This window comes from Oryctolagus cuniculus, chromosome X (genome assembly GCF_051225735.1).
Source record: "Oryctolagus cuniculus isolate XC-2025 breed Fujian yellow rabbit chromosome X, ASM5122573v1, whole genome shotgun sequence".
NCBI classification, from domain to species: Eukaryota; Metazoa; Chordata; class Mammalia; order Lagomorpha; family Leporidae; genus Oryctolagus; species Oryctolagus cuniculus.
Window position 1 is genome coordinate 35965362 of NC_142888.1, and position 72089 is coordinate 36037450.

At 45.4% G+C, this 72089-nt stretch overlaps 1 protein-coding gene across 2 annotated transcripts; it reads left to right on the top strand.

Annotated features, from left to right (window-relative positions):
- Positions 1 to 52697: 52697 nt before the first annotated feature.
- On the top strand, positions 52698 to 60063 carry LOC100356150 (melanoma-associated antigen D4). Of its 2 annotated transcripts, XM_008248508.4 has the most exons (13): positions 52698 to 52837; positions 53842 to 54055; positions 54328 to 55161; positions 55575 to 55778; positions 55886 to 55949; positions 56147 to 56226; positions 56601 to 56692; positions 57260 to 57339; positions 57424 to 57466; positions 57860 to 57922; positions 58815 to 58929; positions 59241 to 59671; positions 59854 to 60063. In XM_008248508.4, exons 2-13 carry the CDS (start codon positions 53843 to 53845, stop codon positions 59861 to 59863), a joined length of 2229 nt encoding a protein of 742 aa, XP_008246730.1. In that variant the 5' UTR covers positions 52698 to 52837; position 53842; the 3' UTR covers positions 59864 to 60063. The 2 variants fall into 2 exon arrangements, with proteins under 2 accessions (XP_008246730.1, XP_089180382.1); XM_089324256.1 differs by lacking the exon at positions 59854 to 60063 and having other exon boundaries at positions 59241 to 59675.
- The last annotated feature ends 12026 nt before the right edge of the window (positions 60064 to 72089 follow it).

Below are 72089 nucleotides of genomic sequence, written 5' to 3' on the forward strand. Positions count from 1 at the left end.
CTGGATTACCATATACAACTAGTGAATTCAATCATTTTTTTTCAAGTATCACAAAAACAACAGTAGAGGCTGGTGCTGTGACATAGTGGGCTAGGCCTCTGTCCGTAGTGCTGGCATCCCATATAGGTGCCAGTTTGTGTTCTGGCTGCATCGCTTCTGATCCAGCTATCTGCTATGGCCTGGGAAAGCAGTAGAAGATGACCCAGGTGCTTGGGCCCTGTACCCGTGTGGAAGACCCCAAAGAAGCTCCAGGCTCCTGACTTTGGATCAGCCCAGCTCCAGCCATTGCAGCCAACTAGGAAGTGAACCAGTGTATGGAAGACATTTCTCTCTGTCTCCTTCTCTCTGTCTGTAACTCCACTTTTCAAATAAATAAATCTTTAAAATACAGAAAAGAATTATAAATCTAAATTTTAAAGCTAAAACTGTAAAATTCTTAAAGAAAAATAGGAGAAATATATATTATTGGTCTTGTGTCTGGCAATGATTTCTTAAGTTGGACACAAAAGAGCAAACTACGCAAGGACAATACCATTTGACTTTCAAAATAAACTAGTAGGAGAGGAAAAGCACAATCTAAAAACTATCAGAAAGCATTTTCAGAATTTATATTAGACATTATAATTGTATATAAAATATATAAAAATTTTTATAACTCAAAGAATGCAAAATATGCAATAAGAAGCTGGGAAGATTTGAAAAGGCAGTTTACAAAACAGATAAATGGATGCCCAAAAGATATGAAACAATGCTCAACATCTTCATTTATTAGGGAATACAAAATAAAAACACAATGAGATACCTCCACAGAACAACTAAAATGACTGAAATTAAAACAGGGATTGACCACATTAACTGCTGTCAAGGATGTTGACCAGTTGGAACTCTCATACACTGTTGGTAATTGTGTTAGCTTTTCATTACTACAGCAAAATATCCAAGACGATATACTCATGAAGGAAGGAGGCTTATTTTGGTTCAGTTTTGGAGGTCAACAGCTCAAGATAAAGCAGGCCCCATTGGTTCAACCATCTGGTGAGGCCAGAGGATGGCATTGACAGCGCATGTGTGAAAGAATGATAAAAAGGAAAGCCAGGAGGGGCCGGCGCCATGGCTCACTTGGTTAATCCTCCTCCTGCGGCACCAGCATCCCATATGGGCGCCGGATTCTTGTCCTGCTCCTCTTCCAGTCCAGCTCTCTGCTGTGGCCTGGGAAGGCAGTGGAGGATGGCCCAAGTGCTTGGCCCCCTGCACCGCATGGGAGACCAGGAAGAAGCACCTGGCTCCTGGCTTCGGATCAGTTGTTGTTTTGTTTTAAAACTTCTGGGCCGACGCTGCGGCTCACTAGGCTAATCTTCCGCCCTGCGGCGCTGGCACACCGGGTTCTAGTCCCAGTCGGGGCGCCAGATTCTGTCCCGGTTGCCTCTCTTCCAGGCCAGCTCTCTGCTGTGGCCAGGGAGTGCAGTGGAGGATGGCCCAAGTGCTTGGGCCCTGCACCCCATGGGAGACCAGGAGAAGTACCTGGCTCCTGCCATCGGATCAGCGCGGTGTGCCGGCGGCAGCATGCCGGCCTCGGCGGCCATTGGAGGGTGAACCAACAGCAAAGGAAGACCTTTCTCTCTGTCTCTCTCTCTCACTGTGCACTCTGCCTGTCAAAAAAAAAAAAAAAAAAAAAAAACAACTTCTGGAAGACGCAAGGGAAAAGAGATGGGCTTTAAACTCTCCCACTATCACTGCAAAACTTTCCACTTTTCCTCTCAGATCTATCCACTTTTGTCTCATATATTTTAAAGCTCCGTTGTTAAGCATTTGCATTTGCTTTCTCTGGGTCTAATTGATATTTTATGGCTATATATGCTCTATTGAATCACATGGTTGCTCTTGCATTTTCAATGTCCATTTTTAAAAGATCTGTTTTCAATGTAAAATACTATTAAATTGGGGCTGGTGCTGTAGTGTAGCAGGTAAAGCCGCTGCCAGCAGTGCCGGCATCCCATATGGGTGCCAGTTCGAGTCCTGGCTGTTCTACTTCTGATCCAGCTCTCTGCTATGGCCTGGGAAAACAGTAGAAGATGGCCCAACTCCTTGGTCCCCTGTACCCATGTGGGAGATCCAGAAGAAACTCCTGGCTCCTGGCTTTGGATTGGCGCAGCTCCAGCTGTTGCAGCCATTTGGGGAGTGAACCAACAGAAGGAAGACCTTTCTCTCTGTCTCTCTCTCTCACTGTCTATAACTCTATCTGTCAAATAATAAAAAAGGAAAGCCAGGAAACAAAGAGCAGAGAGTATCTAGGGCCAACCTGGCTTTTATAATCTACCCTTTCTCAAAAACTGTCTTGTGAAGGCATATTGCAATAACCTAAGAACCTCCCACTAGGCCTACTTCCTAAACACCATAGTTGGATTAAGTTTCCACTCTCTTGGTACCATCAATTTATGCCTTTGGGATTTAACTATCTCCATGAGTTTGGGAGCCATGTCCTATTGAAACCACATCATTGTATCCTGGCTCCCTGAAACTGACGTCCTCCTCACACACACAGCACACCATTATTTCATACTCAATAATTCCAAAATCTTAACTCAGTCCAACAGTCCAAAATCTCATCTAAGAATCAAGGCAAACTCTATGAGCTTGTAAAACTCCAAACTACATGATTCTAATATACAGTGGTGAGACAGGCTCAAGGTAAACATTTTTCACACCAAAAGGGGGAGCCAGGGAAACAGAAATAAATAACTGGACTGAAGCAAAATCTAAAACCAAAAAGCTGCAGCATCCTTGGCACACCGTGGCAGAGGCAGCCTTGCTGCTATGACTTTCCTGATCCCAACCTATGATTTGTTTCTCACAGGTTGGTGTCTTATCTCTGCAGCCCCACTAAACATGGTCCTGGTAGGGAATCTGTTGCTGCTCTGATCTAACATTTCGGCTTGGCATTGCTCTAGTGGGGTTCTTTTCAATGGCTCCACTCCTGTGACAAGAATCTTCCCAGGCCAGCAGATAGAGACATCTTTTGAAGGAAAAAGAGTCCGTGGCTTCATATTTCTGTTGATCTTTTCCCACATAGTTGTACTCTAAGACTGCACACTGATACTGGTGGCTTTCCTCTGTGAACGTTGCACATTGCTGTTTTCTTGTCTTCTCTGGGATCCTTTCTTCAACTCCATTTCCAACACTCTGCTAAGCATTCCCTCTTAAGGGACTCTTTGCATGGGCTCCAGACCTGTGTCACAACTCTGTTCTCTCCAGTTTTCCTTTGAAATCTCAATGGAAGCCACCATGGCCCTATAACTCCTGTATCTGCACATCTACAAAACCAGCATCACATGGACACAAATGCCAAGATCTGTTGCCAGTATGAGCTGCACATAGGCCTGTTTTAATCACGGTTACAGCTCTAGAATGCTTCACAGGCTGAATCCAGAGAAACAAATCCCAAGGCACTCTTGAACTAGTTTTTACAAACTTCTAGGAATTTCACAAAGCAATTCTGCCCTTCCAGACCTCTGGGTCTGTGATGGGAGGGTCCCTCTGGAATATTCCTGAACTGCCTTCAGAGCCTTTCTTTCTTTTTTAAAAAATTTTATTTATTTATTTGACAGGCAGAGTTACAGAGAGACAGAGGGAGGGAGAGAGAAAAAGAGAGGAAGGAAGGAAGGAAGGAAGGAAGGAAGGAAGGAAGGAAGGAAGGAAGGAAGGAAGGAAGGAAGGAAAGGAGGTGTCTTCCATTCACTGGTTCACTCCCCAAATGGCCACAACAGCTGGATCCAAAGCCAGGAGCCTGGAGTTTCTTCTGGGCCTCCCTCCTGGGTGCAGGGACCCAAGAACTTGGGCCATCTTCTGCTCACCCAGGCCATAGCAGAGAGCTGGATCGAAAGTGGACTGGAACTGGTACCCATATGGGATCAAGCACTGCAAGTTGTGGCTTTACTCTCTATGCCACAGCTCAGGCCCCCAGGGTCTTTCTTCCATTGTTTTTCCAATTAGTAACATTGCTCCCTTTTACTTGCACTAATCTTTTTAGCAAGCAGTTTCTCTGCCCCACTCACCTGTCCTGATCTTGCTTTTTCTTTGCACCTCTGGCCAGGCTGCAAATTTTCCAAACTTTCTGCACTACTTCTTTTTGTCCCTGATTCTCACTGTAAAACCGACCAAAAGAGGACAGTGATACCCATGCCATAGCATCAGTGCTTTGCTGCTTTGAAATCACCACCAGTAAACTAGTTCACCATCTTCAAACTTCCACAAAGTCTGGACACAGTACAACTAGGTGCTTTGCCATAACATCACAAAGGAGGTCTTTCATCCAGTTTCTAGCAGATTTCGCATTTCTCTCTGAAACCTCATCATCATGGCTCTTACTGTTCACATTCCAATCAGCATCCTGGTGTTCTTTCCCTCACCAGAATTGTCCATAATGCTCTGCTCACAACATTCTCTAGTCTGCTCCTTCAAACTCTTCCAACCTTTTCTGGATAACCAATTCCAAAGCTACCTCCACAGTACTTAGTTGATCTGGATACACTAACAAATCTACTCCTTAGTACCAATTATTTGTATTATTCAGCTTTTGATTACTATAATAAAATACTTAAGATAAACTGCTTCTCAAGAAAGAATGCTTATTTTGGTTTATGGTTTTGGAGTTTCACAGTTCAAATTCAGGTGAGTTCTATTGATTCAGCCATTTGGAACAGCTGGAGGATGGCGATGACAAAATGTGTATGTGGAGGAAGCTATGTGGAGAGCCAGAAAGCAGATAGTGTGGTTAGCTAAAATCAGATTTTATAACAAACCCTCTCATTAGAACTACATTGCCAAGGTGAACTTTTAATGACCTAAGGACCTCTCACTAGGCCCACCTCCTAGACACTTTGATTAGGTTAAATTTCTACGCTCTTAGTACTATCAACTTATGACTTTGAGATTTAACCCTATGTGCAAGTTTGAAAGCCATAACCTATCCAAACCATAGTAGCACTTGGAATATATTTTTCTGATTTCTTAAAAATTAAAATCCTGGTGATCTGACATATGATCTAACCATGCCACTCATAGGCATGTACTCAAGGAAAAAATATATTGTGGTAATTAATTTCATGTGTCAGTTGGACTGGGATAAGGGGCACCTATATAGATGGCAAAACATTATTACTGAATATGTCTATGAGAGTGTTTCTGGAAGAGATTATGATTTGAACCAGTTGAGTGAATAAAGACGATTGCTCTTGTCAATGTTGTACGGGCATCATTCAATCTAATAGAATAAGAACTCCATGAATGGCATTTTTGGCATATATTTACATTATCTTTTAAAGCAAGGACAAAATATTTCTCCTTTCATGAAGGAAACCATTCATGTAATTAATTTGTCACCAAGTAACTGACTGATCACATCAGGGAATGGTGCCATATCAGTGGCTTGGTTACTAATCTTTGCTGCTGGCATGTTGGGCACTCAGCAGTGGTCATATCCAGGTCTGTTTTAGTGAGTTGAAGTCCATGTTGTTGAGCCCATGCATAACCTCTAACATGCATGCCAACATGGTATCTTTGTTCATTAGCCCATTGAGCAATGGATGAGGTGGCTCATGATAAAGGCTGACTGACATCCATAGGATAGATCATCCTATTCACTTGATTACTAAAGACCTCCTCTGCTGATGGTGTCCTTTGGTGAACATTCATACGGAACACTATTAGCTTCATATTCCCCCATTTAGAGAGATCTACACACACTCTTCTCCCCTCCCCATATCTTTGCTGTCAATTTTCCAAACATGTCACTTTCAAGTCTCTGATCATCATGCCAAATCATTGGCCATAGTCCATGATTTCTTACATAATCACACATATGGCCTTTTTTCCCTCTAAGCAAAGTGTACAATCAGGTTACTGCCCAAAATTTTGCCTACTGGGATGGTTTTCCTTTTCCACTGTCCTTTTTTTCACAGGCAGAGTGGACAGTGAGAGAGAGAGACAGAGAGAAAGGTCTTCCTTTTCCGTTGGTTTACCCCCCAATGGCTGCTGTGGCCGGTGTGCTGCGGCCAGCGCACCGCACTGATCCGAAACCAGGAGCCAGGTGCTTCCCCTGGTCTCCCAAGCGGGTGCAGGGCCCAAACACTTGGGCCATACTCCACTGCACTCCCGGGTCACAACAGAGAGCTGGACTGGAAGAGGAGCAACCGGGACAGAATCTGGCGCCCCGACTGGGACTAGAACCCGGGGTGCCAGTGCCGCAGGCAAAGGATTAGCCTATTGTGTTGTGGCGCCGGCCTCCACTATCCTTCAAAGATATCTCAGAGAAGTCTGCAGTGATAACACTGTCTTCTTTTGGATGGTGCCTATATTTCATGCAAAATTATCTGTAAACCAAACCCAAGACTTGTCCTTCTTTGTCAAGCATTCAAAGGGAACTACTTATGAGCCTACAGACACAGGTTGGGAAAGAGAAAGGGGGCCATGGACATTTGGGCTAGTTTATGTAACTTACTTATGTTTTTTGAGCCTTCTTGGTCTATCACATGCATGTCACTTCCATTTGATGATGGAATGCTGCTGTACATATCTGAATTTATAGCTTGGTAAGTCAGATAACACCCAGTTCATGATAAGCAGCTCAGGTATTATGGTAACCAGTGACCCTGGTCAAGCATTCAGTTTGCACTTAGGCTCAGTAGTATACCAAAAGCTGTTTCCCAAAAGGAGAGTAATTATATGCAGAAGACAGCAGGATCTTGCTTTAAAGTCCTAAAATACTGTACTGCAATCTACTTAATGGGCCTGCTAATCCATTCCTATCAAGAACATTGGATCTGCTAGATCATAGGGCTCAAGTAGCACTGCAGTTTGCACAGCAACCTGACCATTGTGGAGCCTCCTCTTTTTCTATGCCCCATACCACTAGACCCCTATAAATTTCACTGAGATAAAAGGTACCTAGATTTTAGTTGAATTTATTTACTAACATAGAACAGTCTCACCAATAAATCTAGAATGGCTGCTTCTTCTTACTCATTAAGTACAATCAATGTAATGTACTAGTATGATATCTTGTGGAAGGGAAAGGCAATAAAGTTCCCTGAAAACTAAATTATAGTGTAGGGCCAGAAAGTTGACATATCCCCTATGTAGGACAGTGAAAATATATTGATGGCCTTGACAGGTTGAAGCAAAATGCTTCTGGTGATTATTATGGATAGGTATGGAGAAAAGGGCATTTGCTAGGTCAACAGCTGCATACTAGATACCAGAGAATATGTTAATTTGTTCTAGCAATGAACTGCCAGACCTGGCACTGCAGCTGCAATTGGAGTCATCATTTGGTTAAGCTTATGATAATCCATTATCATTCTCCAAATCCCATCTATCTTCTTCTGCTCAGGTGATTGAATGGAATGGAATCATTACCGCTACTCCTGTGTCTTTCAATTCCTTAATGATGACACTAATCTCAGTAATCAGGCAAGGAATTTGGTATTACTCTTGATCTTGTATTCTGCTAGATAGAGGAAGCCCTAATGGCTTCTACTTGGCTTTTCTCACCGTAATCATCATCAGTCTAAAAATCAGGGAATCAATGTAGGAATTAGGCTAGCTAGTTTTTCCATTTTTTACTTCATTTTTTTCCATTTATGTGTTTCCATTTATGTGTTTAGGAACTGAGGAAATAAACACAGGATAGGTTCAGGGAACCACTAGACCGACTACGAGATGGATCTAAAAATCATTGATCAGCCAATATCCATAAGCCCTACTCTGATTTGAGGATGGCAGGGATATTTTGGGTCTCCTGGAGTCAATGTTTATTCAAAGCCAGTGTCCAGCAATCCCTGGAAGATCTGATCATTTTATTTTCCTTAATGTGTAGTGAACCTTGGTAAAAGGTCATAGGTTTCTCTTGGGGAAGGCTAGAAGAAAGGTTGGTGATACAGATTCTGGATAGTGGACTAGAGTATTTCCTTGAAGAGACTCAGCCTCATCTCCCTTCATTCAAGTGGTTCTGTATATATAAACTTGCTAAAGTCTAGGAACTGACTGCTTTTATGATTCAAGTTATACTTTTGTTCACTTGACCTAGAATTTTTTCTGCTTACACAGATCGAGTAAGAACTTGCTATATATTTCACTTCTAAGAACGCCGTGATTTACTTCCCAGCTCCATAGGTCTGCAGGAGCCAGGCTATTCTGGTTGCTGCTTTTCACATTGTGCCTCACCTTACCTTTGGTAGCTAAGTGCTGAGACTTGGCTCCAACTACCTAGGGATCCAATTATTCCCATTACTCTTAGATTTTACAGTTGAATAGCTGCAGTTCTCACTGTAAAATGTTGCCTATAGAGAAGAACAATCAAAGAACTCTTCAAGGATAATGGGTTCCCCTCACAAATTTATTTCTTAAAATATTAATTAAAGTTATGTTTTCTGGACTTCTGGACTTTCCAAATGTGGATGAGTAGCTCTAAAATGATAAGTGCACACTAACATTTCAATCTCTCTAAGCCTTTGAATCCTTTCTTCTATGTTAAACCAAAAGAGGTTGGGTATTTTTACTTCCCACACAGAGGGCCCTCAATGAAACTGTTAGGGTTTTTTCTAAAGATATGTTTATTGTCCATTAACTATTGACTGGATAAAGAAATGGTGGTGTACATATACACTATGGAGTACTACTCAGCTATAAAAAAGCATGAAATCCTGTCCTTTGCAACAAGATGGGTGCAACTGGAAACCATTATACTTAGTGAAATAAGCCAGTCCCCAAAAGACAGATATCATATGTTTTTTCTGATTCAAGATAATGAAAATAGTACTTAAAATGCAATGTATTGGAATGAAATGGACATTTTGAGATTCAATGATTGTTTATAGCCTTTTTCTCTTCCATTGAGGAACAGTATTTTTTCTTTCTTCATACTATTTGTTGAACTCTTTTACTTAGTATAGGGTTAACTATATAATCATTACGTAGACTGAAAATAGATCTTTGTAAAAATTAAGAATGGGAGTGTAAGAGGGAGGAAGAAGAAGGGTTGGGGCATGGGCAGGAGGGAGGGTAGGGTGGAAAGTATCAATATGTTCCTAAATTTGTATATATGAAATACATGAAACTTATGTAACAAATAAAATTTTAAAAGATTCTATGGTCAATAAAATCTATTTGGAAGCTGTCACTTAAAAAGATATATTTATTTACTTGAAAGAATGACTAAAGAAAGAGAGACAGAGATCTTCCATTCATTGGTTCACTTTCCAAGTGTCTGCAACAGTAAGGACTGTGCCAGGCCAAAACTAGGAGACAGGAACTCCATCTGGATCTCTCATGTGGGTGAAGGGGAACCACGTACTTGAGTCATCATATGTTACCCTTATTGGTGCATTCACAGGGAGCTGGATTGGAAGCAGAAGAATCAAAACTTGAACCAGCACTTTGATATGGGATGCAGTTATTCCAAGTTGTGTCTGGATATTTCACTTAGCATAATTTCTTCAAGTTACATACATGTTATAACATGTGCCAGGATTTCATTTTTCTATAGTCTGATCAAAATTCTATTGTGTTCATGGCTACATTTGGCTTGCCCAATCATTCCATCATTGGCTATTTGGATTGTTTCCACCTTTTGGCTAATGAGAATAATATTATTAAGAACACGGTTATAAAAATATCTGCTTGAATCCCTGCTTTCAATTCTTCTGGATATCCAGAAGTGGAATTTCTGATTGTGGCTACACCATTTACATTTCTACCAGCAACGCATGGTAGAAATGTAATTTTCTACCATGTAATTTTGTAAATTGTAATTTCTACTCATCCTCATCTAAATTTGTTATCTTCTTTGCGTGTGTTTTTAAACATTTATCTACAAGTATTTTTAATTGAAAAATAAAAATTTAGTCTATTGCAAACAACATGCAGATCTGAAATATGTATGCATTGTGAAATGTTTAAATTGAGTCAGTTAACATATGCATTATTTTACATACTTATCTTTTTGCCTAGTAAGAACACCTAAAATCTACTCTCTTACAATTTTCAGGAATACAATATGTTACTAACCATCGTCATCATGTTGCACAATAGGTCTCTTGGATTTATTCTTCTTAATAAAAATTTGTATTATTTGACCAACATTTCCATTCCCCTACTTCCTACACCAAGAGATGACTTCCATTCTACTCTCTACTTCTATGACTTCAATAGTTTTAGATTCCACTTATACAGTGGGTCTTCAAAAAGTTCACAGAAAATGCACATTACAAAAAAAAAAAAAAAACAAACAAACCTATGCATAGATTTCAAACTTTTGGTAGCCAAAGAAATGTTTTCTTTAATTCCACTTTTTCATAAACATTTTAGAATATCATCATATCTGAAATAATGATGTATTTCCTTATGTGCTTGGCTTATTTCATTTAGCATAATGTCCTTTGGGTTCATCCACATTGCTGAAAATGATAGGGTTTCCTTCTTTCTTTTTTTTATCTTTTATTTAATGAATATAAATTTCCAAAGTACGTCTCATGGGTTACAATGGCTTTCCCCCCCATACCGTCCCTCCCACCCACAACCCTCCCCTTTCCCACTCCCTCTCCCCTTCCATTCACATCAAGATTCATTTTCGATTATCTTAGTATACAGAAGATCAGCTTAGTATACTTTGAGTAAGGATTTCAACAGTTTGTTCCCACACAGAAACATAAAGTGAAAAATAATAGATGATTTTTTTTAAATGATGATGAAATCAGATCAGATCTATTGTCATGTTTAATCCCAGTGAGAGTCAAGTTGGGAATTGATAGTTTCTTTTTTTTTTTTTAACAGAAGATCAGTTTAGTGTACATTAAGTAAAGATTTCAATCGTTTGCACCCCCATAGAAACACAAAGTGAAATATACTGTTTGAGTACTCGTTATAGCATTAAGCCTCAGTGTACAGCACATTAAGGACAGAGATCCTACATGAGGAGTAAGTGCACAGTGACTCCTGTTGTTGACTTTACCAATTGACACTCCTGTCTATGGCATCAGTAATCTCCCTATGCACCAGTCATGAGTTTCCAAGGCTATGGAAGCCCCTTGAGTTCTCCGACTCTTATCTTGTTTAGACAAGGTCATAGTCAAAGTGGAGGTTCTCTCCTCCCTTCAGAGAAAGGCACCTCCCTCTTTGAAGACCTGTTCTTTCCACTGGGATCTCACTCACAGAGATCTTTTTGCCAGAGTGTCTTGGCTTTCCATGCCTGAAATACTCTCATGGGCTTTTCAGCCAGATCCGAGTGCCTTTAGGGCTGATTCTGAGGCCAGAGTGCTATTTAGGACATCCGCCATTCTATGAGTCTGCTGAGTATCTCACTTCCCATGTTGGATCACTCTCCCCTTTATTTATTCTATTGGTTAGTGTTAGCAGATACTAGACTTGTTTATGTGCTCCCTTTGACTCTTAGTCCTTTCATTATGATCAATTGTGAACTGAAATTGATCACTTGGAATAGTGAGATGGCATTGGCACATGCCACCTTGATGGGATTGAATTGGAATCCCCTAGTATGTTTCCAACTCTACCAATTGGGGCAAGTCAGCCCGAGCATGCCCCAAATTATACATCTCTTCCCTCTCTTATTCCCACTTTTATGTTTAACAGGGATCACATTTCAGTTAATTTTCAACACTTAAGAATAACTGTGTGATAATTACAGAATTAAACCAGTCATATTAAGTAGAACAGACAAAAAAAAATACTATGAGGGATAATGTATTAAGTTGTCCATTAGCAGTCAGGGCTATGCTGATCAAGTCACCATTTCTCATAGTGTCCATTTCACTTCAGGAGGTTTCCTTTTTGGTGTTCAGTCAGTTGTCACCGATCAGGGAGAACATATGGTATTTGTCCCTTTGGGACTGGCTTACTTCACTCAGCATGATGTGTTCCAGATTCCTCCATTTTGTTGCAAATGACTGGATTTCGTTGTTTCTTACTGCGGTATAGTATTCTAAAGAATACATATCCCATAATTTCTTTATCCAGTCTACCATTGATGGGCATTTAGGTTGGTTCCAGGTCTTGGCTATTGTGAATTGTGCTGCAATAAACATTAGGGTGCAGACCGCTTTTTTCTTTATCAATTTCAATTCCTTTGGGTAAATTCCAAGGAGTGGGATGGCTGGGTCGAACGGTAGGGTTATCTTCAGGTTTCTGAGGAATCTCCAGACTGATTTCCATAGTGGCTTTACCAGTTTGCATTCCCACCAACAGTGGGTTAGTGTCCCTTTTTCCCCACATCCTCGCCAGCATCTGTTGTTGGTAGATTTCTGTATGTGAGCCATTCTAACCGGGGTGAGGTGAAACCTCATTGTGCTTTTGATTTGCATTTCCCTGATTGCTAGTGACCTTGAACATTTTTTCATGTGCCTGTTGGCCATTTGGATTTCCTCTTTTGAAAAATGTCTATTGAAGTCCTTGGCCCATCTCTTAAGTGGGTTTTTGGTTTTGTTTTTGTGGAATTTCTTGATCTCTTTGTAGATTCTGGTTATTAACCCTTTATCTGTTGCATAGTTTGCAAATATTTTTTCCCATTCTGTTGGTTGTCTCTTCACTCTCCTGACTGTTTCTTTTGCAGTACAGAAACTTCTCAATTTGATGCAATCCCAATAGTTGATTTTGGCTTTGACTGTCTGTGCCTCCCGGGTCTTTTCCAGAAATTCTTTGCCTGTGCCAATATCTTGAAGGGTTTCTCCAATGTTCTCTAATAACTTAATGGTGTCAGGACGTAGATTTAGGTCTTTAATCCACGTTGAGTGGATTTTTGTGTAAGGTGTAAGGTAGGGGTCTTGCTTCATGATTCTGCACGTGGAAATCCAGTTTTCCCAGCACCATTTATTGAATAGACTGTCCTTGCTCCAGGAATTAGTTTTAGATCCTTGATCAAATATAAGTTGGCTGTAGATGTTTGGATTGATTTCTGGTGTTTCAATTCTGTTCCATTGGTCTATCCATCTGTTTCTGTACCAGTACCATGCTCTTTTGATTACAACTGCCCTGTAGTATGTCCTGAAATCTGGTATTGTGATGCCTCCGGCTTTGTTTTTGTTGTACAAGATTGCTTTAGCTATTCGAGGTCTCTTGTGCCTCCATATGAATTTCAGCATCATTTTTTCTAGATCTGCGAAGAATGTCTTTGGTATCTTGATTGGGATTGCATTGAATCTATAAATTGCTTTTGGGAGAATGGACATTTTGATGATGTTGATTCTTCCAATCCATGAGCATGGAAGATTTTTCCATTTTTTGGTATCCTCTTCTATTTCTTTCTTTAAGGTTTTGTAATTGTCATCGTAGAGATCTTTAACGTCCTTGGTTAAGTTTATTCCAAGGTATTTGATTGTTTTTGTAGCTATTGTGAATGGGATTGATCTTAGCAGTTCTTTCTCAGTCATGACATTGCTTGTGTATACAAAGGCTGTTGATTTTTGTGCATTGATTTTATATCCTGCCACTTTGCCAAACTCCTCTATGAGTTCCAATAGTCTCTTAGTAGAGTTCTTTGGATCCTCTAAGTACAGAATCATATCGTCTGCAAAGAGGGATAGTTTGACTTCTTCCTTCTTGATTTGTATTCCTTTGATTTCTTTTTCTTGTCTGATGGCTCTGGCTAAAACTTCCAGAACTATGTTAAATAGCAGTGGTGAGAGTGGGCATCCCTGCCTGGTGCCAGATTTCAGTGGAAATGCTTCCAACTTTTCCCCATTCAATAGGATGCTGGCTGTGGGTTTTTTATAAATTGCTTTGATTAAATTGAGGAATGTTCCTTCTATACCCAATTTGCTTAGAGTTTTCATCATGAAAGGGTGTTGAATTTTATCAAATGCTTTCTCTGCATCAATTGAGATAATCACATGGTTTTTCTTCTGCAGTCTGTTAATGTGGTGAATCACATTGATTGATTTGCGAATGTTGAACCATCCCTGCATACCAGGGATGAATCCCACTTGGTCTGGGTGGATGATTTTCCTGATGTGTTGTTGTATTCTATTGGCCAGAATTTTATTGAGGATTTTTGCATCTATGTTCATCAGGGATATTGGTCTGTAATTTTCTTTCAGTGCTGCATCTTTCTCTGGCTTAGGGATTAAGGTGATGCTGGCTTCATAGAAAGAATTTGGGAGGATTCCCTTTTCTTCGATTGTTCTGAATAGTTTGAGAAGAAATGGGATTAGTTCTTCTTTAAATGTCTGGTAGAATTCAGCAGTGAATCCATCTGGTCCTGGGCTTTTCTTTGTTGGGAGGGCCTTTATTACTGTTTCAATTTCTGTTTCAGTTATGGGTCTATTTAGGTTTTCGATGTCTTCATGGTTCAATTTTGGTAGATTGCATGTGTCCAGGAATCTATCCATTTCTGATAGGTTTTCCTGTTTGCTGGCATACAGGTCCTTGTAGTAATTTCTGATGATTCTTTTTATTTCTGTGGTGTCTGTTGTTACGTTTCCTTTTTCATCTCTGATTTTATTGATTTGGGTCTTTTCTCTTCTTTTTTTAGTTAGTTGGGCCAATGGGGTGTCAATTTTGTTTATTTTTTCAAAAAACCAGCTTCTCGCTTGGCTGATTTTTTGTAATGTTTTTTTGGATTCAATCCTGTTAATTTCTTCTCTGGTTTTAATTATTTCTCTTCTCCTACTAGATTTGGGTTCGGTTTGCTGCAGTTTTTCTAGGTCCTTGAGGTGCGCTGAAAGCTCATTTATTTGGTACCTTTCCAATTTCTTGATATAGGCACCTATTGCTATAAATTTGCCTCTCAATACTGCTTTTGCTGTATCCCATAAGTTTTGATATGTTGTGTTGTTGTCTTCATTTACTTCCAGAAAGTTTTTGATTTCTCTTTTGATTTCTTGAATGACCCAGTGTTCATTCAGGAGCATGTTGTTCAGTCTCCATGTGTTTGCATACTTTCTGGGGTTTCCTGAGTTGCTAATTTCCAGCTTCATCCCGCTGTGGTCTGAGAAGCTGCATGGTATGATTCTAATTCTTTTAAATTTGCTGAGACTTGCTTTATGGCCTAGTATGTGATCAATCCTAGAGAAGGTTCCATGCGCTGCTGAGAAGAATGTGAAGTCTGTAGATGTAGGGTTGAAAGTTCTGTAGATATCTGTTAGATCCATTTGGGCAATAGTAGGGTTTCCTTCTTTTTAAAAAGGGTTATTTATTTTTATTTGAAAGGCGAAGTGGCACACACACATACACAAACACATACACACGCAGAGGGAGAGAGGGAGGGAGGGTGGGAAGGAGGGAGGGAGAGAATCTTGCATCTGCTGGTTCACTTCCTAGATATCTGCGGCAGACAAGGCAGGGTTGGGCCAAAGCCAGAAGCCAGGAATTCCGTCTGGGTCTCTCAAGTACTAGAACCATCATCTGCTGCCTTTCCAGACACTTAAGCAGGAAGCTAAATTGAAAGCAGAGTGCCCAAGACTTGAACTGGCGCACCAATATGAAATGCTGGTATTCCAAGCAGCTTAATCTGCTAAGCCACATGTCCACATCAGCTTTCCTTCTTTTTAAAGACTAAATAGTATTCTACTGTGTATATGCAGTACATTTTCTTTGTGCATTCATCCACTGATGAACAATCAGATTGAATACATATCTCAGCTATTATGAATAGTGCTTAAATGAACATGAGGCCGGTGCCACGGCTCACTAGGCTAATCCTCCGCCTTGCGGCGCTGGCACATCGGGTTCTAGTCCCGGTCGGGGCGCCAGATTCTGTCCCGGTTGCCCCTCTTCCAGGCCAGCTCTCTGTTGTGGCCGGGGAGTGCAGTGGAGGATGGCCCAAGTGCTTGGGCCCTGCACCCCATGGGAGACCAGGAGAAGTACCTGGCTCCTGCCATCGGATCAGCGCGGTGTGCCGGCGGCAGCACGCCGACCACGGCGGCCATTGGAGGGTGAACCAACGGCAAAGGAAACCTTTCTCTCTGTCTCTCTCTCTCACTGTCCACTCTGCCTGTCAAAAAAAAAAAAAAAAAAAAAAAGAACATGTGAGTGTAGCTATTGTTATATATTTCTGTTAGCCGTCACAAAACACACCGAGCACCGGAGTAAGGGAAAGAGCTTATTGGGGAAAACCCAGCAGACTGGAGGGAAGGGACAAAGAAAGAAAAGAGAGATGGAGACTGTAAGAGAGAGAGACAGAGAGAAGAGAGACAAGAGGGAGAGAGGAGAGCAGAGAGGAGCCAAGAGAGCAGGAGAGAGGAGCCAAGAGAGGAGAGCAAGCAGGAGAGAGCAGAGAAGGAGAGAAGAACCAAGAGAGAGGAGCCAAGAGAGCCACGTGTTCAGGAACAGCTCCTTTTAAAACTTTGCCCAAGGGCAGGCAGGGAAGCCGGAGCAGCGAATCCCATTAGGATGGGGGTGGAGCTTGACAATAGTGGTTGGGCCATGTGGCCATCTGGCTTCCAGCAATGGCGGCCGGGGCTAGAGCTTGGGATGTAAATCAGGGTGTAGATCGCGCCATAGATAAAACTGTGCCAGTTTCCTAACAGCTATCTCATTAGATAATTTCATTTTCTTTGGATATATAATCATTACTGGAACTTCTGGATCATATTGTAGTTATATTTTTCATTTTTGAGGAACCATCATACTTTTCCCCAATGGTTGTATTAATGTACATTCCTACTAACAGTGCAAAAGAATTTCCTTTCCTTCACTTCCTCACCAACACGTGTTATCTTTCATCTTTTTTATGATAGACATTTTAACAGGTGTTAAACAGGGGTTTTCATTTTTTGTGTGTGTATTTTGTGTGTATGTGTGTGTTTTTAAAAATACAATAGCTATTTCAAATGATACATAATGATACCTTATTGATATTTTGACTTGCATTTCGTTATGATTAGTGATGCTGAGCATCTTTTTAATACATTTATTGCATATTTGTAAATCTTTAGAAAAATGTCTATTCAAGTTCTTTGTCCAACCTTGGATTGGATTGTTTGTATTTTTATTGTTGCATTCTAGGACTTCATTGATATATTCTGGATATTAATCTCATATCAAATATTAATTGCAACTGGTCCCCCACCCATTCTGTGGGTCGGTTGTTCACTCTACTGATGGTGTCTTTAGATGTAAAAGGGTTTTTAATTTTGATGATATTCAACTTACATATTTTCTCTTTTGATGCCTGTGTTTTTGATGCTATGTCTAAGAAATCATTGCCGATCTAGCCCCCGCTGGAAGCCAGGTGGCCATATGGCCCAAAGACTGGTGTCAGCCCTGCCCCCATCCTAATGGGATTCCCTGCTCCTACTTCCCTGCCCGCCCCCCTCCAGCAAAGTTTTAAAAGGACCTGTGCCTGAACACGTGTCTCTTTCTTTCTCTCCTGATCTCTTTCTCTCTCTGTGTCTCTTTCTCTCTCTGGATCTCTCTTACACTCTCCTTCTCCCTCTTTTCCCCTCTTTGCCCCTTCCCTACAGTCTGTCGGGTTTCCCCCAATAAACCATTTCCCTTAAAAAAATCATTGCCAAATCCAATGTTTGAAGATTTTCCTATATATTTCTTAGCTACAGATCTTATATTTAGTTCTTTGATCCATCTTAAGTCAATTTATATATAGATATATGTACATATTATATATATATATATATATATATAGTTTTTCCAATGTCATTTGTTTAAAAACTGTCATTTCCACATTTAATAGTCTTGGCACATATGAATAAAATAATTTGGCCATATTTATGAGAATTTACTTTGGAGGTTTCTATTTTATTCCATCAGCCTATGTTCAATATAATGACAGTACCACATGGTTTTGTTACTGTAGCTTTATAGTAAGTTTTGAAATCAGGTAGTATTATTCTTCCAATTTTTCTTCTTTTCCAAGATTGTTTTGGCTTTGGTGAGGGTTCTCTTGGCATCCATATGGATTTTAGGATGGAATTTTCAATTTCTGCAACAAACATCCCAAGTATTTTTATAGAAATTGTATCAAACACATATATCACTTTGGGTAGTGTGGGCATCTTAACAACATGAAGTCTTTGAATACAATAACACAGAATTCTTTCTCTCTATTTGTATATTCTGTAATTTCTTTCTGTAATGGTGCACAAGTTTCAGTATATAAATCTTTCACTTTTGTGTTTAAATTTATATCTAAGTATTTTTTGCTTGCTACTATTATAAATGGAATTGTTTTTCCTAGTTTCATTTTCACATTGTTCATTGTTTGCATAATGAAATACAACCTGTTTTTGCATATTAATTTTTTATTTTGAAATTTTGCTGAATTCATTGGTTAAGTGCTAATTGCGTGTGTTGTGTGTGTGTGCACTAGATATTCCTATATATCAGATCATGTCATTTGTGAACAGCACTCATTTAACTTCTTCCTTTACAATTTGGAGGACTTGTTTTGCTTCATCTTGCTTAATTGCTCTGTCAAGAGCACCCAATATTTTCAAAACAGAAGTAGCAAAGTGGGAATCTTTCTTGTTCCTGACCTTAGAGAAAAAACTCTCAGTTTTCACCACTGAGTATGATATTAGGTGTGGGTTTTTCATATGTGACTTTTGCTATTTTAAAATAGTTTTCCTCTGTACCTAGTTTGCTCATTTTTATGTAAAAGTACAGAATTTTGTGAAATGCTTTTCTGCATCAGTTGAAACTACCATATGGAGTTTTCACCTTCATTTCGTTAATATGATTTCTACATTGATTGATTTTCATATGTTGAACCATTCTTGAATTCCAGGAATAAATCACACTTGGTCATGATGTAGAATCCCTTCGACATGCTGTTCAGTTAGCTTACAAGTATTCTGCTCAAGATTTTTACCTTAATATTCATAATGAATATTGGGCTATAATTTTTCTTTCTTATGGTCTCTTTGACTTCGTAATCATGGTAACACTAGCCTGGTGGAGTGAGTTAGGAAGTATTATCTCATTTCATTTTTTAAAAGTATTTTTTGAACAGAAATTGATCACTGGGACTAGAGAGATGGCATTGGTACATGCCACCTCGATGGGATTGAATTCGAATTCCCTGGTATGTTTCTAACTCTACTGTTTGAGGTAAGTCAGCTTGAGCATGTCCCGAACTGCACATCTCTTCCCTCTCTTATTCCCACTCTTATATTTAACAGCGATCACTTTTCAGTTAAGTTTCAGCACTTAAGAAGAATTGTGTATTGATTACAGTATTCAACCAAAAGTATTAAGTAGAACAAACAAAAAAATACTAAGAGGGATAACATATTAAGCTGCTTATCAACAGTCAGGGTGAAGTCCCAGTGATCAATTTCTGTTCACAATTGATCGTAATGATAGGACTAAGAACCAAAGGGATCACATAAACAAGAATAGTGTCTGCAAATACTAGCTGATAGAATAAAAAAGGGAGAGAATGGTCCAACATGGGAAGTGAGATACACAGCAGACCCATAGAATGGCAAATGTCCTAACAGCACTCTGGCCTCATAATCAGCCCTTAAGGCATGTGGATCCGGCTGAAATGCCCATGAGAGTATTTCAGGCATGGAAAGCCAAGACACTCTGGGGAAAAAAAAACCTAAATGAAAGATCTCCATGAGTGAGATCCCAGTGGAAAGAATGGGTCATCAAAGAAGGAGGTACCTTTCTCTGAAGGGAGGAGAGAACTTCCACTTTGACCATGGCCTTGTCTAAAAATGATCAGAGTCAGTGAACTCAGGGGGCTTCCATAGCCTTGGCAGCTCATGACAAGGGCCTAGGGTGATTACTGATGCCATAAACAAGAGTGTCAATTTATTAAGTCAACAGCAGGAGTCACTGTGCACTTACTCCTCATGTAGGATCTTTGTCCTTAGTGTGCTGTACATTGAGATTTAATGCTATAACTAGTACTCAAACAGTATTTTTCACTTTATGTTTCTGTGTGGGAGAAAACTGTTGAAATCTTTACTTAATGTATGCTAAACTGATCTTCTGTATATAAAGAGAATTGAAAATGAATCTTGATATGAATGGAAGGGGAGAGGGAGTGGATAAGGGGAGGGTTGCGGGTTGGAGGGACGTTATTGGGGGTAAGCCATTGTAATCAATATTCTGTACTTTGGAAATTTATATTCATTAAATAAAAGTTAAAAAAAGAAAGTCAAAAACAAAGTATTTTTTAAAGATTAGCATTAATTCTTGTTTATATGTTTGATAGAATTCAAGCATGTATTTTTTTTACCAGTGAATTCATTTGGTCTTTCTTTTTTATATGTTTGAAAGTTTTTGATTAGTGATTCAATTACTTTATTAGTTACAGTCTATTTATATTTTATATTTTAATTTTTATCGATATGTCATTGATACTCTAAAACAATATATATTTAATGTATAAATTGTGAAGAGTTTGGATATCTAGATAACTTTTACAATCACCACAATCAAGATACTAAACATATCAATCACTTTCAGAAATTTTCTTGTGTCCTTTTGTGATAACATTCAACATGAAATATAGTCTCAACATATTTTAAAATACCTAATACTGTATGGTTAACTATAAGTACTATGTTGGTACAGCACACTGGTAGACATTATTCATCTTCTGTAACTGAAACTTTATACTCACTGAACAACTCCCCGTTTCCTCTTCCCCTTGACTACTGGTAAACACTTTTCTATTTTCTGCATTTATGAGTTTGACTATTTTAAACACATCACATTAATGTAATCATGTATATTTGCCTTTTTGCCCATAATATCCTCTAGGGTCATTCATGTTGTCAAAAGATAGTAGAATTTCCTTCTTTTTAAGGATGAATAATGCTTCTTTGTATATGTGTAGCACATTTTCTTTATTCACCTGTTGATGGACATTTGAGTATTTCCATGTCTTGAATATTGTGGCTAATGCTTTAATGAATATGAGAGTACATATATTACTTCAAGATTCTGTTACCAATTCTTTTGGCTATACACTCAGAGTGGGATTGCTGGATTGTATGGAGGTCCTATTTTTAGTTTTTTGAGAAAACTCAGTACTGTTCTCCGCTGTGGCTGGCACCATTCTACATTTCCATCAACAGTGCATTTGGATTCAAATACCAATTTATTCTTCAATATTTTTACTTCTTTTTTATATTATCAATTCTATCAAGCATGGGAGATAATTAATTATGATTTTTATATATATTACCCTGATGAATAATGATATTGAACACCTTTGTACATATTTGTTGGTCATTTTGTGTCTTTAGAGAAATGTTTATTCAAGTCCTTTGTCCCTATATAGAGAGGCTATTTTATTTTTTGCTACTGAGTTATAAGTAATTCTTATATAGTTAGAATATCAAACTCTTAGCAGATAGATAGTTGGAAATATCTATAACATCATATTTCCTGATTTCAAAATATATCACAAGGTCACAGTAATGAAATAAGCATGCTTCAGGCACAAAGACAGACAAATAAACCAAATGGGGCAGAATAAAGGTCCCAGAAATTGAAAGATGCATATATGGACCACTGACCTTAGAAGATGTTGCAAAGAATGCACAAGTGAGAAATTAAGGTTTAATAAATAAATAGCATTGGAAAAGCTAAATGTCCACATGCAAGATAATGAAATAGAAGCCCTATTTTAAATAATACACAAAAATCAACTAAAATTAATTAAAGAGTTAATCATAACGCATGAAGCACTCAAAAACAGAGAAAAAATCTTCTTAGCATTGCTCTTGGCATGAATTATTGGATTTGACACTAAAAGCAGAAACAATGAAACCAAAATTAGATTGATAGGACTATATAAAACTAAAAAAAAGAAAGTGAACAGCAAAGGAAATGACAAAGAATGAAAATGTCATCTATAGAATGGCAAATTTTCTATTTTTTTCATGATTAACTATTTGTAGGTTGTATGTTTCTAGGAATTCATTCACTACATTATCCAATTAATCCTCTATTTCTTTAAAAATTGGAATTATGACCTGTTGAAGTGAAATGGACACTATGAGAAACAATTATTTGATCAGCCCTTGTCCTGAATGTTGAGGAACAACTCACTACTTTATTCCTTTTGGTGTTTTTTTTATTCTACTTAATACCATTGGTTGAACTCTTTAATTAACACACAATTATTCTTAGGCGTTTAAAATTAACTGAAAAGTGATCCCGGTTAAATATAAGAGTGGGAATAAGAGAGGAAGGAAATACACAGTTCAGCATATACTCACTCAGACTTACCCCTAATGGTAGGGCTAGAAACGTGCCAGGGGACTCCAATTCAATCCCATCAAGGTGGCATGTACCAATGCCATCTTACTTGTTAAAGTGATCAGTTTAAGTTCATAATTGATCAAAACATAGGATTGAGTGTCAAAGGGATTACATAAATAAGAGCAGTGTCTGCAAACAATTGATAGAATTAAAAAGGAGAGAATGATCTTACATGGGAAGCAGGATACACAGCAGACTCATAGAATGGCAAGTGATTATTTTTCTGGATCTTAGTGGAAATGATTACAGCTTTTCCCCACTCAATATGATGCTTGCTGGCTGGGGTTTGTCATATATTGCCTTGATTTTATTGAGGTACGTATCTTCCATACCCAATTTTTAAAGATTTTTTTATCACAAAAAGATATTGTGTCTTATCAAATGCTTTCTGTGTATATTTTAAGATAATAATGTAGTTTTTATTCTCTTTTTATTTAATAAATGCATTTTTACATAGATACAAATTAAGGCATACAGTGGTTCTTTCCCTCATGCCCCCCACCCCGCTCCCTTCCCACCTCCCATTCCCTCTCCCATCTCCTTCTTCATTATGGATCATTTTTAGTATGACTTTAAATATAGAGGACCATCTCTATGCTAACCATAGAGTTCAACAATTTGCCCCCACGCCCACACACAATATATAGAATACAGTTTGGGGTGAGAAATTGCAGTCAATTCTCATATTGCAATTCAATAGGGACAGAGGTCTTACATGGGGGGCAGGTGCACAGTGACTACTGTTGTTCCTTTAATAATTAACACTCTTTTTTTTTTTGACGTCAGTGATCACCCGAGGATCTTGTCGTGAGCTGCCAGGGCTATGGAGGCCTTTTGTGCTGATAGACTCTGTCGTTATTTGGACACAGCCATAAGCAAAGAGAATGTTCTCACCTCCCTTCAGAGAAGAGTGTCTCCTTCTTTGATGACCCTTCCTTTCCTCTGAGGTCTCACAGAGATCCTCCGTGTAGGGTTGTGGTTTTTTTTTTTCCCGCAGAGTCTTGTCTTTCCCTGCCTGAGATGCTCTTGCAGGCCCTTCAGCCCAATCAGGAAGCCTTGAGGGTTGATTCTGAGGTCAAAGTGTTATTTACTGCAAAAGGCATTCTAGGAAACTGCTGTGTGGACTGCTTCCCATGTTGGTCCCTACTTCCTTTTTTAATTCTATTGTTTTTACTGGTTACTTGATGTTATTTATATCATCCCATTTAAGCTTAGACCGGTCTATCTGTTGCCTTTAACACTTAAGTTGATCATTGTAACATTGAGGATGGTGTTTATACCACCGATTCTTATGGGTTGGGAGCCCCATGATTAGTTCTTAGGCTGTACCCTTAGAAATGAGTCTATATGCTTGTATGCAGAACTATACTTTTTTTTTTTACAGTTTTTAAAGTTTTAGACTACCTCCTCCATCTCATTCCCTCCTTTTTTTTAGCTGGTATCTTTTCCCAATTGCTTTAAAATACATAAAATTAACTCTGTGTTACATAGAGAGTTCAGCCTACAGTGTGAGGTATATGAGAGAGAGAGAGAGAAAGAAAAAAAGGAAAAAGAAAAGAAAAAAAACTGACAAAACAAAAAAAGTGATATTCACAGTAAAAAGTAACAATAGTTAACTGTCTCTTGACAATCAGGTCAAGGGTTCTTGAGGACATTAGTTCTGAAGGTGACTATTTCGCTTTTATAGCTTTCATTTTAGCTGTGCTGTTAATTCTCCTGAATCAGGGAGAACTTATGGTGCTTGTCTCTTTGGGACTGGGTTATTTCACTGAGTATGAGGACTTCCAGCTTGCTCCATTTTGTTGCAAAGGACCAGATTTCATCCTTTTTTTACTGCTGTGCAGTATTCCATAGTGTGCATGTCCCACAATTTCTTTTAAAAAAAAAAACTTTTATTTAACAAATATAAATTTCCAAAGTACAGCTTATGGATTGCAATAGCTTTCCCTCCTATAACTTCCCTCCCACACACAATCTTCCCACCTCCCGCTCCCTCTCCCATTCTATTCACATCAAGATTCATTTTAAATTATTTTTATGTACAGAAGATCAATTTAGTATATGTTATGTAAAGATTTCAACAGTTTACACCCACACAGAAACACAAAGTGCAAGGTACTGTTTGAGTACTAGTTATAGCATTAATTCACATTGTAGAACACATTAAGGACAGAGATCCTACATGAGGAGTAAGTGCACAGTAACTACTGTTGTTGACTTAACAAATGGACACTCTTGTTTATGGCGTCAGTAATCTCCATAGGCTCTTGTCATAAGTTGCCAAGGCTATGGAAGCCTTTTGAGTTTGCCAACTCTGATCATTTTTAGACAAGGCCATAGTCAAAGTGGAAGTTCTCTCCTCCCGTTAGAGAAAGGTAACTCCTTCATTGGCGGCCCATTCTTTCCACTGGGATCTCACTCACAGAGATCTTTCATTTAGGCCTCTTTTTTTTTTTGCCAGAGTATCTTGGCTTTCCATGCCTAAAATACCCTCATGGGCTCTTCCGCCAGATCCGAATGCCTTAAGGGCTGATTCTGAGGCCAGAGTGCTATTTAGGACATCTGCCGTTCTATGAGTCTGCTGTGTATCTCACTTCCCATGTTGGACCATTCTCTCCTTTTTAATGCTATCAGTTAGTATTAGCAGACACTAGTCTTGTTTATGTGATCCCTTTGACTCTTAATCCTATCATTATGATCAATTGAGAACTGAAATTGATCACTTGGACTAGTGAGATGGTATTAGTACATGCCACCTTGATGGGATTGAATTGGAATCCCCTGGGACGTTTCTAACTCGCCCATTTGGGGCAAGTCCGATTGAGCATGTCCCACATTGTACATCTCTTCCCTCTCTTCTTCTCACTCTTATATTTAACAGGGATCACTTTTCAGTTACATTTAAACACCTAAGAATAATTCTGTGTTAATTAAAGAGTTCAACCAATAGTATTAAGTAGAACAAAAGAATACTAAAAGGGATAAAGTAGTAAGTTGTTCCTCATCCATTTCACTTCAACAGGTTTCCTTTTAGGTGCTCAGTTAGGTGTCACTGACAAGGGAGAACATATGATATTTGTCCCTTTGGGACTGGCTTATTTCACTTAGCATGATGTTTTCCAGATTCCTCCATTTTGTTGCAAATGACCGATTTCATTTATTTTTAACTTCTGTATAGTATTCTATAGAGTACATATCCCATAATTTCTTTATCCAGTCTACTGTTGATGGACATTAAGGTTAATTCCAGGTCTTAGCTATTGTGAATTGAGCTGCAATAAACATTGAGGTGCAGACAGCTCTTTGATTTGCCAATTTAATTTCCTTTGGGTAAATTCCAAGGAGTGGGATGGCTGGGTTGTATGGGAGAGCTATATCAGGTTTCTGAGGAATCTCCAAACTGACTTCCAGAGTGGCTTAACCAGTTTGCATTCCCACCAACAATGGGTTAATGTCCCTTTTTCCCCACATCCTTTCCAGCATCTGTTGTTGGTAGATTTCTGTATGTGAGCCATTCTAACCCGAGTGATGTGAAACCTCATTGTGGTTTTGATTTGCTTTTCCCTGATGGCTAGTGATCCTGAACATTTTTTCATGTACCTGTTGGCCATTTGGATTTCCTCATTTGAAAAGTATCTATTGAGGTCCTTGGCCCATCTCTTAAGTGGGTTGTTTGTTTTGATGTTGTGGAGTTTCTTGATCTCTTTGTAGATTCTGGTTATTAAACCTTTATCTGTAGTATAGTTTGCAAATATTTTTCCCCATTCTGTCGGTTGCCTCTTCACTTTCCTGTTTCTTTTGCAGTACAGAAACTTTTCAATTTGATGTAATCACAATTGTTAGTTTTGGCTTTGACTACCTGTGCCTCTGGGGACTTTTCCAAGAGGTCTTTGCCTGTGCCTATATCTTGCAGGGTTTTTTTCCAATGTTCTCTAATAATTTGATGGTGTTGGGTCATAGATTTAGGTCTTTAATCCATGTTGAGTGGATTTTTCTGTAAGGTGTAAGATAGGGGTCTTGCTTCATGCTTCTGCACGTGGAAATCCAGTTTTCCCAGCACCATTTATTGAATAGACTGTCCTTGCTCCAGGAATTGGTTTTAGATCCTTGATCAAATATAAGTTGGCTGTAGATGTTTGGATTGATTTCTGGTGTTTCTATTCTGTTCCATTGGTCTATCCATCTGTTTCTGTCCAGTACCACCATGCTGTTTTGATTATAACTGCGCTATAGTTATGTCCTGAAATCTGGTATTGTGATGCCTCCAGCTTTGTTTTTGTTGTACAAGATTGCTTTAGCTCTTCGAGGTCTCCTGTGCCTCCATATGAATTTCAGCATCATTTTTTCCAGATCTGAGAAGAATGTCTTTGGTATTTTGATTGGTATCGCAGTGAATCTATAAATTGTTTTTGGGTGAATGCACATTTTGATGATATTGATTCTTCCAATCCATGAGCATGGAAGATTTTTCCATTTTTTGGTATCCTCTTCTATTTCTTTCTTTAAGATTTTGTAATTTTCATCATAGAGATCTTTAACGTCCTTGGTTAAGTTTATCCAAGGTATTTGATTGTTTTTGTAGCTATTGTGAATGGAATTTATCTTAGAAGTTCTTTCTTAGCTGTGGCATTGCCTGTGTATACAAAGGCTGTTGATTTTTGTGGATTGATTTTATATCCTGCCACTTTGCCAAACTCTTCTATGAGTTCCAATAGTCTCTTAGTAGAGTTCTTTGGATCCCCTAAATAATCATATCATCTGCAAAGAGGGATAGTTTGAGTTCTTCCTTCCCAATTTGTATCCCTTTAATCTCTTTTTCTTGCCTAATGGCTCTGGCTAAAACTTCCAGAACTATATTGAATAGCAGTTTGAGAGTGAGCATCCCTGTCTGGTACCAGATCTCAGTGGAAATGCTTCCCACTTTTCCCCATTCCATAGGATGCTGGCCATGGGATTTTCATAAATTGCTTTGATTGTATTGAGGAATGTTCTTTCTAAACCCAATTTGCTTAGAGTTTTCATCATGAAAGGGTGTTGAATTTTATCGAATGCTTTCTCTTTACCTATTGAGATAATCATATGGTTTTTCTTCTGCAGTTTGTTAATGTGGTGTATCACATTGACTGATTGCAAACATTGAACCATCCCTGAACACCAGGGATAAATCCCACTTGGTCTGGTTGGATGATTTTTATGATGTGTTGTTATATTCTATTGGCAAGAATTTTATTAAGGATTTTTGCATCTATGTTCATCAGGGAAATTGGTCTGTAATTTTCTTTCAATGATGCATCTTTCTCTGGCTTAGGGATTAAGGTGATGATGGCTTCATAGAAAGAATTTGGGAGGATACCATCTTTTTCAATTGTTTTGAATAGTTTGAGAAGAAATGGAGTTAGTTCTTCTTTAAATGTCTGGTAGAATACAGCAGGGAATCCATCCAGTCCTGGACTTTTCTTTGTTGGGAGGGCCTTTATTACTGATTCCATTTCTGTCTCAGTTATGGGTCTTTTTAGGTTTTCTGTGTCTTCATGGTTCAAATTAGGTAGGTTATATGTGTCCAGGAATCTATCCATTTCTGATAGATTTCCCTGTTTGCTGGCATACAACTCTTTGTGTAATTTCTGATGATTCTTTTTATTTCTGTGGTGTCTGTTGTTACGTTTCCTTTTTCATCTCTGATTTTATTGATTTGGGTCTTTTCTTTTTTAGTTAGTTGGGCCAATGGGGTGTCAATTTTGTTTATTTTTTCAAAAAACCAGCTCCTCATTTGGCTGATTTTTTGTAATTTTTTGGATTCAATCCTGTGGATTTGTTCTCTGATTTTAATTATTTCTCTTCTCCTACTAGATTTGATTTGGTTTGCTGTAGTTTTTCTAGATCCTTGAGATGCATTGAAAGCTCATTTATTTGGTGTCTTTCCAATTTCTTGAGGTAGGCGCCTATTGCTATAAACTTTTCTGTTATCCCTGCTTTTGCCATATCCCATAAGTTATGATATGTTGTGTTGTTATCCTCATTTACTTCTAGAAAGTTTTTGATTTCTCTTTTGATTTTTCTATGACCCAGTGTTCATTCAGGAGCATTTTTGTTCAGTATCCATGTGTTTGCATACGCTCTAGGGATTCCTGAGTTGCTAATTTCCAACTTCATTCCTTTATGGTCTGAGAAGCTGCATGGTATGATTCTAATTCTTTTGAATTTGCTGAGACTTGCTTTATGGCCTAGTATATGGTCAATCCTAGAGAAGGTTCCATGCACTGCTGAGAAGAATGTAATTCTTTAAATGTAGGATTGAACGTTCTGTAGATATCTGTTAGATCCATTTGGGCTATAGTGTCGATTAAATCTGCTGTTTCCTTGTTGATCTTCTGTCAGGTGGATCTGTCTATTTCTGAGAGTGGAATATTGAAGTCCCCCAGTACTATTGTATTGGAATCTAAGTCTCCCTTTAAATCTCTTAACATATCTTTTAAATAAACCAGTGCCCTGTAGTTAGGAGCATATACATTTATAGTAGTTACATCTTCATGTTGAATTGAATCCTTAATCATTATATAGTGTCCCCCTTTGTCTCTCTTAACAGTTTTTGTGTTAAAGTTTATTTTGTCTAATATTAATATGGCTACACCTGCTTTGATATCTGTTGGCAAGGAATATCTTTTTCCAACCTTTCTTTTTCAGTCTGCATGCATCTTTGTTGGAAAGATGTGTTTCTTGTAAGCAGCAAATAGATGGGTTTTGTTCCTTAATCCATTCAGCCAATCTGTGTCTTTTAAGTGGACAGTTCAGGCCATTAACATTCAATGTGACTATTGATAAGTAGTAACTTTGCCCTGCCATTTTCCCAAAGATATTTTCTAGTATATGCTTTGAGCTTCCTGTGATGTTTCACTGGGAGGTTTTCTTCCTTTACTTTCTTTCATATTGATGGCCGTGTTTCTGTGTTTCTATGTGTAACCCATGTTAAGCATCTTTTGCAGGGCTGGACGAGTGGCGATAATTCTTTCAATTTCTGTTTGCTATGAACGTCTTTATCTCACCTTCATTCACAAATGATAGCTTTGCAGGATATAATATTCTGGGCTGGCAGTTTTTCTCTCTTAGTACCTGGGCTTTATCTCGCCATTCCCTCCTAGCTTGTAGGGTTTCTGATGAGAAGTCAGCTGTGAGTCTGATTGGAGATCCTCTGAGAGTAATCTGACGTTTCTCTCTTGCACATTTTAGGATCTTTTCTTTATGTTTCACTGTGGTGAGTTTAATTACAATGTGTCGTGGTGAGGATCTCTTTTGGTTATGTTTATTAGGGGTTCTATGAGCTTCTTATACTAAGATGTCTCTGTCCTTCTCCAAACCTGGGAAATTTTCTGCTAGTATCTCACTAAAAAGGCCTTCTAATCCTTTCTCTCTCTCCATGCCTTCAGGAACTCCTAGAACCTGAATGTTGGGTTTTTTAATAGTATCCTGTAGATTCCACACATTATTTTTTAGATTTCTAATTTCCTCTTCTTTTCTTTGGTTTGACTGCATACTTTCCTGTTCTCTGTCTTCTAAGTCCGATATTCTGTCTTCTGCTTCAATCATTCTGTTTTTAAGGCTCTCTAATGTGTTTGTTATTTGATCTATTGAGTTCTTCATTTCATTATTTCTTCATTTCATTTCTCTTCACTATCACAGTTTCATGTTCTACTAGTTGTTTCATTTCATTTTGATTCCTCCTTAATATTTCATTTTCAGGAGAGAGATTTTCTATCCTGTCCAGTAAGTATTTCTGTAGTTCAAGAATCTGTTTTTGAGAACTTCTTAATGTTCTTATCAATTTTTGAGATCCATTTCTTGCATTTCTTCTTTCTCATCATCTTCATAATCTTGAATTGGGGTGTCTTGTTCATTTGGAGGCGTCATAGTATCTTCCTTGTTCTTGTTTCCTCTTTTTCTGCATTTGTTGCTTGGCATTGTGGAGATATTCTTTTGTTTCTTTGCTGTAGTGGTTTTTCTCGTTATACTATGACTCTGGATTAGTGGACTGTCTGCTTTTGATGGATCCTTAGAGGCTTGTGATGGGTGTGGCCAGAGAGCTCTGTTAGGTTCTTCATGGTTAAGGGTGTGCCAAAGGTGACTCACCCAGGTTGGTAGTGGTAAATCTCTCTCTCTCTCTTTAACTCACAAGGGAAGTAATTCCCTACAGCTGAGAAGAATTGAGGGTAGTCAATGTATGAAATATGGCCCCTGTGGGTATAAAATTCATCTGCTATGCCCTAAGGACCACACAAAGGGTCTATGCAGTCCTCAGTGTGATCTCAAATTTCTCTGTAGTCTCCCACCGGGTTGCCAAGGTTACTGAGTTTGTGTACTCCATGAGTTCTCTCCCACACCCTCAGATTTTCACAGTCTCAGTTCATTAGCTCCACACATTCACTAGGTCCTAACGTCTTGTTATTTCTCCCCACCAGAGTCAGGTTTTTCTGCTTGTCTAATGGCAGGCGTCACTTTACTACTGTCCAAAATGGCGCCTGCTCTTTGTCTTGCTTGCCTTTGTAAGGTGAGTGGAGAAAGAGGCCCGTGTCCATGCTGGTCCCTTTTACTTATTTATTTATTTATTTATTTTCTCTCCTCTAGTTAGCCTGGTGAACTTTCCCCAGCGGGGCTTCAAGCCTCGTTCCCTCTAGGCTTTTTCTGCCGTTTCCCTGCCAATGTCTCGGGCTACTGAGGTTTCGCCTCACCTCCCCTTCCAGCGCTGCTGTGTAGACTCTGCGGCTGGACTCCCGAGCCATGGGCACCCTAGCTCTCCCCGTAGGTCCTCCGTGTCACATCCACTAGATCCGGAAGAGTTTTCTCTGCAGTTTTTTTCCCAAACCTTTCCCTGAAACTACAGTAACTCCACTTTTATTAAACTATCTTTTCTCGGACTATCAGTGCACACCCTCACTATTCTGCCATCTTGGCTCCACCTCGACAGTGTACTTTCAAGCACAGAGAGCAAGCCCTCTGCACCTGGAGCCTCACTCACTCATTCTACATATTCCAGGAAAGTTCCCCTTATCACCTTGGAGCTCAGCACCACCAGAAGCCCATAAAATATCCAATTGAGAAAGGCCCCTACTGTGCCTCCTTACACACAGTGCTGGGTGCCCCATGCACAATCCCCAGTGCAACCCCTAATGCCCTAGGGAAACTGGGCACAGATTTGCTTGTACCTTGTAGATCTGGGACAATTACTATGGGTGCTACAATTCCTAGAATAACTCAAATTCACCTAAAGTATCTGGAGAGCCTTATCTGTATTCCTCCATTTCAGCCTAGTGGCTGCAAATCCACAATTGCCAACAAAATTGGCTATTGACGGCCAGCGCTGCAGCTCACTAGGCTAATCCTCTGCCTTGCGGTGCCTGCACACTGGGTTCTAGCCCCGGTCAGGGTGCCGGATTCTGTCCCAGTTGCCCCTCTTCTAGGCCAGCTCTCTGCTGTGGCCAGGGCGTGCAGTGGAGGATGGCCCAAGTGCTTGGGCCCTGCACCCCATGGGAGACCAGAATAAGTACCTGGCTCCTGCCATCGGATCAGCGCGGTGCGCCGGCCGCAACGCGCCAGCTGCAGCGGCCATTGGAGGGTGAACCAACGGCAAAGGAAGACCTTTCTCTCCATCTCTCTCTCTCTCACTGTCCACTCTGACTGTAAAAAAAAATATTGGATATTGCCCTTGAGACTTGAGGGAAGACCCCGCTGTATCCTGCAATTCTAGGACAGTGACTATCAGTACTAGAGTCTCCAGTGTCACTGAAATCTACCCTGAGGAACTTAGGGAAAAAGCTATCTGAATTCCACCACTCCAGGCCACACCTTACAGCGCAAATCCCCAGTATACCTTGTAGCCATCCTGTAGTACTGGGACAAGGTCCTTTTCACATTCTCCAGTTTGTGATTAAAAGTTTTGGTGCTGTAAGACCCGACACCAATCACACTTTCATAACAGGGCCTGAGGAAGATTCCATCCATATCATATAGTCTAAGATCTATTAACTACAATATCACTCAGCTTTGCTGGGTGGGACAAGAGAAGAACCCCCTTTGTGTTCTGCAACACCAAGATGTAGGCTCTAGCCATCACAAACCCTAGTATGATTGACACCCAACTCTCTGGAGACTGAAGACAAAAAACCTAGGAAGCCAATATCCACTTCAAAGTCATACTTCTACCTCCACAACCTGCTGTAGACCAGACAATGGTGACACTCGTAGACACTGCTGAACTGATAAAAACTAATCTCTTAGAAGTTACACACCTGCACTCAACTAAAATCAGAGCCAAATCAACAACCCAAGTGATACCCTGCATTCCACCTAAACAAAATCTTTTCCAGTAAAACTTCCTCCATAAAGAAGAAGAAACTGTTGCACTAGATGCACAAATGTCAGCACAGGGACACGGGAAAGGTGAACACGTGAGGAAGCATGAGACTTCCAAAAGAACATGATAGTTCTCCAGAAATAGATTCTGATCTGAAGGAAATTTATGAAATGTCTAAAAAAGATTTTAAAATACTGATCCTAATGAAGCTAAATGAAATGCAAGAGAATACAGATAGACAGCTCAAATAAATTAGGAAATAAATAGATCACATGACTGAGAAATTCACTGAGCAGATAGAAATTGCGATAAATGATCAAATAGAATCTTTGATGCCAAAACTTTAAGCAATGAGATAAAAATGCAGTTGAGAGTTTCAACAACACAATAGACCAAGTGGAGGAAGGAATGTCTGATCTGGAGGAGAAGACATTTGAAACAACTCAGACAAAAATAAAGAGAAAAGTATTTTAAAAAGTGAATAAACCCTATGTGACATATGGGAGATCATTAAACAAACAAACATTTGCGATTTAAGGTTACCAAAAGAAGAAGATATCAACGAAAATGGCATTGACAACCTCCTAATTGAAACTCCCCAAGTCTTGAAAGAGATACGATCATCCAGATAAAGGAAATTCAAAGAACCACAAACAGACTCAACAATTTGTAAGTCAAATTGTCAAAAGTTAAGGTCAAGGAGAGAATCCTAAAAACAGTGGGAGATAAATGTCTAATTAAATATTAATGAAAATCCATTAGAGTAACAGCAGGTTTCTCAGCAGAAACCCTGAAGACAAGAAGAGAGTGGGGTGATATATTCAAGATCTTGAAAGAAAGAAAAGAACTTTCAAATTAGAATGTTATATCTAGTGAAGTTATCCTTTAGAAGTGAAGGAGAAATAAAATATTCCCCAGACAAGCAGAAACAGATAATTCATCACTACCTGACCACCCTTAAAATAATTCCTGAGGAGAGTCCTACATTAGAAGTAACCATCATGAAAATACACAACAGAACAAAACTCAAGAACAGAGTAGATACAACCAGTAACCGAAGATAAAATGACAGGAGTTATTTCTTATCTATGGATACTAACCTTAAATGTGAATGAATTAAATTCACCAGTCAAAAGATACAGATTTGAAGAATGGATTTTTTTAAATGACATAACTATGCTGCCTACAAGAAACTCACTTCGCAGTTAAAGATACACACAGATTGAAAATGAAGGGTTGGAAAAAGATATGTCATACAAATGGAAACCAAAAACAAGAGGCAGTAGCCATACTCACATCAGATAAAACAGATTTTAAAGCAAAGAACTTTAAAAAGAGACATTATATATCGGTTAGAGGGTCAATTTAGCAAAATGATATAACATTCAGCAATACACATGCAGCCAACAAAATATTGCCTTATTATAGAAACCAAATATTATTAGATTTAAAGGGAGAGAGACTCAAATACAAAAACACTGGGAGGGGGTGGTCAGTGCCATGGCATAGCAGGTAAAGCCATGACCTGCAGTGCCAGCATCCCATACGGGTGCCGGTTCAAGTCCGGCTGCTCCACTTCCAATCCAGCTCTTTGCTATGGCCTGGGAAAGCAGGCGAAGATGACCCAATTCCTTTGGCCCCTGCACCTGCATGGGAGACCCGGAAGAAGCTCCTGGCTCCTGGCTTCGGATCAGCACAGCTCTATCTGTTACAGCCATTTGGGGAGTGAACCAATGGAAAAAAAGACCTTTCTCTCTCTCTCTCTCTTGCTCACTATCTGTAACTCTACCTTTCAAATAAATAAATAATCTTTAAAAAAAGAAGAAAGTTTATACCAATAAATGTTTACTTGAAAAAAATTAGAAACCTATTAATCTAATGATGAATCTCAATCACTTAGAAAGGTAGGCCGGCGCCGCAGCTCACTAGGCTAATCCTCCTCCTGCAGCGCCAGCGCACTGGGTTCTAGTCCCGGTTGGGGCGCCAGATTCTGTCCCGGTTGCCCCTCTTCCAGGCCAGCTCTCTGCTGTGGCCCGGGAGTGCAGTGGAGGATGGCCCAAGTGCTTGGGCCCTGCACCCCATGGGAGACCAGGAAAAGCACCTGGCTCCTGCCATCGGATCAGCGCGGTGCACTGGCCGCAGTGCTCCAGCCGCGGCGGCCATTGGAGGGTGAACCAACGGCAAAAGGAAGACCTCTCTCTGTCTCTCTCTCTCTCACTGTCCACTCTGCCTGTCAAAAAAAATAACTTAGAAAGGCATGAATAAAACAAAACTCAACTTAGCAGAAGGCGAGAAATAATAAAAATCAGAGCAGGAATAAATGAAATTGAAACTAAAAGACAGTAAGATCAAAGAAACAAAAGATAGTTTTTAAAAAAGATAAATAGACAAATTTTTAGCCAGATTTACAAAGAAAAAAAGAGAAAAAACTCAAAAACATGCCACTAGAGCTGAAAAAGGATACACTCCCACTGATATTACAGAAATGCAAATAATAAGAAGAAACTATAATGAACAAATACATGCTGACAAATTGAAGAAAATCTCAAATAAATTAATAAATGTCCAACTACATGTGACCTTCCAAGATTATAATAGGAAGACATAGAGGGGCCGGTGCTGTGGCATAGCAGGCAAAGCCAGCACCTGTAGTGCCGGCATCCCATATGGGTGCCAGTTCAAGTCCAGCTGCTCCACTTCCAATCCAGTTCTCTGTTATGGCCTGGGAAAGTGGTAGAAGATGGTCCAATTCCTTGGGCCCCTGCACCCGCATTGGAGACCCTGAGAAAGCTCCTGGCTCCTGGCTTCGGGTTGGTGCACCTCCAGCCATTGCAGCCAATTGGGGAGTAAACCATCAGATGGAAGACCTCTCTCTCTCTCTCTCTCTCTCTGCCTCTCCTTTTCTCTCTGTGTTAACTCTTTCAAGTAAATAAATAAATCTTTTAAAAAGAAGATGATATAGAAAATATAAACAAACCAATACTAAGTAACATGATTGAATTGAATTGAATTTTTCAGCAAAGAAAAGTCCAGGAACTGATGGCTTTACATAAATTCTGCAAGACTTTTAAAGAGGAAATAATTCTAATAGTTTTCAAGTTATTCCAAAATATTATACTGGGTCTTAGCCAAAAGTCCAAGAAGCGATTTTTCCAAAATATTGAAAATGATAGACCTCTTTCCAACTCTTGTTATGAAGTCAGCATTATTCCAATACCAAAAGCAAACAAGGATATGACACAAAAAGAAAACTGTAGATCAACAGCCATGATGAACATTAATGCAAAAATTCTCAACAAAGCACTATCGTATTGAATCAAAATCATTATCAAAAAGATCACACATCATGTTCATGTTGGATTTATCCCAAATATGCAATGCTGATTCAACATTTTAAAAACAATAGTTGTTTTAAATAGCATCAATAGAATGGAGAACAAAAACCCTATGATCATCTCAATAGATGTAGAGAAAGCATTGGAAAGATTCATCATCCTCTCGTGACAGAAACCTCGACAAAGTAGGTATAGAAGGAACATACCTCAAAATTACAAGTGCATTACACTACAAACTCACAGATAACATCACACTGACTAAGGAAAAACTGAAAACATGTCCCCCTCAGATCTGGAATAAGACAAGGATGTCCACTTTTACCACTTCTGTTCAATACAGTATTGGAAGCATTAGCAAGAGCAATTAGAGTGGAGAAAAATAATGGGCATAACAATTAGGAAGGAGACAGTAATAATATTCATGCTTGCAGATGGCATGATTTTGTAAATGGAAACACCTAAACACTCCACCAAAAAGTTGTTAGAACTAATAAACCAGTTCAGTAAAGTCTCAGGATACAAAAATCAACATAGAATAAACATTTTTTATACATCAAAAATGATCTTGCTGAGATGATGAAAGACATTCCATTAGAAACAGCTACAAAGCTTTGTAGAGATTTAGGAATAAATTAAAGAAAGATTCCTAAAATGAAAATTATAAAACACTGATAAAAGAAATTAAGCACACAAAAAATTGGAAAGATATTCCACTTTCATAAATTGGAAGAATTAATATCATCAAAATGACTACACTACCTAAAGAAGTCTACAGATTCAATGTAATCCCTATCAAAATACCAATGACATTCTTTACAGAATTAGAATAAGCAATCCTAAAATTCATATGAAACCACAAAAGACCCAGAACAGTCAAAGTGATTCTGAGCAAAAAATAGTCAAGGTGGAGGCAGCACAATACCTGATTTCAAGATATACTACAGAGGGGCCAGCGCTGTGGTGTAGTGGGTGAAGTCGCCTCCTGCAGTGCCGGCATCCCATATGGGCACCTGTTCGAGGCCCGGCTGCCCCATTTCTAATCCAGCTTTCTACTGTGGCCTGGGAAGGCAGTGGAAGATGGCCCAGGTCCTTGGGCCCCTGCACTCGCATGGGAGACCTGGAAGAAGCTCCTGGCTCCTGGCTTTGGATTGGCACAGCTCTGGCCATTGCAGCCAATCAGGGAGTGAACCATCAGATGGAAGACCTTTCTCTCTCTTTACCTCTCCTTATCTCTCTGTGTAACTCTGACTTTCAAATAAATTTAAAAAAAAAATCTTAAAAAGAAAATAGTTTTTTTTATAAAAAAAATGTACTACAAAGCTACAGTAATTAATACAACATGGTACTGGCAGAGAAACAGACATATGGATAAATGGAACAGAATAAAAACCCCAAAATTAATCCATGCACATATGCACATGCAGTCAACTGATTTTTGACAAGGGGCCAAGATCATGCATTAGAGGAAGGGGAATCTTTTTAATAAATGGTGCTGGAAAAACTGGACACACACATGTAGAAGAATGAAATTAGACCTCTAACTCTCACCATATACAAAACACAACTCAAGATGGACCAAAGACCTAAATATACGACCAGTATCTGTGAAATTACTGGAAGAACACATGGGAAAACACTTCAAGACATTGTTATAGGCAATGACTTTTTGGATAAGACACCAAAAGCACAGGCAACAAAAGCAAATCTAGGCAAATGGGACTACATCAGACTCAGAAATTCCTTTGCAGCAGAGGAAACAATCAGTAGAGTGAAGAGACATCCAATAGAATGGAAGAAAATATTTGCAAGCTATTTATCAGACAAAGGATTAATATCAAGAATCTATCAGGAACTCAAAAAACTCAACAATCAAAAAACAACCAATCCAGTTAAGAAAAGGACAAAGGACCTGAATAGACAGTTATCAATAAAATAAATACAATTGGCCAACAAATATATGACAAAAAATGCTCAGTGTCACTAGCCAACAGGGAAATGCAAATCCAAACCCAATTAACTTAATTATCTTTAAAGAAGAACCCAAGAATGAGTTAACCTTCTTTGTACAAAGTTAAATAAAAATAGATCTTAGTAAAAAACAAGACTAGGAAAAGGAGAGGGAAGTGGGAGAGGGATGAAATTGTGGGTGGGAGGGTGGGTATGATGGGAAGAATTACTATGTTCCTAAAGATGTATTTATGAAATGCATGGAAATAAATTAATTAGTTTAAAAAAACAATGAGCTATCATCTCACCCTCATTAAAATGGTTACTATCAAAAAGACAGAAATTAACAAATGCTGTGGAAGATGTGGTAAAAGGGGGCCTCTTATACACTGATGGTGGGAAAGTAAATTAGTATAGTTACTATGGAAAACAGTATGGAGATGTCTCTAAAAGCTAGAAATAGAACTGCCACATGGCTCAGCAACCATACTATTGGATATATATCCAAAAGACATGAAATTGTTGTATCAATGAGAAGCCTGTTCCACCATGTTTATTGCAGGACTGTTCACAATAGCTAAAATATGGAATCAATCAAGGTGTTCATCATCAGATGAATGGATAAAGAAAATGTAGTATTTGTATAGACTGGAATACTATTCAGCCATAAAAACTAATCCTGTCATTTGCAGCAAAATGGATTAACTAGAGGACATCATGTTAAGTGAAATAAGTCAAACAGAAAGACAAATACCACATGCTCCCTCTCATGTGTGGGAGCTAAGAATAAAACCTCAATATGAACATAGAATGTTGACTTAAAGGCTGGGAGTGATGGGGAGGAATAGAGGGGGTTTGGATTAAAATTAGGGGAAGTTGGGTGTGATTTATGGATTGTAACAAATATACCTTTGGATAATTATAATAGGGGAAGTTGAGTGTGGTGTATCTGGGAACTCTTTGTACAAGTCTACAATTTTTTGGATATTTAAGTCTATTCTGAAATAAAATGTTTTAAAAATGTGTGGATGTCATATATAGATAGTTATACTCTTCACATAATAATATACCTTTTTTTCCTTACTTTATGATCCTTGTCATGAATCCCATGTTATGGTATTAATATCTCTACCTCAAGGAAAATGTTTATGTGTATGTATGTAAGATTTTAATATTTTTATTTTTAAATTAAAGGCAGACTTACAGAGAGAGAGAGGGAGGTAGAAACACTGAAAGAGGTCTTCTATCCACTGATTGACCCCATAAATGGCCTCAGTGACCAGAGCTATAGCAGACTGAAGCCAAGAGCCAGGAGCTTCTTCTGGGTATCCATTTTGGGTACAGAGGCCCAAGCATCCTTCATTGTTTTCCCATGCACATTAGCAGAGAGCTGGATCAGAAGTGGAGCATCCAGGACTCAAATCAGCACCCATATGGGATGCCATCACCACAAGCAGAGGCTTAACCTACTATGCCACAGTGCTGGTTCTGGCCTTTTTGATTTTCTGAAAATCATAGGTAATTGATAGGCCTGGTGATTAATTTGGAGTAGAGATTAGAATTATAAACTATGTTTCAGAGTAGAGTGTGTAGCATTTGTAGTTCTGAGGGATAAACAGTGAAGTATGAGGTGTGCAGGAAAAAGGAAGAGTCAGAAAACTGTCATACTGAAAATGGCATTGACTGTGGCTATCCCAATGAGTAGAATAACACAATGGAAGGGAAAAATCTTCAGTAGTGATAGTATAGAGGCTTTTCCTCAATAGAATTCTATTTTTGTGTGGTTTGTGTTGTTGAACTTGTTGGCTGCTCACTAAATCATGACCAAATGGTATTACTTTTTAATTTCTTTGTGGAAATTGTAGTAAGGGCTAAATTCAAAGTCTGGATTGATATTTTAGAGAATTCAGAAAGCATACATTCAAAATCAAATATAATCATGAGAAGGTCATCTGCTCATGGAATCACACAAACATTAGGGCGAAGATACAATTCTCATGGTGCCCTTGGCTTGTAATTAAAAACAGTTTTATTTTGGGGGCCAGCTTGTGGCAGAGGAGGTTAAGCTACTGCTTGCAATAACAGCTTCTCATGTTGGACTGCCAATTTGAGCCTCAGCAGCTCTGCTTCCAATCCAGCTCCCTGCTAATGTGCCTAGGAAGGCAGTGGAATATGGCCCAAGTACTTGTACCACCGCTACCCATGTAGAAGACTTGGATGGAATTCCAGGCTTCTGGCTTCATCCTGGCCTACTTGCAGACATTGTGACAATTGGGGAGTCAACCAGTAGATGAAAGATTCTCTCTCTCTCCCTCTCTCTCTCTCTCTCTCCCTGTCACACTGCATTTGAAATAAAAAACAAATATTTTTTTAAAAAATTGTCTTAATCTAAGGGTACATAGTGATTCCATCTGACATCTGGTTTCCATACACTTCACCAACTGATGAAATTTAATTCTTATTTAAGTTTTTAAAACTATTTTGTTCTTTCCTTATGGTTTTCAAGGAAGTTTCTGTAAATATGTGCTCAAAGTATTATATAAAATTGATACTCAAATTTTAGTTTACCATCAGCATATATATGACTTCTAAATGAGCGTGGATAACACAAAGGAATGTGTAAAGCACCCATACGAAAATGTGTGCATGTGCAATACTACAACACCTAGACAACACTAGGAGTGTGGCATCTCAGTGAAAGTGTTTAGTAGTACATGGGTGTATCTTACCTTTCAATAACTGTGTGTAATTTCTAAATTGTTGTAACTTCTGATAATTTCTATCATTTGAGTGTCTGTGCAGTACAAAAAGTCTTCACAAAGTTCAGGGATATTGTATATTATGAAAAAATTATATATGGATTCCAAAATTTGTAAGATAAAATGAACTTTCTAATTCCATGAAGTTTTTTGAAGTGCCCTCATATGACAATGAATGTGTATGTGACTTTTTAGTGTGGCATTTCACTCTGTGAGTATGATATACATGCATGTACATGCTTTGTGTAATGTGTCAATGAATGTGAGACATATGACATCTGAGGGAGACATAAATTTCTGATTGAAAGTGTGTGCATGTGACATCAAACTTATAACATCTGATCATGTTTGTTAGATTTGAGAGTGGTATTTTGGAACATGCTAATGTATATATTATACATAACTATATATAGTTATATATATAACTAATAGATATATTGGTTGAGTAATGTCTGAAATACCTTATCCATGATGTGTTAATGTGTGTATAACACCAGACTGTATTTGTTGAACAGCTTCTCTAGCCCAAGCATGTTGTTAGTCATCAGGGAACCAAGAAAAGTACAACAGAGTAACTAGATAGTAGTCTGGGCCTATCTATAAGAAGAGAGATACTTGGACACACAGGAGAGGAGATCTTTAGAGGCCAGGTTAAGAAGGAATTCACAGTATATGCTGAAAAGCTGACTTTATCCAAAAAGGCAATGGAAAGCCATTACTAAATTGTATTTAGTTAGGGTAGTGGTGTGAACATATTTGTTCTTCCTAAAGACCACTTTAGTTTCAGGGTGGATGATGGATTAGAAGGGTGTCAATGAAAATCCTGGTGTAGTGGCTGACATAAGGCTGTGACACTGGAGAATCTAAGGAGGAAATGGACTGCAGACACATAGTAGAGGTTGACTAAAGAGATCTTTGGTGAAAGAGTATATGGAAACCTCAAGGATGACTCTTAGATTGGTTCACTGCTTGAAAGACTGGGTGGTGCTGATGCCATTCACTCTATTAGAAATCCATAGGGCAAAAGCTTTGAGAGAGGAAAGTAAGGAGTCTATGTTTAACCCTGAGTACATGTAAGAAGGGCAGATATATCCTCATGAATGTGTGTACTTGTGTGTCTATGAGAATGGTTGAAGTCACTAGCAATGTCTGAATGATCATGTGATAGTGGATAGGCAATTGGAACATAGGAAAGGATGTGCAGATCATCTAAAATAAACTAGAACAAACGCTGAGTATCAGAACTCATATTTTCCTTTCCAGTTGTCTCAAAATCTCACTTAGGCAGTAATCAAACAAAGATGTCTTATATATTTATTCAGACATCAAAATAAAATTTTATCTGTTTAAATGTAAAACTATTATTTATTCATTCACTTGTACTTTTAGAACATAGATGTAGAAAGCTGGAAAGAACATTGTTCCCATCATTACAACAAGAAAACTCTGGACAGATTTCAAATTAACAAATTTTCTTAAATTTATCAGAAAACATAGTTCAGGGATTGAATTGGAATCCCCTGGTATGTTTCTAACTCTACCATTTGGGGCAAGTCAGCTGGAGCATGTCCCAAATTATACATCTCTTCCCTCTCTTATTCCCACTTTTATGTTTAACAGGGATCACATTTCAGTTAATTTTCAACACTTAAGAATAACTGTGTATTAATTACAGAATTAAACCAGTCATATTAAGTAGAACAGACAAAAAAACTACTAAGAGGGATAATGTATTAAGTTGTTCATTAACAGTCAGGGCTATGCTGATCAAGTCACCGTTTCCCATAGTGTCCATTTCAATCAAGGTGGCATGTACCAATGCCATCTCACTATTCCAAGTGATCAATTTCAGTTCACAATTGATCATAATGAAAGGACTAAGAGTCAAAGGGAGCACATAAACAAGTCTAGTACCTGCTAACACTAACCGATAGAATAAATAAAGGGGAGAGTGATCCAACATGGGAAGTGAGATACTCAGCAGACTCATAGAATGGCAGATGTCCTAAACAGCACTCTGGCCTCAGAATCAGCCCTAAAGGCATTCGGATCTGGCTGAAAAGCCCATGAGAGTATTTCAGGCATGGAAAGCCAAGACACTCTGGCAAAAGATCTCTGCGAGTGAGATCCCAGTGGAAAGAACAGGTCTTCAAAGAAGGAGGTACCTTTCTCTGAAGGGAGGAGAGAACCTCCACTTTGACTATGACCTTGTCTAAACAAGATAAGAATCGGAGAACTCAGAGGGCTTCCATAGCCTTGGAAACTCATGACTGGAGCATAGGGAGATTACTGATGCCATAGACAGGAGTGTCCATTGGTAAAGTCAACAACAGGAGTCACTGTGCACTTACTCCTCATGTAGGATCTCTGTCCTTAATGTGCTGTGTATTGAGATTTAATGCTATAACGAGTACTCAAACAATATATTTCACTTTGTGTTTCTATGGGGGTGCAAACTGTTGAAATCTTTACTTAATGTATACTAAACTGATCCTCTGTAAAAAAAAAAAAAAAGAAAGAAATTATCAACTCCCAACTTGACTCTCACTGGGATTAAACATGACAATAGGTCTGATCTGATTTCATCATCATTTAAAAAAATCATCTATAATTTTTCACTTTATGTTTCTGTGTGGGAGCAAACTGTTGAAATCCTTACTTAATGTATACTAAGCTGATCTTTTGTATATTAAGATAATCGAAAATGAATCTTGATGTGAATGGAAGGGGAGAGGGAGTGGGAAAGGGGAGGGTTGTGGGTGGGAGGGACGGTATGGGGGGGAAGCCATTGTAATCCATAAGTCGTACTTTGGAAATTTATATTCATTAAATAAAAGTTAAAAAAAGAAAACATAGTTCAGAACAAAAAGTCAACTCAAAACTTAGAGACAGAAGACTGCAGGGAGAGATCATATCTCAGTAACTGTTCACTTGGGGCGCATATCAACAAATAACATACAAAGCGGCAGAAGATTAAACTTGAGAACATTATTAAATTGCTAAAACCCAGTATGGACAAGTCTGGTAATCCGAAATTTCTGGGAGCTATAGGCACAGGATGTTCCTACAAACTTGGTATGCTTTTCCTCAAGGAATTTTACCAAATTTTTACTAGGAGGATTATCAGGTAACCAGAGAAAACTCTCTCCCTCTTATAGCCTGGAGGAAGGGAACATTGACTACTTTAAAATCCACCATGGGGCCAGCATTGTGGCATAGTGGGTAAAGCCACCACCTGGGATACCAGCATTACATGTGAGGGCTAGTTCATGTCCTGGCTACTCCACTTCCCATTCAGCTCCCTGCTAATGAATGGGAAAAGTAGCACAAAATGGTCCAAGTGTTTGGTCCCTGACACCCACATGGGAAACCTGGATGGCACTTCTCACTCCTGGTTTCTACCTAGTCCAGCCCTGGCTGTTAGGGCCATCTAGAGTATGAACCAGGGGAAGGAAGATGTCTCTCTCTTTTGACTATACCTCTCTCTCTGTGACTCTGACTTTCAAATAAATATTTATCAAATACACCTAGACACATCTTCCCTATCTCCATTACAGAGTAAAACATTTAACTTAAAGGGGAAAATTGATCAAATCCTGTACCCTGAGGGCAATGATACAATCCCAATTAATGAGGGCTACAGAATTCAAAGATCACTGGAAATTTAGAAGTTATTGTGTCCTCTCTAAATTTTAAAAGCTCAAAGAGAGGATTTTGAATGTTCCACGTGATTTTTTATATTGCACATGTGATTAAGATCCTTCAGAATTTTTTTCTACATTTGGCATATTTCACTTAACATGATGACCTTCAGTTTTTTCCATGTTGTTGAAAATGACAGAATTTATCCTTTTTATGGTTGTGTTTAAGAACCACATTTTCTTTATCTCTTCATCAGTTGATAGACACTTAGTTTGTTACAATTTCATATCTATTGTGATGACTGTTGTACATAGGAGTGCAGATGTCTCTTTTCACACTGCTTTTGTATATATATAAACATATATAGTATGTGTGTGTATACATGCAGAAGTGGGGTTGCTAGGTTGTATGGTAGATTGACTTTTGATTTGTCTTTGAGAACTTCTCCTATTCTGTTTTCAGGAATGACTGTACTGATTCGCCTTAATTTCTTGTGCTACTCAGATCTTGTTTGAAAAATCCAATCCTCATTCATTCTAATGTGCTGAACCATTTCCTTGCTTTTTCCTAGTGGTCACATAGTTTCAAGTCTTACATTTAAGTCTTTAATCCATTTTGATTTCTGTAAATGGTGAGGGATGGGGTCTAGCTTCATTTTTTCTGCATGTGGATATCCAATGTTCCAGAAACATTTATTGAAAGTACTGTCTCGTTCATATCACCTTTGTCAAAGACCAGTTGGCTGTAGATGCATGAATTTACTTCTAGGATTTCTATTTTGTTCCACTTGTCTATATGTTTTTTTTATTCCAGTACAATGCTGATTTTCTTTAAAAATTTATTTCAAATATTTTAACAAACACTAAAATTTTATGTATTTATTGGGTATGATGCAAAGTTTTGATAAATACATGAGTTGTAAAATATCTGATGATAAGTGTGAATACATCTGTCTTCTCAAACCTATAACATTTAAGGTGAAAATATCCAAAGTTCTATTTTCTTATGTATTTTACAAAGAAACATACAATAGATACACTAATAGTATCTGTAGTCAGTCTAGTGTGCAACAGAACTTCAGAATTCTTACTCCTACCTAGCTATAATTTACTAGTTGCCAGTCAACATTCCAATATCTCCCTCCCGCATCCCTCCCCAGCTTCTGGCAACCATTATTATACTTTTATCTTCTATAATAAAATCAGCTTTTTAAAGGCTCCACTTAAGAGTAAGATCTTCTGGGGGCCGGCACTGTGGTGCAGTGGGTTAAAGCCCTGGCCTGAAGCAATGGCAACCCATGTAGCCGGTTCTAGTCCTGTCTGCTCCTCTTCCGATCCAGCTCTCTGCTGTGGCCTGGGAAGGCAGTAGAGAATCCCAAGTCCTTGGACCCCTGCACCCACATGGGGGACCTGGAAGAGGCTCCTGGCTCCTGGCTTCGGATTGGCTCAGCTCCAGCCATTGCAGCCATCTGAGGAGTGAACCAGCAGATGGAAGACCCCTCTTTCTGTCTCTACCTCTCTCTGTAAATCTGTCTTCATTTTGTTGATGGGATGTATCACATTAATTGGTTCACGTGTGCTAAAACACTCTTGCATCCCAATCCCACCAGATTATAGTAAATAGTCTTATTACTGTGCTAATGGATTCAATTTTATGGTACATTATTGAGAACTTTTGCATAAATGTTCATTGTGTATATTGGCCTATAGCTTTCTTTTGTTATGTTATTACTAGCTTTCAGGACATAATACAGGGCTGTTGTCACCAGAACTGCACATTAGTGGCATAAAAATAGGCACATAGGCCAATGGAAAGAACAGAAATAACACAAATAAACTTGCACATCTACAACGAACTTATCCTTAATAAAGATAGTAGAAACTGTGGAGAAAATATATTCTCTTCAAGAAATGGGGCTGAGAAACTTTATTTCCACATGCAGAAGTCTGAAAGAATACCACTGTCTGTTACTCAAGAAAAAGGTTGACACCAAATAGATCAAAGATCTAAATGTAAGAGAAGAAACTGTGAAACTGCTAGGGGAAAACTTAAGTGATATAGTTGGAGACATTGGCACAGGAAATAATTTTTCTATCAGGCTCTAATAGCAGGCAATAAACCAGAAGTAGACAAACGAGATTTAATCAAACTAAAAATCTTTGCAAATAAAGAAAGCAAACAACAAAGAGAAGAGGAATTCAACAGAACTTAAAATATCTTTAAATCACACATCTGCTAAAGATTACTATCCGGAAAATATAAGAATACAAATAATCACGAAAAATCTAAAATACAGTTAAAAAAGGGGAAAAAATGTCAAGAGATATGTTACAAAAAAAGTGGCAAAAAAACACATGAAAAGATGTTCAGTAACAATAGCCATCATGGATATGAAAATACAAATGACAATGAAGCATAACCAAGCACCAATTAAAGTGGTTATTCTCATAATATTTTATATTCTCTTCATGTCCTGAAAACTTCCTCCACAGCATTTATGAGTATGTGTCACAGGGATATATAAACTTCAGAGGGATCCTTTTTGAAACCTAGGTGTCTCCATCTCAGTGCAATCCGCATGGTGAAAGATAACATGACCTGCTTTATTCTCACTGCATATCCTGAGGGCCTAGTCCAGTGCTTACTACATAAGCAAATCACATTCTCAGAGACATTTGTAGGAGGAATGAATGAGCAAACTGAGAAATGAAATGGAAAGGATGGAAGAGCTGATAGAGGGACTGCAGGATCAGTGTATATACAAAAGCTCTCCCTGCAGGTACAGCACCACCTGACCCCGGGGCTGGGAAACAGACCCGGATGTGTGAGGGAGGGCAAAGGGCAGAAAGACAACCAGGGTGGAATATACAGAGGAGAAAAGGAAACTGAGAGAAGGATGGAGTTAAAATCAGATGGGGGACTGAAAACTGTAGGAAAGAGGAGCAATTTCTCTCTCTCTCTCTCTCTCTCTCTCTCTCTCTCTCTGCCATCTCGAGCTCCGTCATCTCTCAGTCTCTAGCTACGTCTGTGCAGAAAAAGAGAGGGAGGAGGCAGAGGAGATGAGGGAGAGATGGAGGACAGAGACAGGAGGCCAGCTACAAGGTGACAAGCAGAGGGTCAGCGCAGGAAGGAAGTAAAGGAGCCCCTCTCCTGAGCCTGTGCAGCGAGGAAGACACTGATTCACAAGTTCCCTCTTTTCTTCCCCTCACCACCAGATGTCAACATTTGCTATGGAAAACGAAAGGCACTGGCCCACAGGAAGGCAGCAAAGATCTCATTCCAGTCATCGCTGTTGGCAAAAAGCTAGTAGCTCAGATGTCAGCAGGGCGAAGCCTGAGGGAAAGAGAAAGGGGCAGAAAGGCACTCGTCATTCTGAAGCAAGCGTCGTTCTGGTGTCGGTGTGGGAAACACCGACGGGGAAGGTTGCAGACGGATGCCTGGGCTGCAGCTGAAGGGGGAAAGGAGGAAGCAGGGAGTCTACGGTATATCAGTGCACGGAGAACCATCCACGGTGGGGCACCGGGGAGACACTGAATCCTCCCGGGGACAAAGGGAAGAATTCCAGATGGCACGTGGCCCTCTGCTAGCCGTGGCCTTCATGACATCAAACCTGGAACATGAACTCCTGAGTTCAATCTCCCACGCCATGAGAGTGTCAGAGTCAGGGTCACTTGACTCCCAGGACGTTTTCGCAAGTGATGTAAGGGTAACGAGTGCCCAAAAAACCATCGTATTTTTCAGCACCAGTGTTTCTCAAGCGTGGGCCAGAATTGCCAGCTGAGGCTGACGGAGGCTCACGGGCAACAACCTGAGTATCAGAGAGCTCTATCCTGGAGGGCCACCTCCCAAACGGAAGCCACTGGAGCGCCCTCACCTTAGTCTGGTCACCAGCCCGTCCCTTTCCCTCTCCTGAGACAAGGGGTGGATCGCAGGGATGCAGTCTGGGTACCAATGGGCGTGCAGGCAGCAGGGCTGTGGCTGCACAATGTGATGTGTTGGGGGAGGACAGGGGCTGGGAGGAGCGTGGTGTCAACTTCCAAGGCTGTCATTTTGGTATTCCGGGGACACCAGCAGCCCTACGGCATCAAATACAGGCTTAACCAAGAGGCTGAGCAGCCCGCACAACGTCAGACTCCTTCCACGAAGGGCCATCAAGGAAAACTTCATCATCAAAGAAATTGTCTCATCTCCTGCCCCTTTCTGGGGGGAGGGGGTGAGGCCAGAGACGCTGCTCCCTGCGATGTCATGATGAGCTGTGGAGGATACTCTCACACTGTTAAGTCAGTAGTGGCTGAAAGAGCTGTGTCTAGGGCCAGCAGTGAGGTGTGTTGTCCATCTCCAGGTGACAGTAAAATGCCAGACACGTGAAGCACCATTGTCCATGTATGAGAAAAGACAGGCATTAAGGAGTCACGTGGCTGTCCTCGTGGGAGACGATGGGAAGTGGCCACATCTAGTTATGAGTGGGACACCTGAGGAATCTGAGCAGTCGGTGAGTTGGCCACGGGATGGCAGAGCAATCCGCACATGTCAAACGTCAAGCTCAAAGAACTGAGAAAGAAAATGAGTCCTCAGTGAGGACGCCCCGTTTGCTGAGAGGCCAGCTTGGGCACCTTAGCAAGGGCTTGCGGGAACTTGCGGTCGGTGAAAGAGCTCCTGAGGGAAAGAGAGTGGTGGGAGCGTTGCTGGCACTCGGAAAGCCTTGAGCGTCCACCCATCATCAGATCTCCCGGGTGCCCACAATCGTGCTTTTGCACTGGCACACGCGTGAGAAGTGACATGAACCCTGGTGGCATCGTGATTTGAAAGCAGAAAAGGCGGCAGATGCCATAGAGGCCAGACAGGAGCAAAAGTCACGGAGAATCCAAAGGAAGAAACATCTCCTTCTCCCTGGAAGCCATCGTTCAACACAGAAGTGCTTCCAACCTGTACGACACGAAGCCTCCTAGCTGGGTCTCCCGCATCTCCCACCTTACCCTTGGACCATCCCAGACACACTCCACAGAAAACGGAAGACTTATAAAAACAAATGTGTTGCTTAGAACCCTTAGCCATGCATATGACCACAGATGGGGACACTGCATTTCTGCCCTCTGGAGAATGGCAGGATCACACACCATGCGCTTTCCATGCACAGCGATGTGGAAACTTCTTAGACGCAAGCGTGGTGCCATGCATCGATCTTAAAAGCATGGATTTCAGTGAAAAGTTTGAAGAACTCTAATGCATACTAGGGCTACCAGCTGGGATGGCTTAACGTGCACCCAGTAGAGTTTTGCGGGTTTTGTTCTTTTTTCAGGTGGATGCACCTACAGCATATCAAGGTCTGCCCACGGGTCACTTTGGGAACTTTTCCTTGCGCAAACTGTAGATGAAGAGGAACCACAGGTACCATCCCACCTAAACACCTATAAATAAAACAAAACCACAGAATGCATTCTGTCATGGCTCCACCTACCATCCGGGACCGCAGGCAACCTGAGCAGGTGAGCCCTGACTGCCCAGTGCCCTGGCCCCAAGGTCTTGCCTGCCTAGAGCTCACGGGCAGCAGCACAGGGAGAGTGCACACGGAGTCTGAAGGGCAACCAGGGTGACGGACACAGCGTGGAGGATGCGGAGAGGCCAATGCGATGAGAATTTGCCAGGACTCCTGCAGGCGAGAGAGGCAGCTCGGGAGAGTTCGAGTGGTTGTCCGAGTACATGAGAAAGGGGGAATGGAGGTCTATGAATCCAGCTTTCCGCTGTGAGTCTTTGTGTGGCTAACGGTGGCACTTACTGGGCTTGTGAAGACGGCAGAGCAGCAAGAGAGATGGGGATGAGTGAGGGCGGGGGGGGGGGGGTTGAGGACACCCAGTGACCTCACACAGGCTGACTGCGAGGAGCCCCTCCGACATGCGACAAGAGCTGTCACCTAAGCAGTTGCACGCCTGCACTCCGTGCTCAGAAGTGCAGTGCTGCCTGCGGTTGCAGAGCCGGCGGTTACTCACAAAACCCTAGTTTTCAAGGCTTCTTTGACAGGGTCTGCACTTCCCCCACAGAGCACCTGTTACAGGCAAAGGGCCGAGAGATGCAGGCAGCTGACGGGGAGATTGACACGCAACAGCCGAGGAAAGCCACGGAGCCCAGTATGGTTGACATTGGCCTCTGAGAGTGAAACCTTGGGTCCCGCCATTCACCCGGGCAAGGCTGAGAGAAGACAATAGGTAAGAACCTGTAACGGATGTGCCGAAATGTCCAGGTTCCATTTGAGATGAGGCCACAGCGTGTTCTGTCTTTTACGGCGCGGGCTGCCACCCCAGAAGCAGCACCTCATATGTGCTGTTGGGGAGGACCCACTTGATGTGCTCTCCAGGCTGCACACTGAGGATCCAGCTCAGAGAAGTCGAGCGACTGAGTGGGCTCACACAGCCAGGGACAGACAGGGCACTCCACGGCTGGAATTCTGAAGCCAGCCCTGCCTGCTTCCAGAGGAACACAGCTGCCCCAGGCTCCAGCCCTGGAAGGAAGCAGGGCAAACATTGAACACTGGCGACACCACGAACCAGATGCCTGAGCCAGAGCCTGCCGTGCTCACACACACACACACACACACACACACGCCTGATTGTCCCGGCCACTCCAGGAGGCACCTGGAAGGCCTTGAGAGCAGGGTGATGGTGTCAGTCTTGGGCAAAAGGCCTGACCTTGGGAGCAGAGAGTGCACCCCGAGGAGCAATGCCCAAACCTGCATACACCCCCATAGTACATACTGGTGGTGGGGCTGACCACAGGTGTGTCTTCCTGACCACAGAACAGGAGCGTGGGCCTCGGAGAAGACACACCTTGCTTGTTTGTGACAGATGTTGCAGTCAGGGAGAACACTCAGTCGGACGGAGCAGGGGAGGGTGCGTCATCTCCAGGCACCACTGGGAGAACACGAGCCCCAGGTGCAACATGTGCACTTTCTGTTGTGGCCTTGTGTGGTTCGTGCAAGGTGTCTGCACCTCAGCTTCTTGGTCTGTCAAACGGGGATGCAGTCATGCGTCCCCCAGGGCTGCTGTGAAAGGAAGGGGAGCTGCAGGTGCCGGGGTGACATTGAAAGCTGCATGCAGGGTAGCTGGGGAAGCAGGTGTCGCAAGCCTGACTGCGGGTAAAGAGCCGGAACAGGGAGGAGAACACAAAGGTGCACAGTGGGGAGGAAGCGAGAAGGGAAGTGGAGGGGACAGAGATGGACAGTGGAGTGGACAGAGATGGACAGTGGAGAGGAACAGAGATAAACAGTGGCGGGGACAGAGGAGGACAGTGGCGGGGACAGAGACGGACAGAGCAGGGGACAGACATGGACAGTGGAGGGGACAGAGAAGGACAAGGAAGTGGACAGAGATGGACAGTGGAGGGGACAAAGATGGACAGTGGGTAGGAACAAAGGAGGTCAGTGGAGGGGACAGAGGAGGTCAGTGGAAGGGACAACAGAAGAGACAGTGGAGGGGACAGAGGTGGATAGTGGAGGACAGATGTGGACAGTGGAGGGGACAGGGGACAGCGTAGGGGATGGAGACGGACAGCAGAGGCGACAGAGGAGGTCAGTGGGGGTGGACAGTGGAGGACAGTGGTGGGGTCAGAGATGGTCAGTAGAAGGGACAACAGAAGATAGTGGAGGGGACAAAGGAGGTCAGTGGGGGTGGACAGTGGAGGACAGTGGAGGGGACAGAGGAGGTAAGCCGAGGGAAACAGAGGTGGACACTGGACAGGAACAGAGGACATTGGCGGGAACAGAGCAGGACAGTGGAGGGGATGGAGGATGGCAGCAGAGGGGACGGAGATGGACCGTGGAGGGGACAGAGGGCAGTGGAGGGCACGGAGGAGGACAGTGGAGAAGACAAAGGAGGACAGTGGAGGGAAACAGGGCGGACATTGGAGGGGACAGAAGAGGCGGACAGAGGAGGTCAGCGGAGGGGACAGAGATGGACCGTGGAGGGACAGAGGACAGCGGAGGGGAACAGAATGGCGACTGCCACCCTCTGGCCATTGAAATTCCCTGACTCGGTGGGCTGAGGGTTCCCACGTGTTTCAGGTAGAGACCCTGCGGGAGCCGTCTCTAGCGCGGTCCACGGGGACGCGCTGGGGAGTGGGGCACAGGGCATCGCAGACTCGCCTCGGGCAGCGTGAGTGTGCGGGCAGGAGGACTGAGCGGACACGGGGCAAGGCAGGGAGATGGACACTAGGTGATGGGGAGGTGGAGCTGCGGCGCAGGGAGGGAGCTTGCGCGCCAGCGGCGGCAGCGTCAGGGCCGGGAAGAATCGCGCGGGAAGAAGAAACCCCCCACCCACCCGCGCCCCGACACGCACACCCGCCCACCCACCTGCGGGACCGCATGCGCACTGGGGAGCTGGAGGAAAGGGCTTTTGTTGGGAAAGCGGGCGGGCTGGAGGGGTCGGCGCATGCGCAGCCTGCCGAGCCGCGGGGGGTGCGCGGAGAAAAGGGGCGGGGTGGTCCGAGCTGCTGTGCTGGCAGCAGTAGGCGAGGGCGCGGCTGCGGGGTTCCTGGTGCTGAGGACGGACGCCATTGGAGCCCCAGGGAAGGTAGGGATCCAGCCCCAGGGCGCAGCGGGCCGGGGCGAGTGGAGGCTGACACGCGGCGCCCTCCCCGCGCGCCCTCCGTTCGGAGCGGAGTCCGAGCCCGAGGACGCAGAACCCGTTAGCCCCGAGGTCCACGCCGACGCCCCCGCCCCCGCGGCCGTCTCCGTCAGAGCCGGGCGCCGCGGTGCGAGCTTGGCCCCCGCCGAAGCCCGCGCTGCGACCCGGTCAGCAGCTCGAGCACTCGGAGCCCGGGGGCCCCACCCCCACCCCGGCGCGCCTAGATTACTCCAGCCCGGCTGACCGCCTGCCCCTTCCTGGAGAGCCAGTGCTGGGAGTCCAGAGCCGTCGCGCTCCATCCAGTTCCAGCCGCACCTGGGTGTCAGGCGCCCACCCCTTGCACCCCCTGGCGCTCCAGCGCGGGCCGGACCGAGACCGGAGTCCGCTGAGCCCCGCGCTGTGACCCAGCCAGAGGGTCCCCCGGGATCCAGTTTCCCGGAGCCTCCCGCTGCCCCCGCCTGTGTGCGCGTCCGCATCTGCCCTGCCCCCCCACCCCCGCCCCTACCTGGCCCCCTGCCCCAGCCTTCCCACTCTAGTCCTTTGTCCCCCACCACCACCACCAACTCCCACCCACCCCCACCCCCACCCCCTGTCTTGGCGAGTCCCCTTGGTGACTCTGGGGACCCAGCCCTATGGAGAGCCCCTTGCAAATCTAGCCCCTGGGAGGGGGAGGGGGCGGGGGCAGCGGGACTCCTGCACGCGGCTTTCAGGGTCCTCAAGTCCCCTCCGACGACGTCCTTAGCTTCTGGGCGAGGTCCCTGTCCCTGACCTCGTGGGCCCAGCACACACCCACCTCCATGCAGTACTGCCCACTAACCCGAGGATCGCCCGCCCTCCCTGGCCTCCTGGGAGATCTACTCCTGCCTGAGCCCAGCCCCTGCCCGCACAGCTGCCTCACCTCCCTGTCCTCCAACGCTGTGCCCTCACTCTGCTCCCCCTGGCACTCGCAGCATGGCCGAGGGAAGCTACAGCGTGCAGTCGGGGAGCTACGCTGTTGAAGACATGGAGGAAGGCAGAGGCGAGGCGGGCAGGGAGGAAGAGATGGTGGAAGGAAACGACTACGAAGAATTTGGTGCTTTTGGCGGCTATGGCGCCCTCACCAGCTTTGACATCCACCTGCTCAGAGCCTTCGGCAGCCTGGGGTCGGGCCTTCGCATCTTATCGGTGAGGCGCCCGGGCCTGGACACCTGCTTGTCCCCGGGAAGGAGGGCTGGCTGAAGGGGAGGGCCCGATGGCCAAGGCCAGCCTCCCCCACCCTCCCAGTGGCCAAGGCCAGCTCCCTGCCACCTTCCCGCGGGCGCTCAGAGGAAGGGGGCTGGGAAGGTCCTGGGGGTGGTCGGCACTGGCTTCTGGGAGGAGGCTGGCGGGCACAGCGAGGCCTGGGTGCAAGTGTGCCAGGCTACGTGCCTCCCTTCCCCTTCTCTCTGGCCTTGCAGAACGAGCCCTGGGAACTGGAAAACCCTGTGCTGGCCCAGACCCTGGTGGAGGCTTTGCAGCTGGACCCGGACACACTGGCCAATGAGACGGCCGCCCGTGCTGCCAACGTAGCCCGCTCTGCCGCCTCCAACCGAGCCGCTCGGGCTGCTGCCGCTGCCGCCCGCAGGTCCTTCAACCAGGTGATGGGGAACCACCGGCAGCCCACACCGCAGGCCTCGGGACGTGTGAGCCAGCCCGTGCCGGACGCCAGGGCCCCGGGGGCCGCCCCGGAAACACCTCCTGCTTCTCCGCAGATCTCCCCGCCGATGTCGGGCCCCAGCACGATGGCTGCCCCTGGGGCTCCGGCCGCCTCCTCCGCACCGTCGCCCGCTGCCTCCCAGGCCCAGGAGGCTGCTGCCGAGGGCCCCAGTGCGGCCCGCACATCCTCACAGGCCCCCAGTGCCGCCGAGACGGATGCCACCCGGGCCCCGACCGCCTTCCTGGGTCAGAATGACGTCTTTGATTTCACTCAGCCCGCAGGTGTCAGCGGCATGGCCTTCCCACGCCCCAAGAGGCCGGCCCCGGCCCAGGAAGCGGCCACAGAGGGCCCCAGCGATACGTCCGGGGGGCCCCAGGCTGCATCTGCCGGGGAGGTGGAAGCCACCCGGCCCAAGATGACCAAGTCTGGGAAGGCTCTGGCCAAGACTCGCTGGGTGGAGCCTCAGAACGTTGTGGCAGCAGCTGCGGCCAAGGCCAAGACGGCCACAAGCGCCCCTGAGCCTGAGGGTGCAGCTGCCAGCGCTCAGCACAGCGCTGATCCTTGGGCCAGGATGGGAGGCAAGAGGACAAAGAAGGTGAGGTCTGCCCTCCCCACACCCCATTCCCTGTGCTCTGGGCCCTCTGCTTTTGCTGCAGGTGCTGGTGCTCCCTGCCTCTCTTCCTCTCGCCCCTCCTCTCCTCGCCTCCTCTCCTCCCCGCCCCTCCCCCTGCGCCTTCCCTCCAGGGGCCCCCAGGCCTCAGGTCCCTGCTTCCCCAACCCCAGTCTGCTGAGCAGGTTCTGATGGGCCCCACTTCCTGCGCTCAGGACTGGTGGGAGAAGAGGCCAGCCCAGGGCCTGGCATTCAGAGAGCGCACAGCTCAACACATGTCAGGGGCCGCTTGCTGCGCTACTCTTGTGGCTGCTGCCCGCTGAGGGTGGGGCGTGGGCCAGGCGCTCGGGAACGGGCAGCCTGGCAGCCCTGCGTCTCTCCTCTGTGCAATGATGCAGTCCAAGCACCTGGACGAGGAACATGAGAGCAGCGAGGAGGAGAGAGAGCCTGTGGCGGTCCCACAGACCTGGAGAGCGTCACAGCCGCCCCTGCCGGCGCGGGCTCAGGTGGCCCCTCGGCCCCCGATGGCCGCCACGTCTCAGATCCCGTCCAGGCACGTCCTGTGCTTGCCCCCGCGCAACGTGACCCTTCTTCAGGAGAGGGTAAGGAGTCTGCGCACCCATCCCTGTATCCCCTCCTCTGCTGCGCCCGGGGCCAGTTCCCTGGGGACACCCTGCCTCGGCCTCACCTCGGGCTCTTCCTTCTTTAGGCAAACAAGTTGGTGAAATACCTGATGATCAAGGACTACAAGAAGATCCCCATCAAGCGCTCAGGTAGGCAGCCTGTGCCCTGGGCCAGCCCCGATGCTGGCCACCCCTCACTCGAGTGCCCTCCCCCCGCTGGCAGGCCTGGGCTGGGGCTGCCTTGCACGGGGGTCCTCCCTGCACTGCCCTCGGCAGAGTTGCCTGTGGGGGAGCAGCCCGGGCGCCTGCTGAGCCCGGCTGCTCTCTCCAACTCTGCCCTGCTGCAGACATGATGAAGGACGTCATCCGAGAATATGACGAGCACTTCCCCGAGATCATCGAGCGAGCCACCTACACTCTGGAGAAGGTGGGTCGGGCCTGGGAGCAGCTCCGGGACTTCAGAGCGCTGGCTGGCTCGGCCTGCCACACTGCCGGGCCCGTTGTAGTGATGCGACTACTGGAGGGACCTGTGGCCTCTGCTCCTGCCGGATTGCCTTGCATGGCAGGAAAACACGTGCCCCCTGCCCGGGCACCTCTCCCTGCTGCTCTCCCAGTGTCTCCCTGCCTCGTGAGGGGTGGGGGCTCCCCCGGGGCAGGCCCTGCCTGTCCTCTCTTCCCCCGACCCCACCTGCCCAGTGCTGCCCCTTGCCAAGGAAAAGCCCTACCTGGGCCTGAGCTGGCTGCCTACAGGGTGCCTGGCCTGGGGCTTCCATGTCACGCCCTGCTGCCTTCCCCTCGTAGAAGTTTGGGATCCACTTGAAGGAAATCGACAAGGAGGAGCACCTGTACATCCTCATATGCACGCGGGACTCTTCAGCTCGCCTCCTGGGAAAGTAAGAGAGAGACAAGGGGGCCCCTCCCCGCCTGCCCGTGTCCCCTGGGAGACATGGGACCCAGGTTCAGGTCCGCAGCCTAGCCCTCACGCACAGTCCTTGGTGCCCGGTGACTGCTGGGTCCAAGAGCAACAGCCTCCTGGGGTGCTGTGTTGGGGTACGGAGTGGCGGGAGTGGGCACACGCCCTGTACCGGCCCTGGGAGCTTAGAGGAAAGGGGCGGGAGTCTTCCTCCCCCACTCTGGCCCTGGCCGAGCGGAGCCTCCTGGAAGGGGCTCTTGTTGCTGAGAACGGTCCCAGCTCTAGGGAGGACAGGCGAGGCTTGCAGGTGTTTCTGCGCAGTGCCCTCTGCCGTGCGTCTGTTCCTTCCTCTGCGCGTCCTCCGCAGAGCCCAGGGGGTGAGTGGTCCTGCTCCAGTCTCAGGTGCAGGTGTGTCCCGTGGGAGCTGAGGTGGTGGGCCCTGAGAACAGCCGGGGAGAGTCTGCTGGAACCAGGACAGCTCGGGAGCCGGCTTGCGATCCCGGGGGCGTGTGGCCTGCGGACAGGATCCCTGTGTCTTTGCCCTCAGGACCAAGGACACCCCCAGGCTGAGTCTGCTCTTGGTGATCCTGGGCGTCATCTTCATGAACGGCAACCGCGCCAGCGAGGGTGAGTGGGCGGCCCTGCCGCCGGGAGGCTGGCCCTCGGTGCCCTCCTGGCACGCCAAAGCCTTTTCCTCGTCTCCCCTCACAGCTGTTCTCTGGGAGGCGCTCCGCAAGATGGGACTGCGCCCCGGGTACGATTGGCCTCTCGGCTCCTGCCCCCCTGTGCTGAATTCCTCCAGAAGAGATCCTGGGATTGCAATACCTGGTGGTCTGGTGCAGGGGAGGGGGCTCCCTGCACGAGGTAGGGGACAGGGGTCCTCAGCAGAGCGCGTGGTGACAGCTCCCGGCTGATCAGCCCCGTGTCTGTGCCGTCTCCAGCAGAGACGTCAGAGACCGAGTCGGGGCTCTCGGGCAGCACGCTCTTAGGGTACCCTGATAGGCAGCCACTGGCCCCTGCTGTGGGGCCGCGCCCCCGTGACACTGCCCTGTGGGCTGCAAGGCTCCTGCTCCCGCCAGGGAGTGCTGTGGCCCACGTGTGGGCACTGCCGCCATCGCCCCTCATGGGCTCCTTTGCTTGCCCTCAGGGTGAGGCACCCGTTCCTGGGCGATCTGAGGAAGCTCATCACCGATGACTTCGTGAAGCAGAAGTAAGTGTCGGCTGAGCCCACAGGTGACACTACACTACACGAGAGGGGTGGGGCCTCTGGCTGCCCGTGTCGGGGGCCTGTGGTGGAGAGTTCCCGTGGGCAGTAGAGCTCTGGGCCAGTCTGGGGGACAGGAGCAGACGTGGACTGAGATGCGGCAAGGGCTGCCACAGCACCGCCCTCTCCCTGTGCACCTGCCCCAAGGGCTCGCACAGGAGAGGGGCACTGAGCCAGGTAGCCTGAGCCAGCCCAGGCTGGGGAGGCCTAAACCCACTCTGCTGATTTTCAGGCCAGGGCTCACCCTCCTCATGGCCCTTGGACACTGTGGGAGTGGGCAGGGAGGCACTCACTGGGGCACGCACGTGCACAACACACCAGGGCCACAAACACGCACGCGCGCGCGCACACACATACACACAGTGACAGGAATTTCCAGTGTACCTGGGGACGCTGCTCCTGGCTATTTCTTCCTCTCGGGTAGGTTTGCACCTGGGGCCTTCCCAGGGTTCGGTCTGTCTGCACAGAAAACCCTGGTGGGGTAGGGCTGGGCTCAGAGCAGTGGGCGTGCAGGTGGCTCACCTGCCGAAAGGCAGCCAACAGGAATCGGGTCATGGCGAGGAGGGGCAGCGAACCTGTGGCCTCCCTAGGAGTTCGTGACCGCGCCTGTGCCTGCGCCTGTGCCTGCGGCGCTCTCGTGTGCCCCAGGGCAGTGCTGGTGTCAGAAGGCTCTGGAGGCCAGGGTCCAGGCAGGGAGTTAGGGAGGGAGCCAGGGGCTGGGGCTGCAGCAGGAGGAGCTGAGCTGCAGTGTATGGGTGGAAGGGGGGCCTGGGAGCTCATCACTTCAGCCACAAGGCCGCTGGACCAGAAGCCGAGCTCGTGTTGGCATCACCCTCAGGTACCTGGAGTACAAGAAGATCCCCAACAGCAGCCCCCCGGAGTATGAGTTCCTGTGGGGCCTGCGCGCCCGCCACGAGACCAGCAAGATGCGGGTGCTGAGATTCATCGCGCAGGTACGGGAGCCCCCCTGGCGGGTACCACCTCCCGAGAAAACAAGGGCTGAGCCTGCCTCCTTTCTCGTTCCCGGCCTCCGCCAAGTTTCTGGGGAGGAAGCCGAGGCCGAGAAAGGGTACAAGTACCTCCACGGAGCTCGCTGCAGCCGGGAGGATGAGGGGGCAGGGAAGTCCCCAGCCGGGCCACACAGCAGGAGCCCGAAGGCGGCCTTCTGCCCTGTGCTGGTTTTCGGGGGTCACTCGCTGCACCCTGGAGGGCGTGTGGCGGGCGGCGGCGCCCCTGTTACCGTGGCCTCTGTTTTGTGCCTCAGAACCAGAACCGAGACCCCCGGGAATGGAAGGCTCGCTTCCTGGAGGCCGTGGACGATGCCTTCAAGACGATGGACGTGGACATGGCCGAGGAGCACGCGCGGGCACAGCTGAGGGCCCAGATGAACATCGGCGACGAGGCTCTGGTCGGCCGCTGGAGCTGGGACGACATCCAGGCCGAGCTCCTGACCTGGGATGAGGACGGGGACTTTGGCGACGCCTGGGCCCGGATCCCCTTTGCCTTCTGGGCCCGCTACCACCAGTACATCCTGAACAGCAACCGTGCCAACAGGAGGGCCACGTGGCGAGCTGGCGTCAGCAGCGGCAGCAACGGCGGGGCCAGCACCAGCGTCCTAGATGGCCCCAGCACCAGCTCCACCATCCGGACCAGAAATGCCGCCCGGGTTGGCGCCAGCTTCTTCTCCTGGATCCAGTAAGATTTGTCGGGAGAGCAAGCAGGCTGTGCAGGAGCTGGGAGACCTTGGAGGGAGGCGCAGGGTGGGGGCCGCTGGCCCGGCGGTGAGCATGGGGAGAGGTGCAGGTGGGGTTGCCGACGTCCCGCGTGGTTTCCCGCGGCGGGCTCAGCGATCGCGCCCTTGTTCCCTGCGTTGACAGACACCGTTGATGGCCTGAGCCATCTTCCTCACCAAGCCGGAGTGCCGCCTCGGATTCCTTCTTAACACAGCCCTCCCGGCGGTGGCTTTCCCTGGGGGTCGGACGTGGCCTGCAAGACGAAGCTCTCCTCGCTGCTCCTGCTTTCTCGTGTGCTTTCTCTTGTGCTTTCATGTTTTTGGTATCAGTGTTACATTAAATTTGCAGAACGAACAGGGTCGCGTCCTCCTTTGCCCCGGGGGCGAGCCGCTTTAGGGGGCTGGCGAGTGAACACCCAGCCAGCCAGGCAGCGCCTCAGGGCTCTGTGTGATCAGCGACCCACCTGCAAAAAGGCCTGAGCATCGGGCTTGGGTGCAGGCAGGCGTGGCGGTGCGAGCGCCAGCTGCAGGGGGAGACCACAGGGTCTGAGAGGTCCCCACTCGGATGCCAGCAGTGTGTGTGCAGGACAGAGGGAGCTGAGGACTGAGGGCGGCAGCCCTGCCCACGGCAGGGGCAGACCCGGTGCGCAGGCCCTCACCAGGAGCCGCCTCCTGCACCTGGTGTTCCAGAACCTGTGCTCCTCTGGCCCACAGCAGTGCCCCGGGACGGGGTCCTCAGCATGGTGAGGCCGCGCTCCCCCAAGAGGCCCACCCTTCCGCGGGAAGAGGAGGAGTCAGGGCGCTGAAAGCACACACACTTCCTGCACAGCCACTGCCTCCCCCGTGGGCTCGGGAGCACTTCTTTCCCACAACCATGGCTCCCCAGTGACCTGAAGGCCAGGTCCTGCTGTGTTAAAGGCAGGGAACGCGGTGGGGTCTCACAGTGTGCATGTGGAAACGCTGCACGCCCAGGCAGCCTGGACTCCTGCGGAGGACTTGGAAGCAGGGAGGGCCGGGTCCAGGGAATTGCACCACAGTGGTCACTGCTCAGGGTCACAGAGACACAGAGGAGAAGGGGATGGTCCTGTAAGTGTGTCTGCCTCCCTCTCCACAAAAGACTCCCACCCCAGCCAGACCCAGCTGCTGCCCCTCCCTGGGCTGTACTCACTGAGAGGCCCAGGCGACAAGGCGTGCACAGGGCCCCAGCTCAGAAGGGATTCCGGTTTCCTCGGCCTTCTCAGCAAAGCCGATCTGACTTGTGGAGCCCCCGTGAGCGTGAGACTGCACAGAGCAGCCACCTGTGATGGCTGCCCGGTCCCTGACACGGGTTCTGGATGGTTCTGCAGCTCAATTGTTGGATCTGTGGGTGGACAGCAGGAGCGAGAGGAAGAAAGGAAGGGAGGCAGGGAGCACCCCTGAGGCTTGGGCTGTGGGAGAGACAAGGGATGCTGGGGACCACAGCCCTGCTGTGGGAACTGCACACACAGCAGGCAGGAACCCCTGGGACTCTGTGCACCCGGTGTGCCCGTGCCTTGCCCAGATTCAGTAGTGGGGGGCCTCATTATCAGCCACAGGTGTGAGATTGAGCACTGTGCAGAGGGCACTTGACATCACGGATTCATCTACAAAAGAGGAGGAAGCAGCACTCAGGGTGCTGGGCAGGCACCCCCTCCACAGGCCTCCAGGCTTACTGAGGGTCTCGCGGAAGACCCTCCCCCTCTTGTCTGCAGGAGGGAGCACTGAGAGCCGCAGTGGGGGAGGGCAGAGCAGGAGCAAGGGGGCTCTGAGGAAGGGCAGCGACGGGGGGGGGGGGCGGGCCATAGGAGGGTCAGGCGTGGCCACAGGGAGGCAGGCGCCTCCTCACTCAGGGCTGACAGGAAAGCGGGTATACACACACACACACACACACACACACACAGAGAGAGAGAGAGAGAGAGAGAGAGAGAGAGAGAGAGAGAGAGATTTCCAAAGGAATAACCAGGATCCACAGTTCCTGTCAAAAAGGGTTTCCTGGGACCCTTGGGAGCCCCAGGGTCCGTGGGACGTGTGCGTGGCTCTTGACCGAGCCCACAGCCTTCTCCCAGGCCAGGCCAGGCCCTCGCCCTCTCAACTCCTCAGCACTTGTTGGAGGACACAGCAGTCATCTCACTTGCTTCCAGGACACGACGGTCACACCTGAGGCTCCCCTGACCCTTCGTGAACAATTTCTTGTCTGGGCCGATGTCCCCCTTTGCCTGCAGCCCTGAGGGAGGCAGTCCTGGGCCGCCCGTCCCATGGATCAGGAGACTGCAGACCCCCTCCTGAAGTCACACAGCAGGAAGTGGCTGCACAGGGACCAGACCCCAGGAGGCTCCCTGGTCAGGATGCAGGCTCAGGGCCCCACCTCCCTTCACTGACCCTGAACAGCACCGCTGGCTGCTTCCCCACCCCTGAGGATCATCCTGAGCTTTCCAGCCTGCCCCCCAGCCCAGCCTCCTGGGACACCAGGTTGGGCCTCCATCCTGCTCCTCCCCCACTTGGTCCTCATTGTCCTCGACCCTGGGCGAGGGCTCTTGGCGCACAGTCTCCCTGCTTCCTCACTGCTGCCCCTGGGTTCCGTATGTCCACGATGTGCATGTGAGGAGCAGACTCAGAGAAGCGCCTGAGGTCTGGGACCCAGCCACGCCACCGCCTCTGCTAATGAGCTTCATCCATCCCCGCCTTCCCTTGGCCCTGTGTACCTTCTCTCTATGTGCACTGTCCCCTCATGAATGGCAGGATTACCTCGGTAGTAACTGGCAAGTAGCATTCTTCCTGTAGATTACACACGTTTCCTTTGTCAGGTGTACCCACTACAACTGTTCTCACAGTCGTCCATGGTCTGCCTGTGCGTTTGTTCGTGGTGAAGAGCAGGGTTTCTCCATCTGATGGAACTTGGTCCACATTATCTGGTCTCTCTCTGGTCTATCTGATGTCAGTCTTTCGGAGCTGATACCATTTGCCTTGAGCAATGGCACCAAGATTGTCCTGCGTTGATTTCCGGAACTTTCACATTGTGGGCTTTGTTTGACACTCAGGTTCTTACCAAGTGTCAGAACTTTGAGACTGTGCCCGCTATCTTTTCTGGGCACAGTGGAAGGACACTAGACACCAACACCAGAAGGGAAATGGGAAAGTTCACAACTGTGGGCAAATGAAACAACAGCCTCTTAAATAAGCAAGCAATGGGTCAAAGAACAAACCCAAAGGGATGTGACAAGACAGCTTGAGAAACAAGCAGAAACAGAGACACAGCCTGCCACAACTTAGGGGCGGAAGGAAAGCGGCACCGCGGTATTAGGGATGGAGTTACGGCAGTCATTGCTTGCCTGGAAGAGAAGAGATCTCGAATCCAAACCCTCAACACGTTACAGGAACTAGAAAAGGAAGAGCAGCCCTGACCTGGTGTTGGCAGAAGGAAGGGAGTTACAAACACTAGAGCAGAATGAAGCACAACAGAGCGCAGAGAGAGCTCAGAGGAAATCCATGAGATGAGCTGCATGTTCAGAAACGGCCGACGGCAGGAGAGACCCTTCAGTACATCAGCTAAGAAAAGGGATGAAGGGCCCCAGCGACTGAAGTCACATGAAAGAGTGGACAGCTCAACGGGTGTGGCGCATGGAAAGCCGTTCTGAGAGAAACGATGAACCATTCGTAGCAACAAATCGCACTGCCTGGCAGAAACGGTCAGATTCGAGAAACAGATACAAAGGAGAGGGAGTGAGTCGAGAAGCAATAAAGCATCCACAGGGACCCTTCGTGAGGAGGGAGACCGAAGCCACAACCACAGTCCTGCCAACCGTGCAAAGCCCAAGACTAGCTGGCCGCACTGGCAAAGTCCACAAAACATTTAAACAGCAATGAGCAGCCATCGGCAGCAACCTCTTCCCAAGGTGAAGCGGAGGGAATCCTTGCCACTCGTGTGACGAGGCCAGCATCACCTGGATCCAACGTCAGACCACGAGGAAAGAAAACAACAGAGCAATCTACTGAAAGACTGCCGATGAAAAACCACTCACCCAAACGGCAGCACTCCGAGTTCAACATTACAGTCAAAAGCCTAGGGCCTTATGCGGTCCATTCGTGTAAGAAGGTTTCACAGAAAGCAAGGGCAGAAAGCTCTTGATCATCCCAATGCATGCAGTGCAGGGATCCGAAAGAAAAAATGCAACACCTTTCAAGATTGAAAGAAAACAAACTTAGCCAAGCAGGAGCAGAAGGAAACTACTTCAACATATTAAGAGGCATTCTTGAAAATCACAAGTGGCCGGCGCCGCGGCTCACTAGGCTAATCCTCCGCCTGGGGCGCCGGCACCCCGGGTTCTAGTCCCGGTCGGGGCACCGGATTCTGTCCCGATTGCTCCTCTTCCAGGCCAGCTCTCTGCTGTGGCCAGGGCGTGCAGTGGAGGATGGCCCCGGTCCTTGGGCCCTGCACCCACATGGGAGACCAGGAGAAGCACCTGGCTCCAGGCTTCATATCGGTGCATCGCGCCGGCCGCAACGCGCCGGCCATAGTGGCCACTTGGGGGTGAACCAATGGAAAAGGGAAGACCTTTCTCTCTGTCTCTCTCTCTCTCTCTCTCTCTCTCACTCTCTAACTCTGCCTGTCCAAAAAAAAAAAAAAAAAAAAAAAAGAAAGTCACATGTGGACACCACTCCATGGGTAACTGTGAAAGCTTTTCCTCTGTGATCAGGAGCAAAGCAAGGAGACCTGCATCTACCACGTGTTCTCAACATCCTGCTGGAAGCTCTAGACAGGGCAGTTAGGCAAGAAAATGAAAGAAAAGTAGTTTCCAATACGCCTTTATGTTAAGAAATATCCCATTAAACAACGCATCACTCTAAGAGTGAAATAGACTGTGAATTGTATAATAGGGAAAACCTGAATGGGCTGTATCACATCTTCAAGAGATAGAAAATGAACAATCCACGTCTCTCCCTCACATGTTTAGGAGAGAGACTTCATCTTAAACCTAGAGAGAGCAGATGAAGGGAAGCAGAGAACAACTACCGAGTAGTCAAAGGCAGGATGACGCAGCCAAAAGTCGGCTCTTCGTAAAGAGAACGCCTTCCACACATGCCGTGGGTTGGCCCGGAGGAAAAGTGGGAAAGCAGGAAAGCACCCCAATGGAAACAGTAAGGACCTCATCCATCAGAATGACCAGCACCTTTATGCTGAGCAGCTTGGAGATTTGGGCGTCAGGTGCAGGCTGGAACTCGGCACGGCATGATAAGACAGAAACAATCTACACAGCGAATGTTCTTGCAAGGAGAAGAGGTGTGGAATCTGAGGGAAAGAGCCGCAGCAGCACCGACAGCAGAACAACCCGCGGACACAGATGATGCCCAGAAAGGTCGCAGGTGGAAAGCACAGGACTGTCTGTCAGAGAGCACAGAGGGAAACGTCTTGACCAAAGCATCAGCCACACACATCCAACTCTCTTCTAAAAACAAAAGTACAACAGAAAGGAGTCAAGAGCATTCTAGAGTGGCTCCATGGTGGGAATTTTTTGTATTCCACAGAGGCAATGTGTCAAGGGGGAAAATATATGATGCTCCTTATAGAAGCAGAAAAATGCTGATTTTTAGAAAATGAACATCCACTTACGATGAAGCATCTTAGCGAACTAGGAGTGAACAGGAACTGTGGTATATACAAATACACACACACACACACACACATATACAAGCACACACATATTTATACATACACACCTATATAAAGGGATCAAATTTCATGTCCCCCGTATGTCCGCCACCCTCTCCCCCGGGCCTTCTTAAGGGGGCTGTCTCAATCCCGTGAGCGTATCTGCTGAAAGCCTGTATAAACCATGGCACTTCACTGCAACTCTGAAAGCCTTCCCCTGAGTGTGCATGGCCACTGTCACCACTTCCAGGGCCCTGGGCGAAGTAAAATCACAGACGCGCTTCAGCAAGTCCGTCTTCAATGCGCATGTGCGTTCCCCAGAGACACACGTGTGCACACGCCCCATGGGGCTGCCTGGCCTTCTCCAGCACCGGGAAACCCTGAACCGCCCAGGAGAAGTTGAGCCCGTACATCAGCACAGCCAGAAGCTGTGGTGTGTTCTTGTCGGGGACAAACCACTCGCTACCGAAACCATGAGCTGGTTATACCCTGCACCGACCCGAATAGTAGCAAAGGGAACACCCAGTCCTGAATCAAAGCTGCATTGGAAGAACCCTGTGTGAGGAGGCATTGTGTTACACACACAGAGGGCTCAGGGAGGCAAAGCTACACTGCTCAAGTCCTAACCTGGTGGGATGTGCTGTGGCAGCACACACGAGTGCCTGATCAGGGCCCCAGTGTGCTGTAAGGGGGTCGGTGGCACACCATCTCCTAACCCGAGCGTGTAGACGTCTACAATGTGACGGCTCACTAAGCAGTTCATTCACGTTCTGTCACTTCCCTTGTTGTATTGTAGTCCACAAAGGTTGCATAAGGGTATTACCAGGGCTAGAATCCCAGGAGGGTGCACACACGCAAGTGAATCTTTGGTGACCTGTGTATTCTCTGCACACAAGGCCACACATCTAGAACTGAATTACAGAGATCTCTAGAAAACCCCTCATATGTTTGTAAATGGGGAACTATCCTACAGGCGACCCCTGGCTGTGAGGGAAAGAAATCATAGTGAAAACAGGAATTATTTTGGACTCAGAGAGAAATCTTGAATGGACTTTTGCCAGCTGATTCCACTGTGTCTTGTCTTTTGCATTTGCAAGATTTATATATTTATTTGAAAGGCTGAACGAGAGAGAGAGAGAGAGAGAGAGAGAGAGAGATTGATTCTATCTGCTGGTCCTATGTCCTAATGGCCACAATGGCCACGGCTGGGCCAAGCTGAAGCCAGGAACCTGGAACTTCATCCGGGCCTCCCATGTGGGTGGCAGGCACCCAAGCACTTGGAGCATCCTCTGCTTCTTTCCTAGGTGCATATCAGGAAGCTGGATCAGAAGCACAGCAGACCAGACCAGAACAGGTGCAGTGATATGGGACACAGGTGACGCAGGCCGCATCTTCCCCAACTGCTCCACAAGCAGTGTTCGGTCTCGGGTCTTGAGGTCAGATTAGCCAAGGAAGAATCTGTTGCATATGTCTGCTGCATTCCAGACACCAAACTGCAGACGAAGCTAGCGATTGAAGATTTCTCTAGACATCAACGGATGTCCCTATGTTTGCTTGGATTGGGGCCTTCAACAGAGCCTGTAGCTGCAAAGCCCTTACATGGACTGGTCAGCCTGTGCCAGTGAGAAAATCTGTGCTCACACCCCAGCGTTGGGGGAGAGCGATTGCCCGGCTTTGGGGAGTGGAGACGGGATCCGGTGTGGCAATGAGTCTTAACACACCTGTGGAATTCCCTGCCCCACCAGTACCCTCAACCTGCAGCAGTCCTTTCAATGGCAACCTGTCAGACACGTCCAGCGGTTGGCAAGAGCACCTTGGAGAAAGAAGGCTGCTCTTGGGCCTCCCCACTGCTGGTTTAATTGCAAGCTCTCTAATACCAACCAAGTCGGCCATGCTTCATCCACCTCCTTCCCACCTTCTAACATTATGTCGGTGCCCTCTCCTCACCTGTCCTTTTGTCTTTATGGACTTAATCCTCCAGGAAGAATCCGTACAGCAAATGGGGGGAAGGAGGAGAGGGCAGAAGTGAGGCTGAGGGCGCGAATGGGTGGCTGACGCCCATGAACAAGGGTGCCCCTGGGGAAGGCCTGGGCGGGACAGAGTCATCAAGAAGCTGAAACTGCTCCTGGCTCCCCCTTGGCCTGGTGCTGAGTCCGATGGCAGGGGCCGGGCATTTGCTTGGAGCCCAAGTTCCCAGCTGATGGTGCTGGGCCTTGCCAGTGCTATGGGGCTGGAAAGGCCAGAGGAAGACAGGCGCCCCTGTAGTGAGAGGGAAGGGAGCTGGGAGAAGAGGCCTTGGGCGTGCAGGATGGGAAAGCGGCCAAGGGCAGTGAGGTTGCCCACGGAGCCCTTCACTGCCTAACCGGGCGTCCTTTACCCCACACGCTACACCTGCTGTCGGTTACATGCGATGCGGCAGTTGCATCTGTCAGTGATCCCATGGTGTGCTGCCCCAGCAAAGGAGGCAGGGTGAGAGGAAGACAAAGCTCAGGGGCCAGGAGCCAGGAGCAGGAGAGGAGGAGGCAGTGGAGCCGGAAGGAGAAAGGAAGGAGGCAGTGAGGGGCCTGGGCAAGCTGCACGGTGAGGCCGGATGGAGTGCGGACCTGGGCAGAGCGCAGGTGAGGCTGATGCCGGAGGTGGGGTGAGGTGGGAGGGGAGGCGCAAGGGCAGGGGATCCGAGAGCAAAGAGAAGGCGTAAGGTCTGAGGTTCTCCCTCTCTCCAGTTGGAGAGGGTCGAAGCCAGGCAGTGTAATCAGGGAGCAAGGACTGAGAGCAGCGGACAGGGGAGACCGGCCAGTAGGGGCAGAGCATGGGGGATGGGATCTGCCAGGTCTCTGGGGCCCTCCCCTGCCTCTGGTCCAAGGGCCTTCTCATTCCAAGTAGGGCCTGGTGCTGCCCCTGAGGGCTGGCTTGCGGGGTATAGGGGGGGTGGATTGGGAAAACCAAGAATGAGGGGTGCATGTGGCCATCTGCCCTGCTTCATCCCCCACCTCAGAGCCTTCTCTCCAAAGAGGGGCCCTTGTCTAGCTACAGGCTCCACCTGCCAGCCCAGGCTGCGTCCCTCCCTCCCTTTCTCTGCCAGGGGCTTCCCACAAGCAAGCTGGATGAAGGGCACTGCTCCTCCTGGGTCCTCTAACGCCAAGATTCTTCCTGACTCCCAAGGCTCTTCACAGTCACACACGCACACACACACACAATCTCACACACACACACACACACACACACACAAAACTATGCCTGTTAGAACACCATGGGCAGCCAGTGTGATGCTACCATCTCTGCTCAGGTGAAGCATGTCAGAGAGAGCGAGAGCGAGCGAGAGAGAGCGAGTGAGAGAGAGGGAGAAGGAGCGAGATTAATCCAGGGATCAATACATCTGCAGAGGTTGTGCATTCTTTCGCTGTGAGTGCTTGGCTACAATCTCATCCCCCAGGAGCCTTCATTTCAAGGACCCAGTCTGCTTTTCTCCCACAGTCCAATGAATGCATCAGCCACTCAGTTTCTGTTCCCATGGCAACTGGGACTAATGGCCTAGGGACTAGGATGAGACAAAGAAAAAGCAAAGAAACCTGCCTGCTCTCTTCCTTGAGGCACACCAGCCTCTGTTCAGCGATAAATAGGAAATTCTATTTAGTTCTGGTGTGCCCTCCCCTCCCCTCCCCGTTTGGGGGAGGACAGTAGAAAGGTACAAGGATCCAAGAAGGATCCAGCTGTTCTGTACCTACACCAAGTGCCTTAGTGGCTTGGAGACCCAGGCTTCTTTGTCCCCTGGATACTTTCTTACAGTTTGCTCTATCTCCAAATGCTGCCTGTGCAATCCAGCATCCTGCTCCCCTCGCCTCCCCTGCACTGTTCCCATCCCCTAGACTCCACTGTGTTGTGGGAACCTTCCTGCCGCCCCAGTTTCATTCTACACAGCTCAGTTCCAGCCCAGCTTCAGATGTGCTGCCCCCAGAGCACTTCCAGGGTCTTCACTCGTGGTTCCCACAGGGCAGGTTCCTTCTCTTCTCCTCTGTGTCTGTGCCGGGGGGACTTCTGCCCAAAGCATGGGTCTGGATTATAGGGCTGCCCCTTCATGCCCCACTATTCCTTTACCCATGGATGCACTCAAATGTTGGTTTGGTGCAGGGGTTAAATTACTTTATAGTATTTCTTATCCTAAATCAGAATCCTTTTTTTTTTTTTTGCCTCCAAATTGTACTCCCAATTCCAGTTTCTTGCTAGAGCAGTTTTTTGAGGCAGCAAATAATGGCTCAAGTACTTGGGTCCCAACCCCAACATGGGAGGCCCAGATGGAATTCTGGGCCCTTGACTTCAGCCTGGCCCAACCCACAGATATTTGGGTGTGAAATGGCAACTGGAAGATTCTCTTTCTTTCCTCCTTTCAACTAAAATGAAAATAATAAATGTATTAGATTGATCTCTGCATCAGAGAAGAAATAAAACAGAGGAAAAACTGCCTTTCCAGGAGATTGACCGAGGGAAAATTTAAGGAAAGTGTGAGTTACAGAAACTCTCAGCAGCACAGAGACTTAGAAAGCTGGAACAGAGAGTAGCACAAAGCACAGCATAGATCCTCCTCTGACTCCCAGGGTTGGGGAACCTCATCATGCCAGGAAAGGTGAAGTGCAAACTCTGTGCCCCCATCCTTGCTGCAGACAGACCAGCCTAGCGACAGAATCCCTCAACTATCAGTGGCATTAAATTCCAGCCAGGAAACTGAATGCTGCTTGGGCAACTGCTTTGTTCCAGGAAAGCAACACACATTACCTTTCATCCAAAGACTCAGACCTGAGCTGCTGCAGCATAGCCACTGCTATACTCCTTCTGTCTTGGGGAATGGAAGATAGTCTTGCCAACATGAGAAGTTTCCAGAGCCAGAGCCAACATGCTCCACAGGGTAGAGAACAGGCCCCTATGCATTCTGTAGCTGCGGGATTGCTGGTTACTAGTCCTAGAGGCATGCGTTTCTACCCTGAAGGATCTAGGGAGATGCCCCTCTGATTCTTGGGGCTTGTCACCAGTAGCAGCTCACATAGAACTCAGAGGACCAGACCAGGTCCTTCATCTCTTAGCACAGGATTCTGAGGGTGCAGGCTTTAAGTTGAAACCAATCCTTGTTTATCATTCTGAAAAATCCTAAATCCCTAAAGAATTTATAACATGGCTTACTGAATATTTTAATCCCACAATTGAGACCTATTATACAGAATAGAAAAATCTTTTCAAAACATTATTGCCATTGGTAATGCACATAGCATCCAAGCACTCTGATGGAGATGCACAGGATTAAAGTTCTGTACATGCCTGCTAACAATGTAATTTCTGCAGCTCATGCGTTAAGGAACAATTTTGATAACTAAGTTATATTATTTAAGGAATGATTTTGGAAGGTTATAGTTGCCATAGATAGCAGTTCCTCCAACAAACAGATATGGACAAAGTAAACTGAAAAACATATATGAAGCATTTACTATTCTAGATACCATTGAAGCATTTATGATTCCTAATGAGAAATTCAATTTATAAGCATTAACAAGACTATTGAAGAAGTTGAACCCAGCCTTCATGGATGGCTTTCAGAGTTTCAAGACTTCAGTGGAAGAAGTAGCTGGAAGATAATAGCAAGAGAATTGTTATTAGGGGACTGAAGATGTGACAGAATTGCTGCACTCTCATGATAAAAATTTAATGGATAAGGAGTTGCTTCTTACAGATGAGAAAATGTTTCTTTTTAAACAAAATATCTACTTATTTCAAAAGCAGAGTTACACAGAGATGGAGATGGAGAGACAGATGGGGGGAGAGAGAGAGAGAGAGAGAGAGAGAGAGAGAGAGACTCGTTCTTCCATTCATTTGTTCCCACCTCAAATGGCCGCAATAGCCAGGCTGGGCAAGGCCAAAGGCAGAAGGCTGGAATTCCATCTTGGTCTCCCATTTTGGGTCATCCTCCACTGCTTTCACAGGCACATTAACAGGGAGCTGGATTATAAATGGATCAGTCAGGACTTGAATGTATGCTCATATGGGATGCATGGCAGCTTAACATATTATGCATGGTAGCTTAACACATTGCGCCACAATGCCAGCCTTAGAAAGTGGTCTCTTGGGCCAGCGCCGCGGCTCACTAGGCTAATCCTCCGCCTAGCGGCGCCGGCACACCAGGTTCTAGTCCCGGTTGGGGCGCCGGATTCTGTCCCGGTTGCCCCTCTTCCAGGCCAACTCTCTGCTGTGGCCAGGGAGTGCAGTGGAGGATGGCCCAGGTGCTTGGGCCCTGCACCCCATGGGAGACCAGGAAAAGCACCTGGCTCCTGGCTCCTGCCATCGGATCAGCGCGGTGCGCCGGCTGCAGCGCGCCGGCCGCGGCGGCCATTGGAGGGTGAACCAACGGCAAAGGAAGACCTTTCTCTCTGTCTCTCTCTCTCACTGTCCACTCTGCCTGTCAAAAAAAAAAAAAAAAGAAAGAAAGAAAGTGGTCTCTTAAGATACAATTACCTCTTGGTGAAGATGCTGTGAACATTGCTGAAATGATAACAAAGGATTTAGAGTATTACATCAACTTATTTGATAATGCAAAAGCTGGATTTGAAAGGACTGAGTCCAAATTTGAAAGAAATTCCACTGAAGGTAAAATACAATATAATAACATGAAATGCTATATAGATAAATCTTTTTTTACAAGGAAGAATCAACTGATATGAGAAACTTCATTGTTG

Bases quoted from the DNA above. Each gene is read 5' to 3' on its own strand.
- LOC100356150 (XM_008248508.4), top strand. From the start codon at position 53,843: ATGGCCGAGGGAAGCTACAGCGTGCAGTCGGGGAGCTACGCTGTTGAA. The intron at 54,056-54,327 runs GTGAGGCGCCCG...CTGGCCTTGCAG, and splicing joins CGGGCCTTCGCATCTTATCG to AACGAGCCCTGGGAACTGGA. The intron at 56,693-57,259 runs GTAAGAGAGAGA...CTTTGCCCTCAG, and splicing joins TCAGCTCGCCTCCTGGGAAA to GACCAAGGACACCCCCAGGC.